Consider the following 72089-nt stretch of genomic DNA (forward strand, 5'->3'; position numbering starts at 1 on the left):
TAAGAGTTCTTGAATAAGGATTCTGGAATAGTCGATTCCAGAGTCAGGCAAGGTCTAGTCGAACTTGCTTCCATTCCCATGTCTCCCCTGTCTCCAGCCGTGAGTTAGTTGAGAAAACCCTCCAGGTCCTCTATTTCAAGAGGAGAAAAATCAAAGGCGCCCATTGCGTCTAAATCGGTGAAAGTATCATCGAAGGTAACCCCTCCCCAATCTCAAACCAAAGTGCCTAAATTTAATGTTCCTATGTTGGAACAAGACGTATCTGTTTTTATTCCTGTTGAGGAATCTGCTTCCGGGCCAACTGTTGAGCTAGTTGGTCCAAAAACTGAAAATCTTGACAAGGTTCTGTCTCTTGTCCGTCAACCCGATCTTGTAGTTGTTAGTGCTACAAAGTCTATTGAACTAGAACAAGGTGCAGTTCTTACCCTTGTTGCTGGTGGTGAATCTGAAAAGGCTCTTTCTATGCTAGTAATAGAGCCTCCCGTTCCAAATCCTGTCCCAATAGAGTCTTTAGTGACTAGTAAGCTTGTTCCAGTCGAACCCACGCCAGGACTCTTTGTGAAACCTCTTACTGCCCACGAAATCATGCGTTCCACAAGACAAGCTGCTGGAATCACAATTGGGGAACCTAGACCCACTTCAAAACCGGTTGAGGTGATTGGAAAAGGGAAGGGTGTCACAATCGATACTAATGAGGATGTCTCTGAAGCAACATGTATCGTCAATCTTATGATGGATTAGGCAAACATTATTGCTGCTGAAAAGATAGAGATTTTGGACACTTGGGTCTTGAATAGAATGTCTATCAAGTACGATGAGGTCATCAAGGGCAAAACCATCAGCAGTCAATGGTTAAAAATTGTAAGCAATGAGAAGAGAGTCTTGAAATGGGCCAAGACATTTGAGGTCTATGAAGCTTTTAAAAGAAAAGAGCTAGTTGAAGCAAATATAAGAGGAAGAGCTCTCTTTCCAATTCTGCAGGCCAGAAGAGCCAATTTCAACCCTCTTGAGAAGAGTGTTAAGGCAGAAGAAAAAGCTCTGAAAAGGTTGGATGAAATTATGAAGGATTGCATTTCTGTTGTTACCCGATACGTTCATGGAGCAAATTGTTCAAGGGCCAGTCCATTTGGAAGTTCTTCAGATGAAGATGAACTAATGGATCTGTCCGATGATTATAATGTTGATAAAGATGAGCAATCTGCTGCTCTTCTTATAGAAATGCGAAGTTTTCCAGTAGAGGAAAAACGCCTAATGGTTCAACCCCGTATTGAGCAATTTGTGAAACCAGTTCAAACCAACCCGTCTATCAAAGAAGAAGAAGTCGTTAAGGAACCCACTTAAGATGTTATTAATTAGGAAGAGGAAGTTTTGGAGTCTCCTATTCTTGAAGCAGAGGCATCTCCAGAGAAAGAGGTTGAAGTTAGTCAGCCTAATGAAACCAGATCTGAGGGGGAACCCTCAAAAGACAAGGAATCAGAGAAGAGTTCCTCATCCGAGGGGGGAACAAGCCAAAAATGATGGATCTACCAAGCCTCTACCATTTCTTGGTATCACTGCTGCAAATATTCATGATAATATTCTCAACCCTTATCATGATTTAGGAGATTTATCTGATAAGGTTCACAAGGTATGTGAATAAGTTTTGGAAGAAGAAGAAGAAAAATTTGAAAGTGAGTCTGAGAAGGATGGATCCGAGAAGTTCATGCAAGTTCATACCCACATCAGTCCTATTCAGACCGCTCTAGTAGATTCTCAAGAGATCTCATCTAACGAAGGATCATCTGCTGACGGCACAAAGCTTATGAAGTCCATGACAACATTGATGGCAACTCTGCAGAAGAATATGGCTATAATGGAATCCAATATGATGAAAATCATGAAGACTCAGAAATCAAACAAGAAGGAATTTGTTGATCTTCTTGAGACTCAAAATGAGATGGAGCAGACGCTGAAGAAGAACGCGTACGAAGTTCATATCGTAAACAAGTCTTACTCCAAATTTGAGAAGAACTTCTTCAAACGACAATCTGAGTTGTTTGACTGCGAAAGAGAAAATGCCGTTGATATGCATAATGAAGTTATGGATGGAATGAGCTTGCTTTGAGATCAGTTGGTTGAGGTTCAAGGTAACATGAACCGAGCTGACGCTGAAAGGTTAGAACAGACTGATTCTTTTGCAAGGAAGATTCAGGTGGAAGAAGATGCCAAGACTGCTGCCGAGAAAGAGAAGAATCTTATCACTCAAGGTGAGGACAATAGCGAAAGAAGAAGTGTTGGTGTTTCTACATGCACCAGGTCCATGCGAAAGCCAACTGGTGATAATAGCGACAGACCAATCAAAAGAGGAGGAGGTCGCAGCGGCGATCGTGGTGGTAGAGGCACTATAGGTGATCGTGGTGGCCGAAGTGGTGGAACTGGTCGTGGTGGCCGTTCTCTTCCTCCTTTTCACAACCTGCTGACTGGTGAAGAACTCAACTATGAAGGATCTCGCTTCCCAATCGACCTACTCATAAAAGGGAAGAACAATAATCTCATTTCTCTTAAACTATTTTCTATTAGTTTATGAACTTGGTTCCTTGAATTCTGTTTCTGAATATTGGATTCTTTGGAAAGTGTTTTTGTAAGATGGGTGAACAAGTTTAACTCTTTCTTTTATATGATGGATGCTTATTTTGTCACATATGCAAAGTTTCAAAATCATCATCAAAAAAGGGGAAATTATTGGGTCAAATTATTTTGACTAAGTGTCAAAGTATTTTGACTATTGGAATTTTGATGATGAGTGTGTTTAAAACTTAATTTAAGCCGTCTAATCATTTTTGGTGCAGGTGTATCGAAATCAGTTTATATTAGACTAAGTCTGAATGAGGCTTATTAGACTGATTGGCCATTAGATGCATTGAGTTAGACGTGTAGTCTAACAGACGTAGTTAGACGTGTAGTCTAACAGATACATAGTTAGATGTGCAGTCTAAATGATGTAGTTAGACGTGCAGTCTAACGGATACGTAGTTAGACGTGCAGTCTAATAGACGTAGTTAGACGTACATTCTAATAGATATGTAGTTAGACGTACAATCTAACAGGCGTAGTTAGACGTACAGTCTAACTGATACGTAGTTAGACGTGTAGTCTAACAGACGTAGTTAGATGTGTAGTCTAACAGATACGTAGTTAGACGTGCAGTCTAACGGATACGTAGTTAGACGTGCAGTCTAACAAACGTAGTTAGACGTGCAGTCTAATAGACATAGTTAGACGTGCAGTCTAATTGATACGTAGTTAGACGTGTAGTCTAACGTATGAAAGTTAGACATGTAGTCTACCTCTTTCAGATTAGTCTGAAGGGATGCGTAGTTAGACGTGCAATCTAACGTATGAGAGTTAGACGTACAGTCTAACTCCATCAGATTAGTTTGAAGGGATGCGTAGTTAGTCATGCAGTCTAACGTATGAAAGTTAGACGTGCACTCTAACTCCTTCAGATTAGTCTGAAGGGATGCGTAGTTATACATGCAGTCTAACGTATGAGAGTTAGACGTGCAGTCTAACTCCTTCAGATTAGTCTAAAAGGATGCGTAGTTCGACGTGCAGTCTAACGTATGAGAGTTAGACGTGTAGTCTAACTCTTTCAGATTAGTCTGAAGGGATGCGTAGTTAGACGTGAAGTCTAACGTATGAGAGTTAGACGTGCAGTCTAACTCCTTCAGATTTGTCTGAAGGGAACCGTAATTAGACGTGTCGTTTAATCCCATTAGACTAGGTGGTCTAATGGATCCTACTATTAGACGGGGGCGTCTAATTTCATTAGATGAGGTCGTCTAAGTGAAATACGTTTAATGCCATGCTTAAGAAGTTTCTTGAAGCTAGCACCCGTCTACCCACGATTAACTAGTTGTGCGCTACTCCTACTCCACTTTCCATTAAAGATCAGTACGACAGCTGGTTACAACCAATTGATTAATGCCACGTAAGCAAATATTCTTCCCACTACTTTTTTTTGCAGGAATATCCTAGAAGAATATTTGGCGCACTACCAGATTGGTACGACCATGATCCTGGTGCTCAGAGTTTGTTGTGTACTATGGAGGCGTTCCAATGGAAGCTCGCCACATGTCATTATGAAAGATTCGACCGTTGGTACCTGCTCCCTATTTAAAGATCTTCAAAGACAACAGAAGAACTGCTAAAATTACAGATTAATTGATCTATCGATACTTAGAGAATCATACACAAATATACAAAGTGATATACGAAAGAGCATATTTCTTGCTTTACTGTGTGTTTATCAAGAAAGAGTTAGAATTAAAACATTGTTTTAACTAAGTGATATACTTCATCATATTGTAAGTTGAACAAAGTCTGTTCTGTTCAATAGTGAGCTAATTGTGCGACTGTATTTGATTATAAGAAACGTATAGTGAATCCTTTCGGTTGTAGGAATAAGGGGTGACGTAAGAGAGTTTGCTCTGAATATCCATAAACAAACTGCTGTGTCATTTACATTCTGTCATCTTCTCCTTCTTTGGTTCTTAGCTTCAAACCTGAGCAAATTTTTTCACACTTGAATCGTTCAAGAGTTTGCAAGGGTTTGTGTAGAATAGAAAGTGATTTAAATCCTTTACATTATTTTATCAAACCATTTTTCTTAAGCCTTCATCAATAGCCAGACCCCCGTCTCTATTGATTATGTCGATCCTATCAAATTAGTTAGACTTTAGGACTTAGGTTAAAAAGGAGGAAAACAACAACTTTATGATGTAGTGGTTGTTCTTCGTCCTTCTTGACGCTTCTTCAAGCCCTTACGACGCTCGAATTCTGACGTTTGAGCCACTACAACAGTTGATAGCATATCCGACTGAGAAAAGGGATCAGATCATATGCTGACTGGGTTTGGAGAAACTTCTGACATAAGGAGGCCTACTGCTGGATCCTCTTAATGTTGATTTCCACCCGATTGAGGACCGCTGACATTGTTTTCGACCACACTTCCTACACCCGACTGAGAGCTAAAGGTTGATCTTGCTGCACCCGACTGAGAAACGTTGGCATGGTTTTCAACCATGAATCTTGCACCCGATCGAGGAACTAAAGACACTGGCTAGTTGCTGATCCTACCGAGCGAGGACACTACATGCTTGACACCTCTACGACCGAGGAATTAAAGGCTGCTCCTACACTCGATTGAGGAAAGGCGCTAGATTCTAACTATGACTAAGGGATGGCATGGACTTTGACCGTGGTTATACACCCTATACAAGACCCGATCGAGGATTCCAACACCTTTTTCGACCACGACCGATGAAAGACATCCAACTGATCGAGAAATTAAAGACCGACTTGCTCAATAAGGCTACGACCGAGGATGGCTATTACTGTTGCGCATCCGACCAAATTAGATGGATTGTGATTGAAATAGTTACAAGTATATATAAGTAGGGTTGGTGTTTGAGTATATAAAATGTATACAAGCTTTGTGTTTGATCATTATATACTTAGGAATGAATGATTATGTTTTATATTTGTATGTGTAGGGATTTGTGTTTAATTTATAATGTAGAATTGTGTTTAGATTTGAAGGATAAAATATAATAACGATTAAATCAAGTGAAAATAATAAAATTTAAAAGTTCAAATACTAAAAGATTTGGAGTAAATCTTTCGGGTTTGAAGGGTAAAACCGAAAGATTATCCAAATCTTTCAGTTTTGCCCAATTTTTCAGCACTTTAATTTTTCTGGTTTTTTATGGCCAAAGCCGGAAGATTTGGCTATATCTTTCGGCATCTATAACCTCAAAGTCGAAAGATATACTTAAAACTGTCGCCCGTTATATTAAAGGAAAACTGACAGTTATACCTTAAAACTTTCGGTATTGTTCTTTTAAGTCTCGAATAGGCAGAAACCCTCCCTGCGCGCTCTCTCTCTCTTCCGTCTCTTTCCCTCCGCCGATTCCAACCGATTGAAGCTTCCCTCCACCGAATCCAGCCGCCATCTGCCGAATCCACCTCCCCTACGTCGAAACCCTCCCCTCCTCTATCTCTCTCCGCCTCTCTACCGAAACCCTCCTGTCACCGCTCTTTCTCCATTGAATCTAATGCCGGTAAGTATAGTAATTTTTGCCAATTACCTCAATATCTGCATTTCGATTTGAGAATCCAAATTTCCATTGTATATTCTGTATGATATTTATTTACCATCGTCTATGATAAGTTTCCAATATTAGCTTTTTAGAGTTGTTCTATGTCCTATAACTAGCAATTTATCTTTTTGTGATAACAACTGCTCTTCTACTTGTTGGTTTGACTAGTGTGGGTTCGTTGACAAATAATAGCGAAAGAGTTAAACTTCTCTAAGACGTAGATTCAGGTTGCAGTATATTTGCATTTTCAGCTCTTCTAGGTAGAGTATGTGTATTTATTGATTTAAACTAATTTGGGTTTTTGAAAACACAAAATGAAGGTAATCGGAAAAGGACTTATGTTATATTGAATGAAATCATACTAGTTATGCTCAACAATTACAACGAAATGGATATATGAATGAACTTGTGCAAATATTTATTTGCTTCCAATTGTTTAAATAATTCTTCTTGGATAATTTTTGTCTATGAAGTTAGCCTCTGTCAACCCAATAATTTATTCTTGGTTATGTTTTTTTTACAAAATTGACATATTGTTTTGTTGATACCCTTGCAATATCTTCAAATGTATGAGCAAAAGTTGATGTTAATCAGGCTCTCATCACTAGTTAAGTTGGATTCCTTGTAGAATGAAGGTGAATGTTGACCTGTTGGTGGATTCATTGGCTAAAGTTTTGGTTGGATTCCATGTAGAATAGGTGTAAAGTTAGACCACTTTTGCTAATTTCATTGTCCAAAGTTTTGGTTAGAAATAATGTAAGGAATCCCATTTCTTCCCTTGAACTTGATATGAATGGCCAAATGTTGACGTATATTGCATTCCTTGTTGCTATGACAATATTCTGATATATACTTAATTTTTTTGTAGGTCGCTTTTACGCTTTTGAGAAAGCTCATCGACTTGACCCCCATTCAAGTGGACGTGGTGTTCGTCAATTTAAAACTGCATTTCTTCAGCGTTTAGAAAAAGTAATCATTGGTAGCAATATTTCTTTCTTTCTTTATAGTTATAGATATTAATTCTTGCTTTCTTCTTTTGTTTACAGATCTATTCCATAATTTTTTGGAATTCATAAACTTTGGTCTTCAAATCTGCATGTTAGTATCTCTAATTATATATTTGGAATTTCATTGTGATAAATCATTGTTTACTTGTTAGTATGAATTAGTATTATTAGTTTAATTGGCTGAAATTTGTGAAATTAGTATGAAGTTATTGTGAAATTATGCTGAAATTTGGTGAAATTAGTTTGAAATCATTGTTGAGTGGTTTTCATTGTGATATTAAACTTAGAATTGGTATGAATTAGTATGTAATATTGTAATGAGGATTATTAGTTCAATTGACTGAAAATTTCTGAAATTAATATGAAGTTATTATGAAATTTGGCTGAAATTAGTTCAATTTACTAAAATTTGTGAAATTAGTATGAAGTTATTGTGAAATTAGGCTGAAATTTGGTGAAATTAGTTTGAAATCATTGTTGAGTGGTTTTATTGTGATATTGAACTTGGAATTGGTATGAATTAGTATGTAATATTGTAACGAGGATTATTAGTTCAATTGACTGAAATTTTCTGAAATTAATACGAAGTTATTGTGAAATTTGGCTGAAATTTGAAATTAGTTCAAAGGGTTGAAATTTGTGAAATTAATATGAAGTTATTGTGAAATTTGGCTGAAATTTGGTGAAATTAGTTTGTAATCTTTATTGACTGGTTTTCATTGTGAAATTGAACCTGAAATTACAAGTTTAAACTGATACAAAGAAGATCTAATCTACAATTGTTACATAATAATTTAGGTTAAAGAAAACTCATCTAATGGAAGTACCCGACAAAAATTGGATGAGCTTATGTCGAGATCATCCAAAATATGAAGAAGGAGTTGACCACTCCCTACATTTTGCAGTGAGTAGTACAGGATGACAGAAAGTGAAATGTCCTTGCGTGAAATGTTTGAACACGACTTTAATGGATATAGTCGATGTGAAGACTCACCTCACGTTTATGGAATAAATGTGAATTATGAATTCTAGTATTATCTTGGAGAAAAAATGAGTACTACTAACGTGGTTTATGATCATGATAATAATGATGATGACGATGATGATGATGACAATGATGTGGTGCCGAAAGTCACACGTACTACACCGAACTTGAATAATACGGTCAATGAAGAACCGTATATGCAAGATTGTATACATGATATGTTCTCCAACGTTAATGCTAGCCCGAGCAACGATGAACTAGTCAAGGATACGCATAAATTCTATAAATTGCTTGATGATTCTAAATGACCTTTATATGAAGGAGCACGAATAACCAAATCATCCGCACTATTGAAACTCTTCCACATAAAGAATGTCGGTCAATGGACAAATGCTTCATTCGATATGTTGTTGCGTCTACTTAAAGATGACATATTACCGATGGACGCTCAATTGCCAATTTCATACTACGAATGTAAGAAGTTCATTACAGATATTGGGCTTAACTATGAGAAGATAGATGCATGAAAGAGCAATTGCATGTTATTTTGGAAGAATGACAAAAATTTGGAGTCTTGCAGAGTTTGTGGCATTTCTAGATGGAAAGTCGACCAAACAAGTGGCGTAGTTCGGAAGAAGCAAAATGGAAAATTTATGCCCACTAAGGTGTTAAGATATTTTTCTTTAATACAAAGACTGTAGAGGATGTACATGTGCTCTAAGACCGCTCCAATGATGAGATGACACAAGGAAGTAAGAGTTGAAGGTTATATGTTGAGACATCCAGATGATTCATACACTTGGAAAACGTTTGATGAGAGGTATAAAGATTTCGCGTCGGACTCCCGTAGCGTGAGACTTGGTTTATCAAGTGATGGGTTTCAACCCTTTATAAATGGGAAAAAGTCATACAATATTTGACCGTTTATTTTAATTCCTTATAACGTGTCACCCACTCTTTACATGGATTCTAGCAATTTCATTCTATCTATGTTAATTCCAGGTCCAAAGAGTCCGGGAGATGCAATTGACATATTTCTACATCCATTGATCGAAGAGTTGACTAAACTATGGCATAGTGGTGTGAGAACGTTTGATGCACACACCTCGCAATACTTTAATATGCGTGTAGCGTTTCTATGGACCATTAACGACTTTCCAGCATACGCAAATTTGTCAGGGTGGAGTACAAAAGGGAAACTCGCTTGTCCTTGTTGTAACAAAGACAATATATCTCTTCGATTAGTTAATTGGCAAAAACAATGTTACATGGGTCACCGACACTTCTTTCCACCAAACCACAAATACAGGAGGGATAAAAAGTCATTTGATGGTCAAATAGATTATAGAGAGTCCTCAAAAATATTATCGGGAGAAGAAATTTACGAGAAAGCACGAGACCTAAAAAGCACCGTTCTAACTACAGATCAAAGGAAGAAAACCAAGATATATCATTAAACACGGGGAGACAATTCAAACAAACTTATCATTTTCTTCAATTTGCCTTACTAGAGACATAATTTGGATGTGATGCATATTAAGAAAAATATTTGTAATAGCGTGTTGAGAACAATGATGAATGTGAAAGAGAAGACAAATGATGGTTCTAAAGCCCAAAAAGATTTAAAATTATAAGGATGAAAATTTGACTTACCCTATTTGAAAAATAATATTATTATGTTTAATAATATTAAAATAGTATTTTGGTTTTTTATATTCAAAATAACTTTAAAGAAGGAATTAAAATCTAATTAAGGATTAATTACTATCATAATTAAACCTTAATTAAGGAAACTTTTCAAAATTCCAAAAATAATTTGAGGATAAAATATTTGTATATATTTGACCCAAATTAGACTAAGGAAGGGGTTAAAAATATTTAATTAGGATTTATTCATGATTTATGTTTAATTAATGACATAAACCAATTAAATAAAATACCCCAAAATTTCCAAAAATTCCCCAAAAAATAAAACATGATCATAATTGTTATTATGTTTCTAAAAATAATTTTTGTGAAATTTTTGGTGAAAAAATGAATTTAAAAGGAATTAAATTTGATTTTTAATAACCTTTTAAACAAAATTTAAAACTGCATAATCTTGTGTGGCTGATTTTTGTTTAAAACTTTGCAGCAGGATCCTGGACCATCAGATGAGCGCCTAGATCTTATCCGACAGCCTAGAGCGCGCCAGACACCCAACTGTAGCGGAACCACGCGCGCGCACCCGTACTAGATCAACTAACAGGATAGACTAACCCCATTAGTCAACTAGGCTGACCGCTGGAGGAACCAGGTGGAACTCGGCGTTGAGTTACTCAAAACGATGCCGTTTTGTTTGTCTTCTTCGCTGGGACGCAGGGGTCGCCGGAATCAGGACCTCGCCAGCGTGTTTCTTCTAGAAGCTCTAGCTTCGTCCACAGACGATCAAATCCGTTATTTTTTTCGCCCACGTGATCCCCTCGTCAGCGCCTACATTTCCCCTTATCTAGAAGCATTATCTTCTCCGAGATAAGACTGCCACGAATTAGGGATAAGAACGTCAGCGATCAAAGACGACTTAAATTGGCTTTCTACAGCCGACCAATCCACCCTATAAATACTCCCCTACCATCCTAATACCAACCCAGCAAACAATAACTACAAATTACACATCAAATCACCCTAATCAAAGACCTGCAATTTCCGGCCAAGAATAGTTTTCTACAAAACTTTCTCCGATGAGCCAAGCTTCGATCCAGGTATCTGGATCACTTCCAAACCTGCCCATGAATGTTTTCCATCTGTTGGTATGATTCCAAAAGCCTTGATTTTCGATTTGTAATTGAAAATTTTGAATGTTTTCAAATTTTCTTGTTTGATCGGTTTGATCTTGTTATGAACGTTGATTATGGAATTTCTTTGTTAAGAATAGTTCTATATATCATATATATGTTTTATGTTGAAAGAATATAGATCAAATCTTCATGAATCAAAATTTTCAGAAGATTAACTAGAAAACTGAATTTTTTGAAATCCTGTGTTCTTGGGTTAAACTCGATTTTTTTTGGTTCAAGAAGTTGCTATACATGTTTGTATACATGTATGAATGATTTCCAAACAACTATAATCAAGTTTTGATCATGTTTGATCAAACTAAAATTTGAGAAAAAAGCTTGAAATTTTGGATTTTAAAAATTCGGTGTTTTGATCATATTTAAACATGTTTTGGGACAATTTCTATGTAACTGTAATCATGTTTTGATCATATTTAATCAAATTGAAATTTAGAAAAAAAAAGGTTTAAAAATCTGGATTTTTAAAATTTATTGTTCTTTCTTATAGGTTAGATTTGTTGATTCAATTAGTAGCTATACATGATTCTTAACATGTAGGGATGAATTCCAAGTGACTGTTTCACCCTTTTGAACATTTTTGATCAAATTTGGTTTTAAAAAAAAAGTTAGATTTTGATTCAATCTTCAAAAACTATTTTAATGATGTAATGATGTTCTTGTTTTGGTATGGATTAACTATATTCATCATTTCAAAGATAATGGAACAAAAATCAGGTTTTGAAATGACCTAATTCAAAAGATCCAAAAATTTGACCTAGAAATGGTGTTTTGAAATTGATCCTCTTATGATCTTCAAAATCGTGATTTATGTTAGGGTTTTTGTTCTTCATGATCATATGAACCTACTGCAACTTACAAATTATGATTTGAACATCCCAATCAAAAGTTATGGCCTTCTGAAGTTTCGGACCAAAACAAGAACACCCGGTCCTGGAATTTTGCCTTGGGACCGAGGAAATTGACCTAGGACCGAGGGAAACTTCCAAGGACCGTGAGCCTAGGACCGAGGGAATTGGCTTAGGAACGACAAAACTAACCTAGACCAAATTAACCTAGGAATGATCTTGCCACTTGACCTAGTATTGACCTTGCCACCTAACCTATGATCAACAATTAAGCCTAGCCTCATCTTAGCCTAGGACCCACAAAGCCAAGCCCTAGCCTAGAATCAAACACCCCTTTAGCCTAAGACCGTTACGCCTAACCCTAGCCCTAGGCCTAAGTCTGAACCCTCACTCAAGATTGAACCTCTCAAACCCTACTAAGTCCAGATTGACAAGATTGAACCCTCACTCGAATTAGATTTATAGAAGCCTAACTTTGTTTATTTTAGAGGATTTTGAAAACCATCCTTAGGCGGGCGTAAAGGACATAGCGCGAAAGCCCTTTCCCGAATGTAAACAGACAACAAACCACATTTTTCAAAAACTCTGGTATAAATACGTTTGCACACGTATCATTTTATTGATTTTTATAAAATCTCTTGGGGACTCTGATTTTCAAATGAATAATCTTTAAATTGATTATGTTTAATTAATTTAAACCGGGTTCTGGTTAAATTGTTATTTAGCCTCCTAGATTATTAATGTTTGAACAAAGAATTAATTATTTTACATAATTAATTTTTTACCGCTCTAGGTATTTTCAAAATCTTTTAAAAACTAAATGTTTCATTTTAAAAGATGTCTGACACGCAAACCAAGGTTAAATTCATCAAACCTCGAGCTGCCTCGCAGTAATCCTTACATATTGCCACGTGTCTCACGAACACGTGATATGCTATGAAACGAGACATAGACCGGGGGGAATATCCGATCGGATCGGTGTTACCGTGACTGAAAGAGTGTTAGGGCCCCAACGACACGGGACGGTGATGGGTATGGGGTCAGGCGTGCGGCCAACGTGTTTTTACGGGGATCGGCGAAGGGGCAACCATTCATAACATGGAGGGTCGTCATTAAGGGAGGAGAACCAACAGCTCCGGACGCGGGTTAATGAACTCAAAAGTAACAGCGACAGGATGCAAGCTGAATTGGAGGAATCTAAATGACAAATTACATATATATTATCACAGTTACGGAATCAACCACCACCCCCGCCACCACTCTCGAGTTAGTAAATTTCAGTAAATATTTTATTCAAGCATTATGTACTTTTTTGATGTCATGGATTAATTTAATGTGTTTGGAGTAAGTACTTTTTAGATATGGTTTAGATTACCGTGTTTGGAGTAGATACTTTTTGGATTAGTAGACTATATTTTGTATTGGATTAAGAATTTTGGAAATTTATGAATTTTTTTGTTAATGGATTGTATTTTAATTTTTTTTTGCTGATAATTAGTAGGTTAAGGTTATGCAAAAAAAAAACAAATAAAATCATTAAAAATCTGTAAAGAGGGAATACCGAAAGATATCAAGAAATCTGTCAGAAAATCCTATACACACAATTCCGACAGATTTGTGTAAATTTGTCGGCAAAGACCAATACCGACAGTTATGCGTGAAACTGTTGGTAATACCCAATAGCGACAATTTTACATTCATCTGTCAGAAATGGATATATATGTCGGTATAAGTAATACTGAAAGATGTGAATGAATCTTTCGGTAAAGTCATTTCCGAAAGATTTCAATATCTTTCGCTATTTATCTGAAAATAGATTAAAGAGCCTATTCGGTTTTTATGTATCCAAGTTGTTGTTAGCCTAATTAGAAGAAATACGATCTATGTTAAAAAATGTCATTTTATAATTGATACCGATAGATCTAATCATATCTTTCGGAAAAGTATACGCCGAAAGATATACATTAATCTTTCGGTATAGGTTATACCAACAGGTTTGTAACCTATCGTCTTAAACCCCTAACCCTATACCAACAAGAGCAATACCGACAGATGCCGACAGTTTGTTGACTTGTCGGTAAATGAGTATTACCGACAGTTTTAGGGCCTTTACCAAAAGTTTATACTGTCGTTAAAAGGCTCATTTTTATTAATGGAAGGATGGCACATTTTTCAACCACAATTTCTACATCCGATTCAAGCCACAACCGAGAGCTCTTCAAGCGAACGATCTTCATCGGTCGCACACGATTTGCCCCATTTTCCCTTTTATTTTTTGCATGATTTGGACTTTATTTATTTTTTGTTTTTGTGATTTTTGTTATTTTTTTAAATGTTGTAAGTTTTTGATTTGCTTGAGCCTATGATAGAATAAAAAAATGTAAAGCGTAAATATTTTTAAAATGGTTAATATTAATTAGTAGAGACCATCGGGGGTGTTGTGGGACATAACTTATTTTAAAACACCCTTTCTCATACGTAACCAAACGCCAAACTCGAAAAGAGTCTCTTTCATACGTCTAGTTTTTACTCGTTTTGTAAATTAGGCGGTGACTATCAAAGTTGTGAGGTTTAATTGAAATAAAATCGAAAAACTCTAAAAAATACCTATGACACTTTCCATTAAATATCATAATCTCTCATAGTTTCTACCAGATGGTTAACTCTGGAGTCGTCTATAAAGTCTCGTTTTCTACTTGAATTTTCGATTAATATTAAAATTATTTACCCTCACAATTTTCTAAAATCGAAGCAGAATGCAAAATGCTAAACATTCAAAGCCCAAATTTGTAAACTTAGCGATGCGTTATCGTCGCGCACAAAGAGTAGTCTCCCTTTTGGTGTAGGTCATGTTCGTTCAACTGTTTCAACCCATATTGCGAGTTTTGTTGTATTTCACTATTTTGTTACGTTATAAGAGTTGAAACGTATATTGATTTCATCAAAAAAATATATTTTGAATTATTTTGAAGTGGATGGATACGAAGAAGGTGGAGGAGAATATGTGTGTCTGAAGATGGCCGATCGTTTTCTAAGTTTGCAACATCGTTATCTAGAAATGGAGCAGAACAGCTGCGCTGTCGTGTGATAATTGAGTTGAAGAAGTTATCTGAAGACGAATGTGAGAGTTTTGTATGCAATAAGACTTGAAAAATATATATATAACACGTATATGAAGAATCCGTGTGTATTTTCTGTCCAAATTAATGGTGTTATAACATGTTAAATAATTTTATATTTTTAAGAAATAAATTCAAAACAAAATTAAATTTACAAGAAATAATTTCAAATAAGATAATGTATGAGATATTTTAAACTCAATCAAATGTATAAGGTATAAGGAGTATATATTTATTACAAAAATAAATAAACACTATATTGTATGGATGAAATATTCTTTTGAAACGTAGTCATTAATGCTAATTGTATACGAATATTAATTGTAATTAAGACGGTTCAATATTTGGTCTGAATCGAATATCTGACCGAATTTATATTTATCGAATTCGAATAAACCGAATTCAAATTATATTTTCGGTTTTCGAATTGAATTCTAAACCGATTCGAATTAAAATACGATTTTCAGTTTGGTTTTCGAATTTAGGTTTCAACTCGAAAATCAAACCGAAAACCGAATTCAATTTTTATTATATATATTATATAATTTATTATATATTATATATTAAATTATTATGGGTCTCCAACTAGATCCCTAATATCCAGCTCAATAATTCAATAAATCCATAATCCCTCATTCATTTTTCCATTTTTTTAGTCGTTCACCCATTTGTGGTCCTTCCAATTACCCACATCATCTCTAAATTTAAGAATATCTGAAATTTTCACATATCTAGCTATTTCACTAGTAATATCACCACTGTTATAACACCTCTCCACCACCATATATTGTCGTCGTTAACATTGTTTTACTTGCATCGTTCAATTGTCGAATATTGACGGTGAGTCATTAAGCTTAGTTTGTGTGATTTATATTTTTTTATAATTTAAATAGATAAGATTTCTTTAACAATTTATTTATTTTGTTAACTCTTTTAAGAATTTTTTTTTATGAATATGTGATGTTCAATATATGGTCTAAATCGAATATTCGACCGAATTCGAATTTAGTTAAATCGGTTCGATTTTCAAATTTGCTTAAAAAAATAAAAATTTCGAAGAATCCGAACCAAAAACTCGAATAACCTGAAAACCGAACCGATAACCCCTAATTGTAATAATTTATATTTTAATTATATATTTTTTTTGAAAAAATAGTATATTATTTATCTAATTCATTTAAAATAATGATTTTATTATTTATAACAATTTAGAAAATAAAATAATTTATTGTTAATTTGTATCTTTTATATTTATTTATATTTAAAAAATAATTATTATAAATAAATATAAAGAATATAATCAAAATAAATTAAGTAAAGGTAAAATAATAATAATAAAAATTAAATATGAAATAAAATTTCATGTTTTTTAATACCAAATAATTATTATTTACAATTTTACTTTGTTAATTTAAAAAAAAAAATGATAGTAATGAAAAAATTCATTCCCAAAATACCTAGTTAGAATCAAACAAGAAGACTTGTATTTTTTTTTTCTAAACTAAAGACTTTTTTTGTTCCCACCATTTCTCAATCTTCTTTCTTGACTTCCTTGTAATAGTATCTCTCTGATCATCCGATCAACGTTTTACGTCGCAGCAGAGGTGTACTGAGTCGAAGAAGAAGAAGAAGAAGAAGAAGAAGAAAGAAGAATGTGTGGGATATTCGCCTATCTCAATTACAATCTCAACAGGGAGAGGCGTTACATCCTCGAAGTCCTCTTCAATGGCTTGAGACGTTTGGAGTATAGAGGATATGACTCCGCCGGAATTTCCATTGATTGCTCCTCATCCGTTTCAAATGTTCCTTCTCCTTCTCCTCACTCTCCACCTCCACTTCTCTTTCGCCAAGAAGGCAACATCGAATCGCTTGTTAAATCCGTTTACCAAGGTAAATTTGATTCCCCTGATCCTACATTCTCCAACTCATATTTTCTAGATAAAGTTTTCTCCATGATTTTGTGTGTTATATACTGTTGGGTCATAAGAAAGAAAGAAAGAAAGAAACGTATTCAATTGATAAGATGAATTCAAGTTACTGTAAGAATGCTGTTTTTGGTTTAGGAATTCAAAATTTGTTTGACACTCATCAAAGCTTTGAGTATTTTTTTTTTTTTTTTTTTTACTTCAGAAGTGGATGCTACAAAATTAAATCTGGAGGAGACATTCTCAGTTCATGCTGGCATAGCCCACACAAGGTGGGCAACACATGGTGAACCGGCTCCAAGGAACAGTCATCCACAAAGCTCTGGTCCGGAAAATGAGTTCTTGGTTGTTCACAATGGAGTAATTACTAATTATGAGGTTTCTTATCGATTCTATACTGTATTTTTTTTAATGCTTCTTATTTCTTTCTTTTTTGCCTTTAAGTTATCATCTGTCACTTAGAATATGTCCATTGGTGTACTTTTTGGGTGATCTTTCAGGTGTTGAAGGAGACACTAGTGCGGCATGGGTTTACCTTTGATTCTGAAACAGACACAGAAGTGATTCCAAAACTTGCAAAATTTATTTTTGATAAAGCGAATGAAGAAGGTAATTATTTCCTTTGAAATTGTGTGTTAAATAGGTTTAGTTGTCCGAATATGGTTCTTTACCACACGACTGGTATGACAATTGCTTTATGTGTTTTGTGGTCCATGCCTTAATATGTATGTCTCTTTCCCTAGGACACAGTTGTTTTTCTATTTCAAGATGGTAGTTGTTTCGACAAGTGCATGATGGCTCATTAACACATTAACTTAAAGACCTGACATTTTTCAGCTTCTAAATCACCTTCCTTTTGGTCTGAACAATTGCAGGTGATCAAACTGTGGCATTCAGTCAAGTTGTGCTTGAGGTTATGCGGCATCTTGAAGGGGCCTATGCTCTTATTTTCAAAAGTAGACACTATCCAAATGAGTTGATTGCTTGTAAACGTGGTAGCCCATTGCTTCTTGGTGTAAAAGTAAGCTACACGTGTTTATTAGTTTAGCCCAGAAAATTGTCATTTTGTACATATCAATAGTAGAAGATGGTTTCAACTCATAATTTTTGCTACATTCAAAGAAGGAGAATAGCTCATTTTGTTTTTTCAACTTGCATCAAAAGCTCGTTTTACTTAATCAACATGATGTATGCTCATCTCGCTTCTAAAATTTTAAAAATGTCTCTAATTACTTTCCTCCGTCAGTTTTTGGTTAACTCCGTTAGGTTCATAAATCATCTATATACAATTACTGCAGCTCCTTGATCTCAATTCTTGGGTAAAATACTTGTTTTTCTTCTAAAATGCAAATGATGACATTAATAGAGTTAACCAAAAAATGACTACTGGAAGTAATTTGAGCCATTTTATTAATTGCGGAAGCAAAATGAGCTTTTGATGCAAGTTGAAGACTAAATATGAACTTATTTCCTACAAAGAATTATTTACTAGATGTGTCATGTGTGGGAGGTTATTGAGGAGAGGCATCTAGAGGTGAAGTGAAGAAATTTTGTGAGGGGGCATAAAAAAAAACTAAATACTCCCATATTTTGTTGTTAGTTTAGACTTTTCATTAAACTTTAGGTAGGTCTCTGTTGTGTAATTATAAAACAGAATGTCCTTAGAAGAGTAAAATCCAAGTTGTATGCGAAGTTGGTGGAAATATTCATCTTCGCAATGTTTTCTTGGCCATCTTTCTAATTAAAAATAATTTTTTTTAATGATTCAATTCACTCAAAAAATTGAAAGTGAGAATATTTCCAAGACATCAAACACAATGAGATTTTGTGAGTTTATTACTAAGTTCTTGTAAATGTATAAATTAGTCATAAAATGCAAAGGTTGAACACTATGATTTTCTTTAACTTTTCTTAGTTTGGTCCTCTAGATTACCATATCAGTGGTTACATTGTCAGCTATACAATAATAGTTTAAGCCTATTTCTTGTATGCTTTCGAAGTTATTTGCTATTCTGGAGTGATAGTTTGATTGATTTATCTTTTCATTTCAAATTTTATTTGTTGCTGGCACAGGAATTTTCTCCTGAAACAAGCAATGGAGCAATATTTGGTGATCTTAAGTTCCCAATGAAGGATGAAAAACCCAAAGAACTCTTTTTATCCAGTGATGTTCATGCTGTAGTTGAACACACAAAGAAGGTTTTGATGATTGAGGATGGGGAAGTCGTTCACCTTAAGGTTTGTTTCTATACATCACCATTTTTCTATTTTAATTTCCATTGCATCTTGTATTTCAAATGTATTGTTAGATATTCAAGATGTTCATGTCATTGGCAGTCCATAGTGGCAATCCCCCTCTTATCTTTCGAAGTAATCCTAGCTGGTCTAGAAACGGGCCTTTGTAGATGACCACTGAAGATAATTTTGGATTCTCCTCAAATGCTACCCAATTGGTCAATGGAATGGACATGGATAACAAAAAAACCCATGAGAAAGTTGCCAAGAATCCCCCTCTTATCTATTAAAAGAGGGAGTAGAGCTTCGTCCTTCAACATAAAATTTTCCCCTAAGATTTAACTGCAAACTTGTAATGAGAAATGGGAAGTCCAAATGAAGCAAGGTGGAGAAAAGTCTTCTACTGGAGGAGATGAGAGTTCCTCTCTCCCCATCTCTCATGGTCGAGAGATCAGAAGAATGGCAGCCATGTTATAATATTAGTGTTTATTTGATAGTTATATGCAGTTAAAAGTAGTTTAGGGTAGTTCTGTTAGTAAGTATAAGTGGTTATATACTTCCCTAGGATGTTATCCATTTAGGAGGTGGAATTGTTATTGAATACTGTTAGAGTTTGTTTCTGGTCTCTTTCTCTAGAACACACATCATGCGGGTTTGTCCCCTTTTAGTCAAGTTTAAGGGCTAAATTGTACTCAATCTGATTGACTTAATTAAATAAAATGTGTTTTCAGACAAAACAATTCAAGGACTTTCCTAATTTTTCCCTCATCTTCGACATCTCTGTTGTCCTAATATTATTTTCCTAGCAACTGTTTGTTTTCTTAAACTCTAATATGTGTGTTGGTTCATGACAGAGCCATAGTTCTATCTTTTTTTTGAGAAGAGGATGAACCTTTTATTAAAGTAAAGAAAATTAACTAATGGAGTGGATGGACTAAGCAATGTCTTTACAGTATTTGAATGCCCATAAGTTTTTTTTCCCAACAAATCTCAAACTAGAGAGACCACGACAACCATGGAGACCACCGGAGGTAATGAAGGAAGAATAAGGTGCCGGCCCTAAAAATTAGGGAAAATGATTCTCGCGGGAGAGGGAGTTTTTTCTCATCTTCCAGATAGAGAAAGTTTTATGTCTTTGTTTTTAATGTCCATAAGTTGCCTCTAATGAAATTGGAATGGACCCATCAAATTCAAATGCAGTCTTTTTATTGTGCAATGGCCAAAAATGTTGATCAACATCAGCTTGTTATATTCCTCTCAAAAGATACCAATGACACCTTCTTCCTTTAGTTTGAACACCTTTTCCCATTTGACTTTGCTTTCGCCTCTGCCTTTCTTTCCTATATAAAGTTTCTCATGGGCTGGTCCAAAGCCTTATCACCTTGTCTGAGTAGCAGAAATTTATCACAACTGTAGTTTGAATTCGATGGAGAGTGTTGATAGCCAATTGAACTCTACCTGTATAAGAAAGAAAATTTGTAGCTCAACTTTCAAATCTATTATTGACTTTCTCAATAAGCAAGCTAAAATGCAAAAAGTGGAGCTTCCCTGAGATGAGAGGAATGCCAAGTTAGCTTGTAAGAAGGGTTCCTTATTTTAACGAGTTCACAAAGTAATGTCTTTTCTCTGTTTTAATACCTTTCAAAAAAGACTTGCCTTTACAGAGAGTCATGCAATGTTAATAAACATTTCTAGGGCTTTTTCATTGTCATAAAAGACACTTCATTAACCCTAGCAAGAAGAAATAAAAATGAATCTTTTATGATGCGTATCTTTTCTCATTTTTGGTGGATCATCTCTCTTATAGACTTCAATCTCTCTTTTTTCTTAAAGGGTGCAACCATTTTATTAATCCAACATTTATGTGTGAGGAAAACTAAAAATGTGGTGACAAAAAACTGAACAAAAAGCATACCGTAATACGTTATTATGACATGAATTGTCATCAATTATGAATCAAAACACAAGAAAATAAAACTTATAGTGCAAAAGACAACAATACGATAAAAACTCAAACGACATCACTCTAGATATCAAAAGGGATCAGAGCATCCCCATACAAGTTATTTCAGATTTGTATCTGAAAGAAACAAATTATTTCAGATTTGTATCTGAAATAATTTTCTTATGTGTTAAGTAATAATTCTCTTACGGATCCATCCATTTTCTTTCCATCATAATTCACTCCGCTGCGTAATTTGAAAGTTTCAATCTTAGCTATTGACTTCCTTTTTCAAGATTCCCTTTTATAAGTTGCAATCTTATCTTGTATCTTTTGCAATTCATCTTTGTTTGATTATGTGCAACTTGATCTTTACAGACCTATTGTTAATTACTTTATGTGTGATTGTTGCCTCAGGATGGTGGTGTTTCCATCCTTAAATTTGATACTGATAAAGGAAAACTTAGTGGAGGTCTCGCCAGGCCTGCTTCTGTACAACGTGCATTATCTGTTCTCCAGATGGAGGTTGAACAAATAAATAAAGGAAATTATGAGCATTATATGCAAAAAGAAATTCACCAACAACCAGAATCTCTTACAACAACAATGCGTGGGAGGCTTATACGTGGAGGCTCATGCAAGGATAAAACTGTTCTTTTGGGTGGGTTGAAGGAGCACCTGAGAACTATCCGCCGCAGCAGACGTATTGTGTTTATTGGTTGTGGCACAAGCTATAATGCTGCTTTAGCTTCTAGACCCATAATGGAAGAGCTTTCTGGTGAGAAGTTGTACACTTGGTTTCTCATAGAATCATCTGGGTAACTGTTTTCATTATCAGTTTTTTTGTGTCGGTTTCCAGAAATTCTTAGTTGGCAACAAAACGAGTTTGTCTTTGGTGCTTTCTCCATTTTTTTTTTACAATTTTCATTTATTTCTAGAATTTGTTGTGACTACAAAAAGTAGTATTTATGCATTGTTAATTATCTGAATTGTTATTCGGGTCTTTCCTACTTTCTGTTTCAATTTTTTAATTTCGCACATGCATAAATTTGGTAGCATCCACATTATAAAATTGATTAGTTTTCATGTAGATTCACTCTTTAGTTATATTAGAGCAATTACTTCACTTGAGATCAATTAATATCTATCTTATATATCTTTTTTTTTTTGCATTTATTTCTTAAGTTATTATAAATTGAAGTATAACTTAGCAACCCTATTTTCTATTTCTCTTTTTGAGGAGAAAAAGAAATACAAAAACTTGGTCTCAGAAAATAAGAATTTAGATTGTTGGTCATATCAATCATTTTGAATGAGATTTTTATATCTTTGATTGTTGTGAACAGGGATTCCTGTTTCAATGGAGATTGCCAGTGATCTGTTGGACAGGCAGGGGCCTATCTACAGAGAAGATACGGCAGTTTTTGTTAGTCAATCAGGTGAAACTGCAGATACCTTAAATGCATTACAATATGCACTAGAAAATGGAGCACTGTGTGTTGGCATTACAAATACTGTTGGTAGTGCTATTGCCAGAACTACACACTGTGGCATTCATATCAATGCAGGTGCTGAGATTGGTGTTGCAAGTACCAAGGTAATGACACTTCATAAGAGTGTTTTGTGACCACTCCATGACCCCAACTTCAATCAATGTGTTTTGAGTGAGAATCAAACTTTAGACCTACCTTTTAAGTTCAAACTCTTACCACCTTAATAACCTTGGTTCGGTGAAAATTATTCTATTCTAAAAAAGACTTGCATATGGTGAAGACAAAATATTCTTGTTCTTTTATTACTATTGCTTTTTTAATTCGCCAATATGTAATGCATGCCCATGAACTCTGTAAATGCGTAAGGTGTTCTTTATGTTTTGGGGATGTTCAAGTTTGTAATATCCCCTTTTCCTGTATTTCTACTTGTAACTTTTTATTTTGGCCTTCCTAATATATGTTTGTGGCAAATATGTTTCTTCTTTCTATTGTACTATATAGAGAGCTTTTAGTGTATTATTTATTTTCCTTGTTTGGCAGGCATATACTAGTCAAATAGTTGTGATGGTTATGATGGCACTTGCAATTGGAAGTGACACAATTTCAAATCAAGCAAGAAGAGAAGCTATAATAGACGGCCTATTTGAATTTCCAAGTAGGTTTCATTCCTTGACAGCACTTCACCCAGGAGAGCTTGTTTCTGCTTCTTTAATGTTTTGACTGTTGTTTCGGGTATCATTTCGTTACGTTACAGATAAAGTTAGAGAAGTACTGAAGCTTGACCAGGAAATGAAGGAGCTTGCGAAGTTATTAATTGCTGAGCAGTCTCTTCTTATGTTTGGAAGAGGTTACAACTATGCAACCGCTCTTGAAGGCGCCTTAAAAGTGAAGGAAGTCGCACTAATGCACAGTGAAGGAATTCTTGCTGGAGAAATGAAACATGGTCCTCTAGCTCTGGTTGATGAAAACCTTCCCATTATTGTTATTGCCACCCATGATGCTTGCTTCAGGTCAGTTCTTTGCTAAGTTTGGATTGAATGTTTGAAACTGCGAGTGTTGTATTTATATTCTGATGTATCGGAGATGTACACAGTAAGCAACAGTCAGTTATTCAACAACTCCATGCTCGGAAAGGTCGGCTGATAGTGATGTGTTCAAAAGGGGATGCAGCCTCTGTATGTTTAGGTGGTTCGAGTAGAGTGATCGAAGTTCCTCAAGTTGAGGATTGCCTGCAGCCTGTAATCAATATAGTCCCACTTCAGGTTCTTTTCTTTATCTTTTAAAGAAGCTGATAAGTCTGGTTAATAGTTGTTGTTTACTTAAGTTGGGTTGAGCTGAACTTATGTTTATTCTTACTGTTTTTTCTTCTACTGGTAATTAGTATTCTCATGTGCTTTTCTTTGTTTGTAGCTTTTGGCGTATCATCTGACTGTCCTGCGGGGCTACAATGTAGATCAACCCCGAAATCTTGCAAAGAGTGTGACAACGGAATGATAATATCTTAGGTGAAGTATTCTTGCTCGCTCCCTTGTCTTTCTCTCGAAACTTTTCACTAGATTTTCTGAATCCCCACTAGCAGACCATATTCTTTCTAGTTTTTGACCCCACATTCAATGTATATTTATATATAAGCTTGCGGACATGAGTTCTTGCGCTTTACCATATGCCTTTACCATTTGAAAATTAAGTATTAAAATAAAGAATTTTAAGTGCTAAATGAGTTAAGTATCTAAAATGTTGAATAAATCAAATGAAAGTATCTACATTTTACGTTATTGGTATGGAAGTTGATTTGATGAAATGTTGAACGGTTGTCGGGAATGTACTTACAAACTATTCTATCATTGATCCTTGTGATCAGGGTAAAATAAAATTATCAATATTATAGGAATATTGAAAATACCGTACCGCAATATATCGAAAATATTAATCATTTGTGTATACTGAAAAAATGTACGGTACCGATATCGAAATTATTTGTAAGGTAAATATATGAGATATTCAAAATTTAGGTATATCGGGATATACCGAAATACCGAAATAATATTTATAAATTAAAATATATATATATATATATAATATATAATATATAATATATAATACTTATAAGAAAATAAATAAATATAATATTAATTTAATTATAAAAATATTATTTTTGAAAATTAAATCAAAATATAATTATATTATAATATTATTCGATATGTAACTTTTAGACATTTTATTTTGCAAGATATAAAATAATTTTGTTTGATTTTTTTTTCATAATAAAACTAATGGAATCCAATAGGTTATTAAGTTCATTTCAAATAAAAAACATCAATTCCATTTTAATCTAACTTGAAAATTATACTTATATAACTAAATTTAATTCTTAACATTGACTAATTTATAAGATTGTTATATTTTTAAAAAAATATTTTATTTTATGATAAATATCTTTAATTTTTAATTTGTGTAACGTTGATGTAGTAACCATATTAAATTTTTTTTGTTTAAGTTAATATAATTTTTTGGTATCAAATGTATAAGTTGAAATTAAGGTATACCGAAATCAAGGTAAAGTAATGTATGAATTTTTCTATACCGAAATTTTCGGTAAGGTATAAAGTATGAATAAAAAATTAAGTTATACCGTACCGATCCACACCTACTTGTGAGGATGAAAGTTGATTAATTTTGAGAATTAAAGTTATTGTTTTACTGCTCTTAATAGATTACCAAGTTAAATCATTCTAATTTATCGAATTAAGTTGTTTTTGATAGCTGAATTTGAAATGAATATAAATAATTAAGTGAAATATTTATTATCAAATTAACCTAATTAATCATTTCTAATTGATAAGTTGGGTTATAAAATACAGTCAAGTTTTTCATTTTTACTTGACCTGCACAACTATTGAGAGTGCCAACTTTTGATCAAAAGTTCCACAGTTTTGATGAGCCATGGAATTAGAAAATGAAATTGGTGGTCTTAGATTTCCATATGGTCTTTCATTTTTAAAATACAGCCATGTTTTTCATTTTTATATCACCTGCACAACTATTGAGAGTGCCAACTTTTGATGCCATGGAATTAGAAGATGAAATTCCATATGATAAGAATGGTTTTTTAAGATACCAAAAATTAATTGGGTCATTACCCAACTAATTTTTGGTATTTTAAAGAACCTCGGTATTGTTCTTCACTTGATCAAATTACTACATTTATTCAACACTTCAACTGTATTTGTTCAATGAGAACACTTTATTTTGCATTCAAAGAAAAGAAAAAATGAATATTTTGATCAAATATATTCAATGCTTGGGCAAATTGATAAATATCTTACTGAAAACTGACATTCTCATTAACAAATAAATTTGGAAACACACAATCTTTCTTTATGTACAATAAACTCTACCAAACCAGCAACAATCAAAAAGTAAAACAAGAGATTAATTTCACCAAGATTATAAGACCCATGTAAAAACAAACACTAGCTCTTCTAAAATTAACCTATAATTATATATGAGAAAGACAAGACAACTGAGTTTGCTTCAAGTGCTTAAATTTAATAAACCTTAATTAAGGCATAGTACAAATTACAGCATTACAGGAGGAAACAATAAGTCTAGGTTGAATTGTCTGGAATGATCTACCAAACTAGATTATTCTCCTTTTCCACCAACATATAATTGATGCACATGGGAACTTGCAGATTCTGCATGTTCTTATTTATGTATGAATCATATTGAAGTGAAACCTGGAAAGCTGCTGCGGAATTGTGGATATAACTGGCCCATATCTCTGTATCCAAGTAGTGAATGAACTAGTTTTAGTATCAAGGCAGCAATTAACTGCTATAAATATGAAGTGTTGTAGTTCAAATTGATCTAGTCACAAATTTAGTACAGTCCAAAATTGAGATATCAATGGTTTTCGTATGCACATTTGTTATCTGGATTATGATCAAGAAAAAAAAATCTACATTTGTTATTTTTCAAAAAATCACAAGCATCATGATTAAGAAAAGAATCTCTACCCCATTTGGAAACATTTAAAAGAAACAACTAATAAATTATTCAATTTGTCTCTTACTAAGTTTCGTTTCCAAACATAATCACATTAAGATAAGTTTCTGGATCCAAAACTTTTGATCCAACAATAATACATATACTTGATCTACAAAAAAATCACACTTGATCTACAAAAAAATCTTTACCAAACGAAAACAAAATAACTTTTAGTTTGAACTTTGGCATTGTTCAATGGGATTGTGATTATGACAGATATTGTTACAAAATAGCAGTTTCCAAATAGGCTCAATAATGTACCTGAACATTGTCATAGAGCTCAAACAGGGGAACAGCCAGCAGTTTCAAATTCTTAGGTACGGCAAAGTAATCTCTTTCAGACAAATGAACAATGAAAAGCTTCTTGCATTCCTACAGAAAGAAATCTCAACACAATCAACTAAAATAATGCAAAAGACATATTAGACAGAGTGGAAGGATAGGAGATAATACTCCCCCACCTTTGGCTTTGTTATATGAGGAGGGCAGTATGGGTACATCACAGTTTCAAAATTTGGCCTCCACCAAATAGCCACACATTCTCCAATCTGTATTTTGAACCCATATCATCTCAAAGGTATATCCATAAGAAACTGGATATGTATCATGTATGAACTCCTTCATAAATTAGCATCTTAGGATTTTTGCCACATGAAGAATACAATATGAATATGAAATGATTAAGTCAATTCTGAAACACAAATAGAGTGAATCAACTGGTAAATGCCTCAAGGTCAGGGTGATCTCGGAATAGCATCAACAATTTTCTAAGTTGTTTTGGTACATCCCATCACCTTACCACAGTTTAAGACCAAGGTTCTAAAAATATATTTCTTTAAGAACCCCACCTGCATTCTCTCTACTTCTTTTTTTTAAATTATTTTAACAAGTACAAAGAAGGAATAATTCATCCACACTAACGAAAACAGATTCTGTCATGACTAGGCCTTGTTTGTTGTGGGTTATTTATATTAAATCCAAATAATCTAACACCGGAGCACCTCATCAATTCTTCTGTAAAATCATTGAGATCGTAATTTAAAATAGCAAACTACTATTATGTTTATTCATTATAACATATTTAAAAATCAAATACTAAAGGCATTTTGGTCATTTGACCCATATAATTCATTTATTTTTCATCAAACAAGACCTAGGTGGATACAAATAGCTGAAGTAGCATAGGATAAAATTCCAGATGAAGGAAGAAACCTGCCAATTTGGCTGCAGTGAGGGAGAATTAGCACCAATTTTACTTGACAACTTTCTTTTCAAGCCTTCAATTTCTACATTAACAAGAGCAAATATAGATATGAGTAATAATTAACAATCACGAGAAAAAAGAGAGCATCGTAGGATCGTACCATTCTCTCCAGGCTTGAGGCGTCCACCAGGCAGCTTACAGAAGGTGTTACCAATTTGCAATAGAAGTATGTGAGGATGGTTATGTTCCTGAACCTGCACATACATATATATATCAATCTGTAGTGTATGATTTCTCTATATAGATATATTAAGAAACTTCAATTTCTTTCTCACAAAAGAAGCGGATATAGAAGATGACTGAAGAACGAACCAGAAGTATAGCTTCAACGCTGGTCCTCATGCCTTCTTTCATGTAGCTGAGAATCATTAAAAAAGATTGCATGTTATAAAGTTGATACCTTTGGTTCAGCTATATATTTATATATCCTAAAATGCCTCTCAATGACCATCATTTAAATATATTCATACTAAAAAAATATGATGATTACTAGGAAAAAATGATTACTAAACTGTACTAATAAGAATATTGGATAAACATTATTCATCTCTTTTTTATGAGAAAATTATTATTTATCTTATTCTTAGCACTAATCTACTACTTTGTTTTTGTTACAAGAATGAACCTATTTCTTATCACATTTTATGACCCAGAAAAATCACATTTTTTTGTCGTGATTGTGACAAAATATCAATTTCTAAATAGGCTCAATAGATAATTTTATATCTTCTCAATGATTACACTGCAATATCTTATTAGGCAGAATTGCTAACATTGTCTACAGTTCCATTATGAATCTATCACATTCAGAAGATAAGAACTTGCACCACCATCTCACTTTTCAATACATCATTTGATGAATTTTAGTACCAATTATATTTGAATTGAAGAAATAATATCTTGAATTCTGGATAAAGATAAATTATAATGTGCTAATGTAAACATGTACTATTTGCAATTAATTTATTTAATTAGTCCAAGCCTAATTACAATATCACAAAGTATTTGTACTACACTCGGTCTTGGCTAATTAGAGAGGAAACTGTATTTTGTCTGCCAAAAAAGGATGGAAATAAAATAACTCCTTAATTTTGTATGCGAACCTTGAATTTTGAAATGTATCACATACATAGGTGTATAAATTGGAGCCCTCCATTAAGTTGTTATTACTCACCCCATTAAACCATTTATCTCAGCTTACATTAGAATGCATATGGGACCACTTGTGCTCAAGCTTTGTTATGCCTTTCTCTCCACAACTTCACCATCATTTCCATCTAAGCCCCGTGTAACAAGATAAGAAAACAAGTTAAACCTTCCTTTCCTCTACTTCTAATGTTTCAAAAGGAAAAATATATAATTAAAAAAAACCTAGTTATTTGTATGCTTCTTTTTCATTTATAGCCATTATGTAGCCTCAATAAATCCATCGACATTTGATCTCCCTTATTTTCTCGCCATGAAGGTAAAATCTTCCCATCCCCATGCTCCTCATCCCTCCACTGCCATTCTAATGGCCCCACCCACACTTATTATTTGTGTTTATGTATTTGGATACATTTCCATTATGTATCTGGATCAGTTTGTTTGGAAACTAAATTTAGTGAGAGATCAATTAAGAAATATAAATTTGTATCTTGATACAGAAACAATAAGGTTTTTCCAAATGGAACCATTGTTGTCATCCTTGCCCATGTCCACAGAGTTTTCCTCTTTGTGGTTCTGATTGGGGCTTGGTTCATCTCTACATATCCTATTTCGAAGAGGAATCTCAACTTCTGAAGCTTGTAGATCTACCCCCACCATGGGACATTGATGGGGAATCTCAAAATCTTAAAGGAAGATTTTGACATAGTCACCTCTAAGGTTTGCAACCTCACACAGCTTCAAGGACTATTTAATCTCTCATTGCACCAAGATAATCTTCCTCTAAAGATATTATGTAAAAATATTTCTTTGAAGTATTCTAAATAAACATTTCAGAAATAACTGTGCAATCTAATTAATCCGATTTCAGATCAAAGTAATCTTTGGATCGTAAACATATTGTAGACACACAAATACATAATTTATGAATTGATGCATCAGATAACCTATATAACGAACTAAATTAAGTAAATTGAGATTATCTAAAGATGTTAGAAAGGACAAAAAGAGAAATGGCTGAAATTATCCTGCTTGAAAATGCAAAGTAAATGAAATTGAACTGCAGATTCCGGTTGGTAGAGAAACGAAGGAGTAGGGGTTTAAGGGTAGAAGTAATTGGAGTAAAAAGGTTAAAATGTTAACATACTTGACCTTCATACGAGCAAGACGATCGGCGACTGAAGTGTCTTTCTCTATCTTCGGTTCTTTCGTCCCGAAGGTGTAGTTCGAGAGAGGGTACGTGTTGAAAATCGGCGATGTCAGCATCTTACCCCGCCTTCACACACTCTCTTTCTCTCTCTCTCAATCTCTCTCAATCTCTCTCAATCTCTCTCAATCTCTCTCAATCTCTCCCTGGTTCGCTCCTCGGCAGCTGCTGTGCGTCTCCCCTCTACCTTCCGGTTTGTCAAAAAGAAATACTTTTTTTTTTTTATTAATTGGAAGTAGAGTATTGCAAGAAAATTAACATTTAAAATATAAGAAAAAATGGAATATTGAACTTTTCATTGTTAGGCTTTGTTCGGTTGTGAGTTTTTTAAAAAACCAAGAGAGAGAAAATTTGGATGATAAGTTATGATTTTGAGAAAGTAATAATTATTTTTGATTAAAAGACTTAAAGGATATTGATATTTATAAATAAAATAAAAAATAATAATTTAAAATAAAGAGTATTTTTGTATTTTGATTAATGGTATGAGTGATGTGATTGGAAAATAAATTTTGTGTGGGTTTTTAAATAACCCGAAGGGAACTAGGCCTTAAACATAAATGGAATTAGTTTGATAATAGGGAAATAATAATAATAGTAAAGTAGTTAACTAAATCATTGAAAGGTATATTAAGTTATTAACTCTTATATCCATTAATTAATATATATAATTTAATGACTTAATGGTCATTTGTGACTCCAACTTTTGTAAATGTAGTTGAATTTTGATTCCTTTCATCATTTTAGTTATTTAATTTTTTTTTACAAACAAATAAATATTAATTTTTTTAATTTAATATAATAGCTTATTTTTTAAATAATTTATCACTAATACAAACAACATTTCTCTATTTTTTTTACTTTAATATATTTTGGCACGTTACATATTTTTAAGACATTTACACTATTTGGCACTTTTGAATGTGTATATGTCTAAAAAATATACTTAACTTAGAACAAAAATATGTTCAAATTGGTAAACCTTACACAATGTTATATCGTTACGAAGTTATTTGAAAAATAAATACAAAATTTATCTTTATTTTAAATTTATCAAATCTTTAGTTACATTATACATAGTTTTAGTCCTTCAAACCAACTTTAACCAATTATAATGCCTAAATCTCTAAAACAATATTCAATTTTAAAAATGACGTCTAAAACGTATCTAATATCATTTAATTTAAAAACGCGACAAATTATTTAGAAAAACGAAAATAATACATTAAAATAAGATAACACGTTTTTGTTAATTTGTAAAAAGTCTCACATGATTAATTTTGATATTTCGAGTCTCATATATCATAATTCAAAATTCAAATTTCATTCGATGAAAACTATATAGATTCGATTCTCAAGTAATAGTTGGTTCATAATTTAATTAAATAAATATATAAATATATAAGGTTGATTGTGAATGAGATGCATCATAGTTATAATTCACAAAAACAAATAAAATTCCACACTGAGTTTATATTCTGTGGGCGAATTGAATTTATCTAAAAGAAAAACCAATTTTTAGATAATTACAAAAATACTACGATTTATAAGGATTAAATCCGAATAAAAAAATTATATATATTTAATAATTAATATTTAACGTATAAATTAATTTTAAATAATTAATAAAAGTTGAGTACAAAATATTAATTTAATGATAATTTTAAACAAAATTTATAATCAAATAAAGGTGTAAAACTTAATTTTATAAAATATAATAATTGTTTAATTTTTTTTAATTATCAAATAAATGTCAAAATAATAACTAAAAAGTATAATCTTTTAATAAATAAATACAATTGAATTATTTAACAAATATTAATATAATAATTAATAATTACTCAAATCATTTAATATTGCCACTCTCATAAAATAAATTAAACTCTCAAGTCAAATTTAAGAGATACCAATAAAATCATTCAAATCAAACTTAATTCATTCAAATTGAATTGGACAAATATGATTGTTTTTAGGAAAACAGTTAATACTACATTACAAATCTCAAAAGTGGAATGGTCAATAATCAAAGTTAGACAAACCCTAGCTATGATTAGAGGTTTACAATAAAAAAAACCTTAAAGTGACTTATTAGTAGCTTTCGCAAAAACAAACAAAAAAAAAAATTACAAATGAAAAGAATACAATAAAAAATAGATCATAACTACCCCAATCAGGGTGTTTATTTCTATATAAACCTATTGCTTCATAAGACTTTTTTCCCATTCCATTTCTCCTTTCTCTTGCGATGTAAGGAGATCGAATTAAAGAAGATGAGACTTACTTATTTCCCATTGTGTAATATTTCTTTGTACGAATATGTGCTAATCTGATAAAATAGTTCTTTTTTCAGAATTTCAAGGTTCTTATCTTTGTTGTCATCTACTTCAATTTCAGGATTCTTGTATTTGTTTTCTTCAACATTAGCTTTGGTGTTCTCTACATCATCTTTGGTATTCTCTACTTCAACTTGATTAGTTTAAGTATCTTCCTCTATTACAACTTGACTTGTTTGAGAATCAACTCATTCTTCTTCCTCAACCTTTGTTTCAATACAACTTTTATCCTCTTCTTAACCAAAGTCTCATTTATCCTATTTTCTTCAATCACATTGCTTTCTTCCTTTTAAGAGTCCTCATTGGATTCAACTTCTTGCTCTTCCTCCATATTTTACTCTTTGTTGTTTGACTCCTATGTTTTATTTTCCTGCAATTTTTCTTCCTGGTCTCTTAGTACTCTCTACTCTTCTTTTTTAGCTTGTGCACATTTTGTACTAACATGTTAGAAAATATTACAGAATGAACACCTGTGTGGCCTCCACTCATAAGTAATTCTATTAGGATCGACTTCAACAATAGAAGGGCAGTTGAATATTGTTGAGCTAATTTTTACTTTCAATGTGATTTTAATCTTGTTAGAGATTAAAATATGTTTTTATTCTTCGACAAATCTTCGCAAGCTCTTAAACAAATTCAAGTGTGGAAACGCTTGCTAGATTTGAAGCGACAAATTAAGGACTAGAGATGCAGTAAGGAAATAACACAAGAGTTTTATGGATGTTTAGAGATAAAACTCATACGTCACCCCTTCTTCTGTTTCCAGAAGGATTCCACTAGAAGACTTTGGTTTGTATAGCGTCTACCCAAACCCAGGATTTAACAACTGCCTATTCTGATCTCGTAGCTATCACTCTATTTAATAGACAACGTTCTGTTCAACTTACAACACTGAGTATACTCTCAAATAATACAGTGAATCCTGGACACGAACTGTCTTCTATGTAGAGGAAATGAAGAAACCATAGATCACCTATTCGGGAGCTGTTGTATTGCTTTAGAGCTTTGGGACAGATTCTATAAAAGCCTGGAGCTGATCAGTTTCCCGAGCGAATGGAATGAAATCAAAGATGCAACACTACTCAAAGCCAAGAGAAATAGATTTGCAACAAGCGTGTTCAAGTGCGGCTTTGGAGCAGTGGTGTATAACATTTGGCAAGAACGGAATGCAAGGGTATATGACAGAACCCACAGGAGCGTTGAAGAGTTATGGAAATATATTGTATCGGATTGTAGTGCCCTCGCGGGAACATGAACAAGAATTCCAAGCACGGAGCAGAACTGGAATATCTGTAGGAACTGGAATTTACCGTTTTTTAAACTCACTAGAATTGAAAGCATTGTAATTAGATAATTCATTTACGTTTTTAGCTTTTTAGCTTTTACTCAGAATGTTACGATTTTAAAATCATTCTAGGCCTATCTAGAATGATCTCTTAAACTCGTGGTTTTTTTCCCATTTTTAGGAATTTTTAATGAAATGACGCTAAGTCGTTTTTCCAAAAAAAAAACTCTCAGCTTAGCGTACATAATGCACTTATGAAAGACGAGCTAGAGAGAGAGAGTAGATTGATCGAGAATTCAAAGGCTTGTTCTTTGTATGTGTTTTTGTTCAAAGATTTTTGTAACTTGTTCGAAGATCCAAAAGTTTTGAGAGCGTTCGCCGTTGTACTCTGGAGCTCTTTTATATTGAAGTGCAGCAACGGTCGAATATGACTTTTGGATACGTGAATTGACCAGAAAGATTAGTCGTACTGAGAATCCAGATATTCAGGGATCCACCGTTCAGAAATTCAGGGATCTGCCGTTCCTAAATTCAAGGATTCGATGTTGTACTTTGAAGTCCTTTTATATTGAGATATAACATTAGTCGAATCTCGTTTGTAGATACGTGTCGACTTTTTGAAGGTTGAACGTGGTAGTCTACTGTTAACGCAACTTTAGACTGCTATTGATGTAAGCCTACTGCCAACGCTTCTTCAACTCTACTGTTTGAAACAAGTCGTTTGCAAGCGCTTCTTCAATTTTGTTGTTTGAAGTAAGACGTCTACTCACGCTTCCTCAGGTCTACTGTTGAAGTGAGACGTCTGCCCGCGCTTTCTTAGCTCTTCTGTTGAAGTGAGACGTTTGCTTGCGCTCCTTAACTCTGCTGTTAAAGTGAGACGTCTGCTCGCGCTTCCTCAACTCTATTGTTGAAGTGAGACGTCCGCTCGCGCTTCCTGCACATAACACATTTGCACAACTTAGTTTTATTCATTTATCAGCGCATCATCAAAACTATGTCGTATTGATTTAATTATCCTAAGTTCATTTTAATCAATTAAATAGTTTTTCTTAATTCAACTTAATTTAATGAATTCCTATTTAATCTTAATTAAATAGTTTTTCCCTTTTTATTTAATTAACTTAATCTAACAATTTCCCCCTTTTTGATGATGTTAGGCCATCTCCAACCGGACACCAAAACGCATACGCATTCCCATTTTTGCTCCAACCGGCCACCATACGCATATCCAAAATGAGAATTTACTCTCTCTCTAAACAAAAAAACCCATATATGCGTAGTTACTGTTCATTTCCCAAATTTTTTTTTATAAATTTTCAAATAAGCCCTTGAAATATATACACTCTTTAATTTAAATATTAAACTTGTTTATATGAATTATTTGAAACATTTCATTTGCTCTATAATTAAATATTAAATTTTATTATACTTAAATTTTATTTAATTTATTTTTTATTTTATTATATATTTTTATGTTATATTCTATAACTTAGATTTTAGTATAATATGTTTATTTATTTAAATATATTATTAAATTATATGTTAAGTATGAATTATTGATATATAATTAATTTTATTTTAATTTTATTAAAAATAAAAAAAGATTAGGGTTAAATATGTAAAGTTAATAAATATATAGATAATATTAATAAGGTTAAAAAGTTAGTGTAAGAAAAGAATATTCTAAGAATATTCTTTTAAGTTTGAAAATGAGTTTTTGGGTTGGAGATGAATTACTGTTTGAAGTGACATTTACTGCATTTTGGGTTTAGGAATGGGTTTTTGGGTTGGAGATGGTCTTAAAAGATCAGGGAATAAAAGGTAAATTAACTATTTATATATGAACAAAAAATATACAATCATATACAAAATATCCAAAAATATCTTCCCTTTAGTCGAAGAGGAGTCTTTCCCAGCCTCCTCTTCCTCCGGATCCTCCTCATCCTCCTCGACCAGGCTTTCCCCTATCTGATCTTCCCCCTTGACTGCTACCTAGTGGATTGCTTCTTGGCTGACTACTGCTTTCCCCTTTTTAACAGAAGCATCAACATCTTTAGAATGTTATATTGTTGTGTTTTTTAGGTGATTTGTTACCTCGACAAGCTGAAAGCCGAGAGTATCTATTTTAGCAAATAGTTCAACGTGTTGATCGCAATTGTTTTTGAGCAGTATGAACTTCATCCTGGTCATCGACTCCCTCATGATCGACACCTCAATGGAACTCTTCGACACTTGGCTAAGGATTTGTTCCTGTACCACATCTGTCGAGGTCGAAGCCTTTGCGGAAGTAGCCAACTACTCCTTTATGGATTTCAGTTCGCTGAAGTTAGCGACGACACTCTGTTGTAGAGGCGCAATGACATCTTGCATTAAACTGCGAAGGTCCACCGTCCCACGAGATGAATCCTCTTAAGAGTGAGGAGCTGACTATTCGAGATGGGAACTAGCTTGAAGAATGCAAAGAGGGGAGGCATGCATACTTACTTCAAGGACAAACGACTCTAGATCTTTGGAGGAAATGGATGCTCGAGAATTGGGCACTTGAATTATTACTCGAGATTCGTCGTCGTCCCCTTAAATCTCTACACAAAGGTCTTTTAAAAATCCAGTCACTTTTTTAGAGTGAATGGATGCAGCCGGGAGCGATTGCTGCTTGAATGCGGAAGGATTTAGTTGTTTGGATGGAGAAGGGAGCTTCTCAGATACCGGACTGGATTCCGGATCAGAGCCAAAAGAAATCTCCACATCTCCCTTAGAAAGCTCATTCTCTGGAGTAGGGGAGGAAAAAACTTAAGAAAGCTCCTTCTCTGGAGCAGGAGATGAAAGCTGCTCAGGAGCTTGAGATACCTGCTGCTGCTCAGGAGCTTGAAGAGACGCCTGCTCTTTAACCAAAGGTAACTACTGCTACTCAGCAGCAGGGATAGATGGCTGCTCTGCAGTAGGGAGAGGCTGCTTCTTAGCAGGAGGAGACAACAACTTTTTGATAAAGAACAATTGTTCTTTAGCATCCGGACAGTTCAACACTGCCCAAGACTTACTCCTTTGTTGCTCAGCCATTCTGGAGGACTCAATGCCATGAATGAAAGATAAGGCGGTTGAACTATAGGAATCCATGAATTTCTGCACACGAATGTTTACTCTAGCATCCACCCAAGTCGTTCTCTCCAAAGGGTCGTAGTTTACCTCCCTTTGACGAAGGATAGGGAGCAAAACACCCCCTCTTGCGACTGCCGCAACCAGCTCTCTCCTCTTGAGAGCCTCTTGAATATCCAAGGTGCAGGTCCAAGATAAGACATATTTCTCCAAACTAAATAGAGCCTTGCACTGCTGAATTAGATTGGCACATTAGAGGACTTAATGGAATTGTTTGTGGAGCCTTATGCTGCTCCATTTATCGAAGAGTCTAAGCCTCTCTGAGGTAGTCGTCTTAACCTCCTCTAGGATGAGATCGATGGACTCCTTCACAATAGATAGAGGCCTAGGAATATAGGCCATATGATCTTTTCCCTTTCCTGCAACTTCGGTAGGCTGAACAGCAGGGACATGCTCTCTAAAGACAATTCCTCTCGCAACTTGCACACTCCTTGCAATTGCCGCTGGAGATACGCCTGAGATAAGGACAACAACCTTCAGAGCTGCTACTTTTGATAGATGGGCAGTAAGGCCAGCAACTGTCTGCACAACGGGGGTTTCAGCAACCTGACTAGTATTCACAATAGTAGGATATGCAGTTTCAACAATCTCAATAGTAGGCACAATGGCTGGCTCCACAGCAGGAGAGGCAACAACGTCGCCCGCAAGCCTTCCATCAATAACATCACCAACTGACACAACATTTGGTGTAACAAACGATCCCTCAGTAGGAACCATAACATGCACTACGACCAGAAAAGATTTAGATGCTACTTGAGGAGGCACCTTAGTAGTAGGGGATTCCTCCAGTCTCGCCTTCTTTGATTTGGAGGCAACCTTAGTAGTTTCTCCGATAGAGTCACACTTCTAACTATTGGAGCTCACTGCCGATTCGTGAATCACTAGTTTTCTTCTCTTTACTGGAGCAGGGCGATGAGAGATAGAGGATCGTTTCAACATGGTGGTCGAATTCTCAGTCGACTGTTGAAAGGAGGATGCAAGACTGGTGTCCTTGACCCCTTTCATTCTGAAGTAATAGTTACTGAACATTTGGCTAGTCATAACTCTATTGAAGTGGATGTTCACTCCATTTCCCACATTCACCTTGAGATGCTCAAACAACTTGTTGAGCTGTGAAACATAGCTGGTTTGCTGCTTCTTCGGCGACATCAACATAGCCACCAGGGTGTTGAAAATGACAGACGACTAGTTGATGGCTATTCCCTTGGTTATAACCACTATTATCTCAAATCGTTCCTGGGTTTAAGCATCGAAGGAACATAACTTAGCCTGGAGAAATTTGGAGACTAGGTTGTTGAGAAGGCATAACTCAGGTTTTAGAAATTTCTTCTTCCCGTGAGTTTCAACGGGAAAGGAGATGTCTAAAAAGACCGCCTGTATTTCCGTAATGTCCTCGGCCAAAATCTGGTCTAACGTCGTAAGCCCCTCCAACGGAAGCTCAAAGAACTGGGTGAAAACCTCTTCAGAAATGGAGACCTTCGCTCCTTTCACAGTTGCTTGGATATCTTCGCCGACTATCCTCGTAGTTGAGAAGAAATCACAAACCTCCTGTTCGTGAATAGTGAACGGACCCCCGAGAAACTTCTTTAGGCCGGAAGCTTATAGGGTTTTGAACATTGCGACCATTGCCGGCATCGTCAATGAGTAGACGGACTCAAAGTCTACTTGCATCATATTTTGGGCGAGGAAGCCATATTAGATTTAGGGTTTTAGAAGAAGAAGAAGATTTAGGGTTCAAACCGCAGAGAATCGTAGGAGATTTCTAAAGAGTAGATAACGATTTGGGGATTCAAATCTCAAAAAGGGGATAATGAATCGTCTGAAACGTGTCTAGTACTCTTTATAGAGTATAACCGACACATGTCATTAATTAAATAACTAAGCATTAATTAAATGATTATGCGTGTATTACTTAATTAACTATGCGTGTGAGTCACATTTTAGGACATGACAGACACGTGTATTAATGTTATTCTTTTTTAAAAATATTTATGAAATATGATATAATAAAATAAAATAAATATTTATTTTAAACGACCTAATTCAAAATAAATGGAGGGAAAATATTTATTTCAAAAGTGTGACCGTTCACTATCATATGAGGAATTAAACGATAACGTATTGATAAGATTAAGACAACTGTTCCACTCGGCTTAAGACGAGTCGTCTAATGAACAATTGGAAAGCCGACTGATCGCGCTATCCGCTAACCTTATATTTTAGTGTAATATAACTACTCTACTTAAGGCGTCTATTGACGCTTAACAACAACCGTATCGACATCAGACTTTGCCTAACAGCTGAGTGTCATTATTAGACTAAAATTCCAAGTGGTTTAAGCTGAGTCTCATCTGATGTACAATGTCATCAGCCGACTGCTCTATCAGCACGAATGGAGACATCCGTCTTAACACGTCTGGTTTATTATTTGTCTCACAAATCCCCCTTAAATTTATGCATAAAACTTAATTTAAATCTAAAAGACCTAAAATATTTCTAAAGTAAGAAAATTTAGTCTCGTGGAGTGGCTTCGTAAGATGTCTGTCACTTACTGATTCGTTGGCACATATTCCAACCGAATGTGCTTTTACGCCACATGATCCTGGATGAAGTGATGCTGGATTTCGATATGCTTCGTTCTTGAGTGCAACACCGGATTGTAAGTGATCGCGATAACACTGGTGTTGTCACAAAAGATCGACGACTCTTCCGCCTCAATGCCATAATCTCTCAGATGCTGTTGAATCCACAATAATTAAGCACAGCAACTGCCTGCAGTTAGGTATTCTGTCTTTGCTGTAGACGTGACGATAAACGTTTACTTCTTGCTAAACTAAGAGATCAGACGATCACCAAGGAGATGACACGTTCCACTAGTGCTCTTCCGATCAATTTTACAACCTGCATAGTCTGCATTAGAGTAACTAATTAAGTTAAAACTGGAATCCTTCGGATACCACAGTCCAACACATTGAGTTCTCTTTAAATATTTCAAAATACGTTTAGCAGCTACGTAATGAGAATGTTTAGGATTAGCCTGAAAACGCTCACACACGTTAACGATAAACAAGATGTTTGGCTGGTTGGCTGTTAGATAAAGTAGGGAGCCAATTATTCCTTTGTAGGATGTGATGTCGACATTTTGGCCATCTTCATCTTTATCTAACTTGCTAGATGAGTTCATGGGTGTTGAGGTAGATGGACAACTCTCCATGCCAAATTTCTTCAGCAACTCCTTGGTATACTTAGCTTGATTGATGAAAGTACTAGCTTCAAGTTGACGAACTTGAAGACCAAGGAAGAACGTCTGCTCACCCATCAAATTCATCTCAAACTTATCATTCATCAATTTAGAAAACTTCTCACATGATTTGAGGTTAGTTGACCCAACTATGATATCATCCATATAAATTTGAACAAGTAAGATATGTGAATCTTTAACAAATCTAAAAAGTATTTTTATCTACTGTGACTACAATAAAATCATGCTCAAATAAGAATTTAGTCAAAGTATCATACCAAGCTCCAGGAGCTTGCTTAAGACCATATAAAGATTTATCTAATTTAAAAACATGATTAGGCCAAGTCTGATCTTAAAAACCAGGCGCGGCTACTCAACATAAACATCTTCATTAAGTATACCATTTAGAAAAACTCTTTTAACATACATTTGATATACTTTAAAAAATTTAAAAGCTGCATAAACTAGAAAAGTTCTAATAGCTTCAAGTCTAGATACAGGGGTAAATGACTTCTCAAAGTCAATTCCTTCTTCCTGTCTATAACCTTGAGTTACTAGTTTAGCTTTATTTCTCACAACTAAGCCATCTTCACTTAGTTTATTTCTAAAAACCCATCTAGTTCTAATCATAGATTGATCATCTGGTCTTGGAATTAGATGCCAAACTTTGTTTCTTTTAAATTGATTTAATTCTTCTTGCATAGTATTGATCCAATCTGAATCAAGCAATGCTTCATCAATTTTCTTAGGTTCAGTTTGAGAAATAAAAGCAGAGTTTACAAATTCATTCATTAGTTAATTTCTAGTCCTAAGAGTGCATTAGGATTACCTATTATTAGTTCAGGTGGGTGATTTTTGTTCCATCTAAAGTCGGTCCTAGAGGGTCAATTGTCTGATCAGCTTAGTAACATCCGAACTATTAGTAGCCTGCTGACTTTCAGTTTGGCTGTCAGGTTGAACTACAACTGGTTCAACTAACTAATTAGATGGATCAACTGGATGATCAAACATGCTGTTTCTATTGACCTAAAATTTATCGTCACTATTAGATTGAAGATTAACAGCTTCCAACCTGTTAGCCACTTCGATGATTTCTTTCGAATTACTTTCAATAGATTCATCAAAAACAATATGGGTAGATTCTTCAACAATTATAGTTTGTTTATTAAACACTCTATAAGCTTTGCTAACTGAAAAATAACCTAACATTATGCCAGCATCTGTTTTGGCATCAAAAGCAGTCAAATGAGTTTTTTTATTGTTATGAATAAAACATTTACAGACAAAGATTTTAAATATGAAATTTTAGGAACTTTTCCATAGAAAATCTCGTAAGGTATTCTATTAAAACGTTTATTAATCATTGATCTGTTTTAAGTATATAGCATGCTGTTTTAATAGCTTCTGCCCATAATTTTTGAGACACACCGGAATCAACTATATTGACCTAGCAACTTTCTTCAGTATTCTGTTCCTTCTTTCAATAATATCGTTTTGCTGTGGAGTTCTGACATTAGAAAACTCGTGTCTAATACCAGATTCCTCAAGGAAGGAAGACACATTTCTTTTTGTGAATTTTATTACCTTATCACTTCTAATCTTTATAACACTTAAAGATTTTTTTTATTTTGTAGTCTTTTAATGATTTTGACCAAATTTTCAGTAGTTTGATCTTTATAAGCTAGAAATATTACCCCAAGTAAATCTAGAAAAATCATCAATTATGATAAGGGTATATCTCATTCCCCTAAACTAGTTACTAGAACTGAACCAAACAGATCCATGTGCAATAATTCTAGACACCTGTCGAACGAATATTCTCTTTGTTTTTAAAAGTTGATCTGACTTGTTTTCCCATCTGACAAGCAGAACAGACCTTATCTTTAGAAAACTTTAGTTTAGGTATTCCAGTAACAAGATCTTTTGAACAGATGTTGTTAATTATTTTAAAATTAAGATGATTTAGTATTTTATGCCATAGCCAATTTAGACCATTTTTAGCTATCATGCATACAGGGTCAGACGTCTCAGACTTCCAGTTCATCTTATATGAGTTTCCTACTCTACTTCCTTTCTACAAGATGTTGTCCTACTGATGTTTAACAATACATGCATATTTTTGAAAATGTACAGTGTAGCCGTTATCACACATTTAACTAATATTAATCATGTTATAACACATATTTTCTACTAACAACACGTTATTAATAGTAAGGTTACCGTGGACAATCTTACTCTTACCCACAGTTACCTTTGCTGTTATCACCAAAGGTGATCATTGGTCCTTTACATTTTGTTATGTTAGTCAGCAATCAGCTGTTGCCTATCATGTGTTTGGAGCATCCGCTGTCCAGATACCAAACATACTTCTCTAGGCAGCTGCCATGATGTACCTACATATATACATATTTACAACTTTGGTACCTAGCTTCATTTGGATCCATGATTAATTAGTCTATTGGGATCCATATTTACGTTATCTTTATGAATCTCTCATTTTGTGTTGTCAATAATGCATAAGATTTAGACTTGACAGACATCTTCCTGCCACCTGATGATCCTTTAACTTTAGAAGATGATTTTTGATGAAATTTTTTTGACTTTCTATCAAAGTTTTATTTGTCAGAACAGTTGGCTGCCATTTTCTCATGCTTGAGCTAGCTAAAAGTTGGCTTAATATATTTAATATCATCTTTTAAAGTTAAGTAATCACAGTTGTGATCAGTTCCAATGCCAATTAAATTACTCGACAAATCTTATGAGTTTAAACTTGTCTTTTACTATGTTCAACTTTTTGCTAGACTCATTTGAAGAATTAATGTGAAAACTTCTAAACACATTAAGTATATTGAAAAATAAATAATTATTAACTATCTTGAAAACATAAATGGTTATTTATTATATATAAATTTATTATTCCACTTTATAGTTATATTTATAGGTATAATATCATTATCTTTTATTTTGTATTATTATATATGACTGTGTATATATTATTATTATTATTATTATTTCTTTTCTTTTATATTTTATTTTCTTTACATTAAAATATTTATATCTATGTATATATAATATTTTGAAAGGCCCAAAAATAAGCCTAAACGTCAACCGATCCAAAGTCTTTTTTCGAATTTATCGGGTCTGTTTAGCTCGCGGGTTGAACTAGGTCAATTGTTGCATGTTTTTTGGCCGAACTGGGTGGTCGTCAATTGAACATAGTTGGATGGCGTTGTTGTGATGGTGGACGAAGTCGTCGGATGGACTCAGATTGATAATTATTGAAGAAACCGTGAACGATCCTTTCTATTTTTTACCTATTGACAAATAATATAGCAAATAAGATCTATGTTTGTATCTCTTTATCAAGCGATAATTTGAAGTTAAAATCTTCAAACAATGACCTAAAAGACAAAAATCTTCCGGCCACTACTTGTTTTTTTAATAACATAAATTGAAATATAAGATTGTATCAATTATTTACCGAGAATATTAAACTTAAATCGTACAAAAACAAACTTGAATTAATAATCTTAGAATGTAAATAGGGAACGACTGATGTTTACAACATCTGTTTACAGAAATTTGGGAAAGCAAAGTACATAACCTTTTTTATGGATCTCTGATATCTTCGTTCCTCCTTCCTCTAATCTTTTCTTTTTCTTTCCTTCTCTGTCTGAAGGTCCTCTTATAGTAAGTCGAACCGCCTTTTAGATCTTCCAAAATTCAACTATTTCGGTTAAAAGCTTTAATGGGATCATTATCATCTCCAGTCTTCTATAGATTTGACTATGTGAAGAAAATAACAAGACAACATTATCGACCTTATCGACATGGATAACACCGAAGACATGGAGGATGTTGGCTCGGATAAGACCAAATTTGGCTTCGTCTTGTGGATGGGATGAAATGAGGGTAGTCATCGTTCTTCATCTTCATCAGGTGGATGGGAGTTCGGCAAGAGGAAAAAATGCAAAGTGGGCGGCTGGGATAGGTTTTTGAAATGATGGCAAAACTAAGAGACAAATAAATATCAAAATGGAGAGAGTTCCCACATCGTTGCTATTGATATTTCACAGAAAAGATTGATACTAAAAATTGGGAAATTTGAAGAAATGACCCTAAATATGGGTGTATTTGAGTTTTTGACCCCCTTATAATAAAAAGCGCTTGTGACACTTTATAATATTTTGGACAATTATACCCTTTCGCGAGACCCAACTCTAAGTGCGTCTCGCAACCGAAACCCTATAAAATCCTTTTTTCATTTGTTGCTTCATTTTCTCTCTCTTATCGGTCTTCTCCGCTCTAAACCCTAATGGCGGAGAATACTTTCTCTTTTTTTCATCGGCGAAGAACACATCGAAGAACATCATTCCACTATATTCAACGACGAAGAGCGGCGAAGAACTTCCAACGACGAACTGCGAAGCTCCAACGACGAACGACGACGACGAAAGATAAAATTTCCATTATTTTCGTTTATAGATCCATGTTTTGTGTTTATTCCATTTATAGATGAATGCTTGTGTTTATTTCGTTTATAGAACGACATTGATTCGCCTTGATTCGTTGAATGTAGGTGTTGATGGGCTCTCATTTTGGTTGCGTCACGTTGACACGTGTCACAATTTATTTCATATTTCTTGGGTTTTATTTGAAGGCTTATAAAACCCAAATAAGCCTCGACGACTCTTCCTGCTCTCTCTCTCTCTCGCACCTGCCTCGATGACTCTTCATGCTCTTCTTCTTCTTCTCGTTCATTCATCAACTTAATTAGTAATCATGTTAGTGTTAGTTTTGTTGGTTTAGGGTTTAACTTTGTTCCGTCTTCCGAATGTTTTAGGGTTTATGTTAAGGTTTAAGGTTGCGTCTTGCAAATGGTTCATGGTTCATGTTGGGTTTTAGGGTTGCATCTCGTGGTTGCGTCTCGCGATTGACGGTTGTTTCTAGCGATTGACGGTTGCTTATTGTTTGTTTATATTTGTTGTAAAAGGTTTTCACCAACAATGTTGTTTTTGTTTTCCCTTTTGTAGATGACATACATCGTTCCTGATTTTCCTAGTAAGATTTCTTTGAAATCTGTCCAAGCCCTAAAAAAAATATCTGATAGGTTGGAAAAGATGGATTTTATGGAAAGGGCTCTTAATTTCCAATTTCAGTATTTATTCAAAGCAATCCCGCACTTGTTGTTTTTAAGAACAATTCTACATCAAATGCTGCTTCGGAAGGTTAAGTCCAATTCGAATAGGATGATTTTCAACTTGAATGGAGAGGAACTGACTTTTGGGACGAAAGAGTATGCCTTGATTACAGGCCTCAACTTCGATAGATGGCCTGAATACAAAGATGAATGCCGAGGTTGTCCACCCTTGCTGATAAAATATTTCAAAAGGAATATGATAGTTTGAATGCACGAAATGGAATTTGCTTTTATGACATGCACCGATAAGGAAAACGCATGAAAGTTGGGGCTGATATACTTGATTTGCCATTACCTCTTTTCATTTGACTCAAGACGGATTATAAATGTAAAAATCATCCATATGGTTGAAGATGTTGAAGATTTCCTCCGATTTCCATGGGGAAGGGTGTCCTTTAGAGTCACCATGAAGAGTCTTAACTAGGACATGAAACGCCACATGTCCTTATATATGTCCAAGATGGGGACTGTAGTTACTAATACTTTTGCTTATAACGTTTATGAGTTTGTACTAGCACTACAAGTGTGGACCTATGAGGTTATCCAAAACTTTGTCCATAGATTCGCCACAAGGAACAATGTTGATGGCCCTTTACGCCCAAGGATACTATTGTATCAATCCAAAAGGAAGAAAACCATTCACAAGGAACATTCTGCCCTTCATAGCACTGTTTCGTCTACAATAGAAGAGTCCTCCACAAAGAAGAGATTGTACAGTCTGGAGAATTTTGAACAAATTGACAATTCATTCAATGATTTGTTTGAGGAAGTTACTGAAGGGGGAGAAAGAGAAAGGCTGAAGCGAAATCAGATGAAGATGAAGATGAAGATGAAAATGTTGATGAAGATGAAGAACCTACTACTGTCCAACCTTCGAAGAGAAAGAGGAAACTTGAATATGATGTAGCTCCCAACAAAGCAGCCAACAAGCATCGTAGGAAACCTCCCCTAGTCCCCTAGTCCCATTAGTCCCCCAACCACAACTTCAGCACTTGCATCATCACCGACATCTCCTATTCGATGTATATGTCATGAGATGAAGAAAGATGTCTCAGAGATGAAAAAAGATGTGGAAGAGATGAAGGGAGACATAAGAGACATCAAAGTGAATCAACAAAACAACTTTATTCTGTTTCAAAAGTTGATTCTCAGTCTAAGCAATTAGTTCGCCAACCATGTGACCAACCATACGATCATAACAGCCAAACTAGATGAGAAGACCTACCAGGTAATTTGTTCAATACATCTTCAATGTTAGAATAAAAATGTTATGGTTGCGTCACGTAGTTGCGTCACACAGTTGCGTCACACAATTGCGTCACGCGAATGCAACTGCGTGACACGAATGACCTGAAGCTAATTTTATTTTCCATTTTGTAGGAGAATGAGAAGGTGAATCATATGGATGATGATAATGTAGATTCGAATATTGGAGCCATTTTGCAGGACAATGTTGTAGAGAAGGAGAAGAAGATTGAGAATGAGAAGGATCCGATTGAGAACATTGTCGAAGTGGAAGAGAACATTGAGAAGGATCCGATTGAGAACATTGTCGAAGTGGAGGAGAACGTTGAGAATGATTCGATTGAGAAAATTGTCGAAGTGGAGGAGAACGTTGAGAAGGATCCGATTGAGAACATTGTTGAAGAAAAAAATAAACAACAAGTAAAGGACAAAGGAAGCATATTAGTAGTAGCGGACATCATGGTTGCCTGCCTTCGCTGGGATTCCGACGTCCTTCGTTGGGATTTCGACGTCGTCGGGGGTCCGTCTTCTTTTTAGAGAGAAGGAGGAGAAGGGAGAAGGGAATGTGAAGATAGAGAAAGAAAGAAAGAAAAGAAAAGAAAATGGGAAAAAATGGAATTTTTTTTATTATATAGCAAGGGCATTGTGGACTTTTCACAATGCACCCAGTTGCGTTACACAACTGGTGGTTGCGTGACGCAATAGAGACATTTTCGTCAGAAAAATAAGTGTCACCAATGCAATAAGTTTTATGCGCTGGCACTTATAACATTTAAGGCCCTTTTTAAGGTCATTTCGTCAAATTTCCCCTAAATATGAGGGGTCTCTTCCCCTTCTATCTAAACGCGGAGGTCCCTCATTTATTTTCGAGGTTGCAAAGATACCTTTGGCTTCTTTGCTTGTATAATTTAAACCCCAAATCGAATTGGACTTGTTTCGGCGTTGGGCTTGAGGGTCTGGCCTACTAGGTTTCAACTTCTAGCCTTTTAATTCTTAGGTCCAGCCAATTGGCATAAGCCTGTTTGGTTTGGGTCAATGGCTTAGGTCTTGTTTGTTTTCTTATATATTTCTCAAAATTACCTAGAATTATTATTATATATTTTATTATTTAAATTGGGATATGTAAATATTAGGTGTCTAAAGAATGTTCCTCTTTGACAGAGTTTGAAAAAACGTATTTATTTTGAAAAATGAATATCAAAGTTTGACTAATAAACACTTTATTAGACACTCATATTCGAACTTATTTTATTTTAAAAACTGTTGAAAGGATAAAGATCAAACTTGACAAGCATCACGGGAGACCTGTGTATCATGATTATTAATGATTTTTATCTCTTTTGCTAGGGTTAGGGGCAACATTTTACACTGTCATGGGTTTTGTATCCCTCTACTCCTTTCAGAGTTTATGCTATTCTTTTTACTCTATTTCGGATTTTTAAGATGTTTGTTTACACTATTAGGGTTCAGGGTAATCTTCTACATCATCTAGGTTTTGGGCTAACATTTAATCTTGCAAAGATTTTGGTCTTATATTTTATCATATGAGATGTTAATTCTTCTCTCTTTTTCCTTTTTAATTAATGTTGTTTACGTTAATCAATGTTTTTATGTTAATCAATTTTTGATGGTTTTTTTATAAGTTAAGATTTTTCTTAAATGATATTTTCTACGTCAATCACTTCTCGACGGTCTTTAGTTTATCAAGATATTTTATAATTAACGATTGTTGTGTTATTCAAATCTTAATAATTTTTGATTTGTCAAGATATTTTATAATTAAAGATTGTTATGCGAATCAAATTTTGATGGTTTAGTGTTTCAAGATATTTTATAATTAACGATTGTTGTGTTATTCAAATCTTAATAATTTTTTATTTGTCAAGATATTTTCTAATGAAAGATTGTTATGTGAATCGAATTTCGATGGTTTAGTGTTTCAAGATATTTTCTATTTGACGATTGCTATGTCAAACAAATCTTGATGCATAGTTTTGGTGTGTCAAGATATTTTTTAATTGACGATTTTTATGTTAATCAAATCTTGATAGTTTTTTATTTGTCAAAATATTTCATAATTGATAATTTTTATGTGAATCAAATCTTGATGGTTTTAGGTTTGTCAAAATATTTCATAATTGACGACTGTTATGTCAATCAATTTTTGATAGTTTTTGGTTTGTCAAGATATTTCCTAATTGATGATTGTTATGTCAATCAAATCTTAATGGTTTTAATTTTGTCAAGATATTACTTAATTAACGATTGTTATGTCAATCAAATCTTGATGTTTTTTTGTGAGATAAGATTTCTTTCTTAACGTTCTTCACGTTAATTTATTTTTTATCCTCTCTTTATCGATCAAATGTTCAAATTGACTTCCTTTACGTCAATCAAATCTTGACCGTTCTTCAAAGGTCAAGATTTCTTGTTAATATTTATTCTGTTGATTTCCTTACTTTACTATTTCATCAAGTTAAGATTCTCATAATGAAAACTTTATACTATCAATGATAATTGACGAAATGATACCCCTGTATTATTTTTGTGATAGGGTTAATCATCTTTTTTCCCCTCATTTTTATCAAAAGGGTTGTATATAGAATAACAATGCATTTTAAAAAAATGCCCATTGTATATGGTTTCGTCATTGCTTCTTATTTCAGTTTTATTTTGGAAGTTTGAATAAAACATTTACCCCTCTAACAAGTTTGATGAAACACAGAAACCTTAAAGTGGATGATTTCATTCTCAAACAAACTCGGGAACTTCTAGACCCTAGGGGAAAGTTTTGTCCCAAATGGGAAGGACCCTTCCTAATCAAGAAAATTCTCTTCGGAAGAGTTGTCTGTCTATCAACCGTAGAAGGCAAATAATTTATTACCTCGAGAAATCTCGACGCGCGTAAAAGATATTTTGTATAATATCAAGCTATGCACAAGACGGTTTTGAGCTCAACCTTGAAAGAAGTTTATTTCAACAAAATACAACCCCAAGTTTTGTAAAACTTGCACTATGGACCAAAGGACTCATATTTAAACTACGATACACTTGATTTTTCTTAGTATAAAAATAAAAGGAAGAGAGATGATACGTAGAAAACTTACATCTTTGTAGGCCTAGTCTTAAATAAATAAAAACTCTTAGTCATTTCATAAAAAAAAGTATTTTTTCCAAAAAAATGAGTCACTTGTTCATAAATAAACTTTGGAACCGCTAAATGATGTATTTCAACTAGTTGTGAAGGTCCAAAAATAGTATATGTCGATAAGTCTTGTGATCATTCATACATGATCCGCCAAAACTCTATCTTTCAAAAGGTACAAGACATCGTTTTAACATGATTGAACCAAAAATCCTATCTTTCGATAAGTATCCAACCAAACCCTATCTCTCGATATGTATTCAATCCAAATCAACTCACGGTAGGTGCCCAAACCCTATCACTCAATATGTACCCGAATCTAACACTCTCTCTTGAAAGATACCCAAATCAAACCCTATCTCTCGATATGTACCCAAATCAAACCTATCTCTCTATAGGTACCCAAACCCTATCTCTCGATAGTTACCATAATACTATCTCTCGATAGGCGCCCAAATCAAAACCTATTTGTTGATAGATCCAAAACAAATCATGTTTGTCAATAGGTCTAAAGCCTTATCAGTTGATAAGTACCAAAGATCATACATACATGATCTAATCCAAAACCTATATCTCGATCAGTAACCAATCCAAACCCTATCTCTTGATAGATATCCAATCCAAACCCTATATGTCGATAGGTATCCAATCTAAACCCCACCTCTCTATAGGTATCAAAACCTTATATGTTGATAGGTACCAAAGATCATATGTACATATCTAATAAAAACTCTATCCCTCGATAGATACCCAAACCTTATCTCTTAATAAGTACTCGCGATCATACATACATGATCTAAATGAAATTATTATTCACCAATATGTATACAAACATCAATTCTCCCAATTTACAGCGACAATAAATATATTTGTTGATAATACAATGATAATGTATATATGACTGCTCTAAGTCTCACTTGTTAGTAATCCTCATGAGTAAACCATTAAATCTCACGTAAACCTATTTGTTAATAACACCACGATCATTTATATATGATCGTTCTAAGAATTACTTATGAATAACCCTTGTGAGTGAGTTCATTAACTCTCACAAAATTATATCATTTGATAATCCTATGATCATGAATATATGATCACTTCTAAAAAGTTACTTGTTAGTAACCCACATAAAATAATTATTAGAATATCATGTCCCCTTTATGTCTCGTCAAGTGACATCAACTTTAGTCATTTGTATATGTCTATCTCAACAAATATTTACATACTTCTATCAGCTGATAGTAAAAGAATATGACTCACTTGAATAATCTGTTGATATCCATGCTTAATAGGAATTGATTTTTTTCCAACAAATGCCTATCTATTTCATAATTTTACGGATACATTGTTAAGTTATGTAAACAGTATCCAAGAGAATATCCTTGTTAGAAAAATCACCAAGAAAAGATCAATGATCATTGACCATGCTTGGAAGGCCTCAACGAATGTTGCACACAACAATATAAGGTCACGCCAACGTCAACTCACTCCAGGTTCTATCTTTCCATTAATCTTAGAATAATATAAATTGGATTAAAACTTAGTGTTAGATGTCATACTTGAATCCCTATTTTCAAAAACCAGTTTGTTATAATCAAACTCGATTCGAGAGGAACACTATATAAGCACTACAATTTTACATACCCAATTTATAAAATTTAAAATGATTATTTTGAATAAATAAATTCAAAATAATTAAGATCAAGTCCAAAACATGATTAAAAGATTAATTGGTTTAATTATTGTGATACTCAAACTACATTAATTAAAATTAATGGCCAAGAAAAATAATTAAAATAATTTATGATAAATGATTATACTCATTTTATCTCAAATTAATTTTAAGAAAATTAAATGGATTAAATATAAATAATTTAATATTAATGTTGTATCTATTTTATCAAAAATTATTTATTAAACCCCAAAAATATACAAAAATAAAATAAATTGACAAAACAAATGGCATATTTATTTAAAAATATTTTTATTTTATTTTATGGATAAATAAATAAAGCCAAAGGAATAAAAATAATTCAAACAAATCCTTAGGCTAAAATTTAAACATGATCATGTGTGGCCAAAATCCAGACACATCACTATAGTAGAAGCCACAGCCTTCGGATGAGCGCTAGATCATCATCCAACGCCCATGAGGCATTCGCGTAGCTCGCTGCAACGAAGAAGAGTGTTTATGTGCAACACCAGATCATTAGACGGACGCCTCAATGTCGTTAGCTGAATCGCGATAGTTTTCTTGGTCACGGACAAAACCCTGACAGAACGTGTACGGAGCGTCCCGTGTTCAAATTCTCGCCCGAACGATGTGGTTTCACCCTCTATCTTCGTCTTCCTCGCGACGACGAACAGATAAGAACAACAACCATCATTTATTTTTCAAAGATGGAACTTTGTCGTTTCTCCACCTTTTGACTTCGTTCAAAAGGTGAAATGGTCACCCTATTTAGTGATAATTTCCCCTACATTTTGGAATATCATTTCTACCTGTATTGGCAATTGGCCGGAGAAAAGCCAAATTGTCTTCAATAGCTATTTGACTTATCTCGATCCAATTGTTTCAAAACCCGACTTTAGAAGGCTATAAATAGTCTCCCTTAAGCAATCTGAAGGCAAGAGATCTACTCTAGAACCCTCATAAAGCTTTTGAAAAAATCTATCATTAATGTTTCAAGCTTTCTTGATTTTTGGAAGTTTAGTGAGAAACCTCAAAGCTATAATCTAGGCGTCCAGGAAGCTTCCTTAGGAGCTAATGAGTGTTCTCTAACTCTCAATAAGCTTCTAATCACCCTCTAATTTAAATTACCAGTTTAGATTGAAATTTTATATTTCAGTTTTGATAGTTTTGTATATTGCATGGTTGTTCGATTTTTTGATTGGGAAACAATTCTAGGATCTTTTTTTAGCTTTTTATTAAAGCTAAACATGATCAATCAACTCAAAAAAAAACCCCAAAATTTGAATTTAAATTTTTTAAATTTGAGTTTTTATTCTTGAGTTATTGCTTAAAAAAAGGAACACATAAAGCTTCCTAATATGTTTCAAATTATGTTGGGAACTTATTTGAACTAGTTTCAATCAATCCTGATCATATTTGATCAAAAATTAAAAAATTTTAAAAATATAAAAATTTCAGTTCTTAAATTGGTCAAAACGAACAACAAGTGTTCATATTTTAGTTCATTCAATATGAATCATAAAGAAGCTATTGACAAGCTTTTTATGCTTCATCAAAGCCCAAAAACCAAAAACCTATTTTCTGTACCAAAATAGTTTGTTTTGAATGGAATATCTTCCCGATTGAATGATACATTGGGATGATGTTCAAAATGATGAAGTGAACTATTGAAATCGTACCATGCCCTTGGATTAAATGATCCAGGCCACAAACAAAAACATCAAAACTTGTAGTTTTAATGTTCACGAGGACCGAGAAACCTAGCCCGGACTAACCCCTGTTAGTGAATCCTCAACACCCTATACCGAAGAAAATTAGCCTTCGGCTAACCCATGACCGAGTGTTCTTCAACACCCCGACCGAGGGATTTCAACACCCCGACCGAGGATTCTCGCATCCGACCAATGATTTCTACATACGATCGAGGGACTTCAACCCCGACCAAGGGACTTCCGCACCGACCGAGGGACTTCAACACCTCGACCGATGATTTTAGCACTCGATCAAGGGTCCTTAACACTCCGAGCGAGAACCCCGCACCTCGACCGAGGGGTTCAGACCCATGACCGAGAGTTTTAGCCCTAACTGGTAAAAATCACACCGCCCTAACTGAAATTAAACAATGATATTTTCGGAGTTACAATATTGAAAAAGATCTTATTAAAAAATAAAGGTCATGTAATGTTTTTATTTTAATAATTGTTTAATAATTTTGATTACAATTTGTAACACTTATTTTTAAATTATTAAATAATAAGTTATAAAATAATTTGTTATAAATTTATGTTGCATATTTTTATAAAAATAAAAAATAAAACCAACAAAATTAACATGTATTTTTTTTATATTGCATTAACCGTTATACCATAAAATAGAAAAAATATTTAACAATTTAAATACCAAGTTACACTTAATTTTAATGTGTTAGAATAATAAGTTGCAAAATATTTTGTTGTAATATATGTTATATATTTTACCAAAAACAAATAAATAACAAGATTAAACAACGAAATTATCTAACACTTATAATTGTTCATGTCCATTAATAGTTGCACAAAGTTTGTTGTAGTTTGTGTTGTAACAAAATTATAAATACAAAATTATAAATACAAAATACACAATTATTAGCTGTGTTATCTTTTCATCTCAAATAAATAATTAACAATATAATCACAGACACATGATATTATAATGTTATCTCTATATTTTTTTTACAATTTAAATTTTGTTAGTAATTTAGATGGCGCCATATAATAAATAATAATAAATAAATGATACATTCAATAAAATTGTCTAGAAGTGTTGAATTATAAGTTACAAAATAATTTGATATAATATATATTATATATTTTTTATTAATGAATAAATAACTTCATTAAAGTAACAAATTATCGACACTTATTAGTTATAATTTTAGTGTTGAATTCATAGCTGTAAAAAAAAACAATTATTAGTAATTTTCATTGTATCATATAACAAATAAAATAATTAATAAATCAGCTATGCAACAAAATTGTCTATGCTAAATTTTACAGTGTTCGAATAATAAATTACAAAATAAATTTTACAATGTTAGAATAATAAATTACAAAATAATTTAACGTAATATATGTTACATATTTTTTTGGGTCAATAATAAATAAATAATTTTATTAAATTAATAAAATTATTAACATTTATTAGTTTTAATGTTTAATAAATAATTATACAAAAATTGTTAGTAATTTAAATCGCACCATATAACAAATAAAATAATTAATAATTAAGACAATACAACCAAAATATCTAAACTAAATTTTAAAGTGTTAAATCAATATTATATGCATATAAATTTAAAATAAGAAAAAAGATATACAATACACAAAAAAACAAATTATTTAATAAATACAATTAAAAAAATTAATTAGGAAAATATAAATATTTATATATAAAATTATATAAATATACATTTACCCTTATATAATTATTATATATTGAGAAATAAATTAAGAGATAAATATTTTTAATTAAAATAATATATATATATATATATATGATAGGATCGGCGTAATCAATAGAGACGGGGTCTGGCGATTGATAACGACTTAAGAAAAACGATTTGATAGAAATCCTGTTAAAGATTTAGATCACTTTCTATTTTGCGCAAACCCTTGCAAACTCTTGAACGATTTAAGTGCGGAAATGTTTTCTTGGGTTTAAAGCTAAGAACCAAGAAAGAAAAGATGACAAAAAGAAACAACACAGCAGTTTGTTTATGGATGTTCGGAGTTAACTCTCTTACGTCACCCCTTCTTCCAACCACCAAAAGGATTAACTAAACTTTCAACGAATCAAATACAATCGCACGACTAGCTCATTGTTGAACAGAACAGACTCTGTTCAACTTACAATATGAAGAATATCACTCAGCTAATACAATGCTTTGATTCTAACTCTCTCTTGATTAAACACACAGTAAAAGCAAGAAAGCAGCTCACTCAATATGACAATTTGTATGCTTAAGATAGAATAATCTGAGTATCGATAGATCGATGGTTCTTCCGTTTTCCTTGAGGATCTTTAAATAAGGGTCAGTTACCAACGATCGAATCTTCCATAATGACACGTGGCGAGCTTACATTGGAGCGCCTCCATAGTACACAACAGATTCTGAGCACTAGGATCGTGGTCGTACCAATCTGGTAGTGCGCCAAATATTCCTGCAAAAACAAGTAGTGGGAAGAATATTTGCTTACGTGACATTAATCAATTGGTTGCAACTAGCTGTCGTACTGATCTTCATAGGAAAGTGGAGCAGGAGTAGCGTATAACTAGTTGATTGTGGGTAGACAGGTGCTAGCTTCAAGCAACTGCTTAAGCCTAACATTAGACGTATTTCACTTAGACAACATCGTCTAATGAAATTTGACGCCCCCGTCTAATATCAGGATCCATTAGACCACCTGGTCTAATGGGATTAGACAACACGTCTAATATCATATCCCTTTAGACTAATCTGAAGGAGTTAGACTACACGTCTAACTTCCATTAGTTAGACTGTACGTCTAACTATACATCTCTTCAGACTAATCTGAAAGAGTTAGACTACACGTCTAACTTACATTAGTTAGACTGCACGTCTAACTATATATCCCTTCAGACTAATCTGAATGAGTTAGACTACACGTCTAACTCTCACTAGTTAGACTGCACGTCTAACTCCGCTAGTTAGAATGCACGTCTAACTCCGCTAGTTAGACTGCACGTCTAACTCCACTAGTTAGACTGCACGTCTAACTTCGTCCAGCTCAATGCATCTAATGCCAAATCACTTTAATGAACCTCATTAAGACTAAGTCTAATATAACATGTTTTCGATACACTTGCACCAAAAATAATTAGACAGCTTAGATTGAGTTTTATATACATTTATCATCAAAATTTCAATAGTTAAACTACTTTGACACTTAGTCAAAATAATTTAATCCAAAAATATATATATATATATATATATATATATAAATAAAAGAGAAAAAACTAAAATTAAAAATTATTTTAATAATAAATTTATATAATATATTTAGAAAAATTAGGATATAATAATAATAATGTTATTCTTTTATTTAATACTAGGATAAGAAATATAACTATTTTTATTATATTTATTATGTATTACTATAATTTTTTTTTATATAATATATATAGTAATTCAAAATAAAACTTACAAAAATATATAAATACATAAAATTATTATTGGTGATATATTTAAATAAAAATAAATAAATTTATTTGATTATTTATCTCCCTTTTATTATATATTTTTAATAAATAATTATATATATTAATAATTTTATATGTATTAATTATTTTTTAATATATATAATTATTTATTAAATATAAATATATATAACAACATATTTAAACATTAATTAGTGATATATTTAAATAAATTATTTTATAATATATATATATATATATATATATATATATATATATATAAAACTTAATTTATGGTATATTTAAATAAAAATAAATTCTAGTTTGTTTGATTATTTATCTCCTTTAATGATTTTTTTAATAAATAATTATAAATATATTAATAATTTTACTTGTATTAATAATTTTATTTATATATATATCATTGGTGATATAATTAAAAAAAATAAAGTTGTTTGATTATTTATCTCATTTATGAATTATTTTTAATAAATGATTGTATATATTAATAATTTTAGATGTATTAATTATTTTATGATCTATATAATTATGTATTAAATATCAATATATATAACAATATATTTAAAATTAATTTGTGATATATTTAAATAAATTTGAATTAATTATTTTATAATCAATATAATTATATATTAAATATATATATAACAACATATTATAAAATTAATTTTTAATATATTTAAATAAAAATAAATTCTCTCTTTGTATACAATATATATATATATATAAATACATACATAAAATTATAAAATAATTTCAATAATCAAGAGTGGTATAATGATTAAAGTGTTCACATTTCAAATTTAAGATTAGGGTTTGAGTCCCAAATTTAAGAGGAATATTATAAATATTAAAATGTATGTAATGTGATGGTGGTATATATGGGTATGAATTTGAGGGATTAAAAAAATAATAAATAAAAATGTTTAAAATAATGGTATAATGTGATCAATAATAACAAATTTGTAAGGATAAATTAAATATAAACTCTATTATAAGTTAATGTTTGAGTGTAAGTTATTTTTTTTAATTATATATTTAAAATAATAACTAATATATATTAATGTGTGAAATATTCCTTTTTAATTATGTTTTATATTTTTTAATAAATAATTATATATATATGAATAATTTTTAATCTATATATATATATATATATATATATATATATATATATATATATAAACCTATATAAAAAATAATTTATGATATATTTAAATAAAAATAAATTATTTTATTTGATTATTTATCTTCCTTAATGAGTTTTTTAATAAATAATTATAAATACATAAATAATTTTATTGATATTATTGATGATATATTTAAATAAAAATAAATAAAGATGTATTAATTATTTTATAATCTATATAATTATTTATTAAATATAAATATATATAAAAATATATTTAAAAATTAATTTGTTAAGTATTTATATATATTTGAATTAATTATTTTATAATCCATATAATTATATTATGTATATATAACAACAAATTTAAAAATAAATTTATAGTATATTGAAATAAAAATAATTATATATATATAATTAAAAAATAATTATGTATATATATAATTAAAAAATAATTTTAACAATACAAATACAAGTGTTGTAGTAGTTAAAGTGTTCACATCTCTAAAATAAATTTGTGATTGTATAATTTCAAAATGAGATTATGTGATGGCGGTATATATGGGTGTGGATTTGAGGGAGTGGAGAATTATTGATCAATATGCCAATGTTATAAATATTAAAATGTGATATATTTGTGTGAATTTGAAGGATTGGTATGTGGGTGTGGATTTGAGGGAAGGAAATGAACGATAAAAATACGTAAATTTATGGTATAATGTGACCGATAATAACAAATTAATGGGGATAGATATGACTTATAATGACGAATTTGTTAATGTATAATGTTCAAAATAAGGGTAAGTGTGGTGAGTGATTAAATATTTTTTGAATAATGTTAATTTAGTTTTTCATTCATGTTGAATATATGTCATTAATCAGGTTTATAAGTTTTTTTATTAATAAATTTATAATTTATATAATTATATATTAAATATATATATAATAATTTATTTAAAAATTAATTTATAATATATTTAAATAAAAATAAATAAATTTATTAAATGTTTGTCTCCCTTTTATTTTAAAATTTTTTATTCATTTATTTTAACCACATATTTAAAAATTAGTTTATGATATATTTAAATAAAAATAAATAAATTTATTTGATTATTTGTCTTCATTTTATTTTTAAATTTTTTATTCATTTGTTTTTATTAGGTTAAAATATTTTTTTCTTTTTTTTTTCTTTAAAATTTTTCTAATAGATCTGGAGTGATGAGATTGCAACTTAGAATGTTATTATTATTATTATTATTATTATTATTATTATTATTATTATTATTATTATTATTATTATTATTATTATTATTATTATTATTATTATTATTATTTAATTTTATATTATTTTTTTTAAATTTCTTTAATAAATAATTATCTAAGGACAAGATCTAATAGATCGTTGTATCGAGTAGTTGAATCATAGTCTCTTACCATAAAGATGGTTGAATGCGCTGCAACGCCAACTATAAGAAATCTACCAATCTACATATGATGTGTGAAAATGACAGTTGTGTATCATAATCAGTAGCTAAATATAGGTAAGGGGGCATGGACCAATGGTTAAGGAACCTAATATAGCTAAGTTAAGATATAATTGAGCATGCCATGATGTTATGCCATGATGTTGTTAGGATCTCATATATCATATATTCCGTCCTATAAATGGGCCTTTATAGATTCTAAAATATCTTTTAAGCCATGGTTAATACCTCACTTGGTCCTATACATGTGACCCGCGATCAGGAAAATGATTGCAATAGATAAATGATGGTGTGCAATATAAATCAATTTTTTTATACATCTATCACTTTATCTTTGATTTTTTAATTCCGTCTATATTGATTGGTGAATCAATTCAAATTCTTCTTCTGTTGAGTATCACCAGCCCGAGATGTGGATCCTGCCTCAACATTGCTTGGTATTTAATTCTATTTGTATTAATTATTTTATACTATATAATTAAATATTAAATTTTAAAAATATTTGTATCTCTCTAATTAAAATTTTCAAATAATTTATTAAAAAATATTTTTTATATCCGAGTTTATATACAAAAGATACACATACAGAAAATTATAAATTAAATTTATTAATCACAAGTGGTGTATTGGTTAAAATGTTCACATTTTAAACTTAAAATTATGTTTTGTGTCTTAGTTGGTGCGCATTTTGAAAGGTGTATTATAAAGATTAAAATGATTATGATGATGGTAAATGTGCGTGTAAATTTGAGAGATCAAAAGAATTGTCAGATTTTAGATGGAATGGGTGCGAATTTGAGGGATTAAGAGAATAATGGTTTGAATTGAATCAAATGCACAAAATTATGGTATAATGTGATCGATAATGATGAATTATTTGGAGAAAAATTCCCAAAGTTAAGATAAATGTTAGTTGATAATGAGATGGAACAAAATGTTCAATAAGTGGGTAGAAGGTAGTCCTAGATGTAGCAAAATGTTATTTTTTTGCTGTTCAAATTTATTATTATTTGCTTATTTTCATATATGTTTTATAGTTGTAATTGCACCATATTTAAATATATATTTAATAGTTTTTCTTATTTTATAATGGTAACTTTATTTGGAAATAAACTTACTTTTAACAACAATTTTTTTTTTATTGAAAATATTATTATTTATTAAATATTGTTATTTTAATTTAATTGAAATGATGATTTAGAATATACTTTAATTATATATATTAACAAATTTAATAATATTTTTTCTTTTAAACACAATTTTAATTCTATTTATTTTTAAATAGATTCATATAAAACTAATCAATTAAATTATAAATATTTTATACATTTAATTTGAAATGTCATTTTAAACTTTAATATAAATGATTGAGGTTTATAAAAACGTTGATTTATTATTATTTAATTTTTTATTTTATTATATTTAATTAATCTTTTAAATTTTAACATATTTAATTAATATTTTTAATGTAAGGATCTAAGCTAGTTATTTTTAATGTTGTATTAAATGTTATAATAAGATTTATTGTCATTTAAGTAAAATTATATTAATAAAAAATAATTTACATAATAAATAATAGCAATTAAATTTCCAACATTTAAAATAAAGAGTTGCATAATAAGTTATATGTAATTTGTTATAACTAATTTTGTAATTATATATCTAAAATGTGTGAATGCTATATATAATATTAAATAAAATAAATAATTTCTTACACTTTTTACAAGTTTATTTTAATAAAGTATTGCTCTTTTCTAACAATATAGTTGGTTGAAAAATGTGTTGCACAATACTAATATTTCTTTTGTATATAACTTATTTATAGTATATTATACAACTTAGTCTTCTTAATTATAAAATATTAGTCGTAATATATGTTAAAATTTGTAATAAATTTATATTATTATTGTTATTTTAAATGTATTTCAGAAAATTTTATTTTTTTTTACAAACTTTACGTTATTATATCTCATTTTTTTACTCATTTTTTTAGTAAATTTCTGTCAACTATCACCGTCTGAATTTGTCTACAATTTTTCGTTGCTAATTACACTTTTTCCTTTATTGAGGCCTTACTTTAAGCTCAACTCGTTGCCATATAGATTGTCCAGACCTTATCTAAACTTAAATCTTCCGTCTTGACTCACTCTCTCTATTCATTTACCTCTAAATTTAGTGTGATAATTTTAAAGTGGGACTGTTTGTGAATAAACACCCGATGACATAGCAATTTGACCATCTCCAGAGTATAATCAATACCTAATTAATAAACCGAGTAGCGACTCAACCAAAATTTCTCTTTTCAAATCAAGCTCTCCTATAAAATTAAATTTTCATTCAACATCATTTAGTTTCCTTTCTCCTTATATATTACACAAAGGTTGAGAAACACAATATTATAAATATAGAGACAAATCTAAGAATTAGAATTGGGGGTAAACTTAAATATTATATATATTTATAAAAAAATAAGACATATTATAATGTTTAAATAAGTTAAGTTCTACGATATTTTTAAAATAAAAATAATCTATAATAAAATATATTTCTATATGTTTGGATCGGTGCTACCAATAGAGACTATGGTCTAACTATTGTTAGCAAATTACGATAAATTCTTCGATAATAATCTTGTGAGAGATTAATATCTGTTTCTATTCTTCACAAATTCTCCAAACTCTTGAAATGGATTCAAGTGCAGAAGTGTTCGTCAGATTTGAAGCTTTGAACAACCGAAGGTAAATGTTAGAAAGTAAAGAATACATGGAGTTTTATGGATGTTCAGAGATAAAAATACTACGTCACCCATTCTTCCACAACCGGAAGGATAACCACTAAATACTTTGAATTGAATACAACTCACTGAGCTAGCTAACTCTCTGTTGAAAAGAACAACCTCTGTTCAACTTACAATGTTCTCACATCTAGACAGTAATTGAATTTCTCTCATAATCTTGAAGAATGTGAAAAGTCAGTAAGAACAAGAGTAAGATTGTGAGTCGAGTGTTCGTAAGTTCTCTCTGTTCAAGTAAGTAATTTTGTTATTAAATCATTCAGTCATCCATCCGTTGTCCTTGAGCATCTATTTATATTAAAAGGACACCAACGGTCGAATCTATTTTTTGGACACGTGGAATGTGTCCGTTAGAAGGTCGCTCATAGTACTAAAGTACATCAGACTCTGAGCAATTGGATCGTGGCTGTACCGAACTGGTAGTGCGCCAAATATCCTCTAATATGGTCTTGTACTGGACATACAATTGGAACGATATTTACGTACGTGCATTCGTTCATTTGATATAATTAGATGGCTTGTTAGACTACACAGAAGTGAGTGGAGCAGGAGTAGAAGACAACTAGTTGATTGTGGTTAGACGTATGGTTTCTTCAGACGGCTGCTAAAGCAAGGCATTAGACGTGCTCCTTTAGACCGCGTCTAAAGGAGTTAGACGTCCTCGTCTAACTATATTTCCCTTTAAACCTCGTCTAAATGAGTTAGACGACCTCATCTAACTACGCATCCCTTTAGACCGCGTCTAAAGGAGTTAGACTACCCTTTTTGGCGACCTTAGATGCCTTAGTCTGATCAACAACAAGAGTAGACGACCTAGCTCATTTCTTTATTGGGCCGACTGAGGGTGAAGGCGAAAGAGATGACATAGGGATGGTGATGAAGGGAGGATTTCCTTGTTTTGCCCTTATAAGAATGGAGTCAAATGCTCTAGAGTCCCTCCTTGATGCTCTCTTCTGGCTGTTAGAGCTAGAATCAGACTCTTTAAAGGAGGATCTAACTCTTTTAGCGCTTGTCGTGCAGTTGAAGGTAGTTTGGCGCTTGAACCGAGTGATCGATTGACCACTCGTCTGTTGGCTGGAAGATCCAGGATTCAACTCCTTGGAGACTTTCATCCTTGCTAAGGTGTCTTTCACATAAATATTAGTGAATATTCCGCAGGGGTTAGCAGCCTCACCCCCGCCCATGGGAACACCTAGATGCTCAAAGAACCAGCCGAGTTGGACTGAAAATCCCCGCACTTTACTTGTTCTTCGAATACAACAACTGGAAAAGATTTGAGAACAAGGTAGACGCCTAGTTAATCAACATACCTTTGGATATGGTCGTCATGTAGTCAAATCTGTCTTGGGTATACATGTCGAACAAACCTGCCTTACCTTGAAGTGCCTTAGCCACAATGTCGTTTAGAAGACAGAAATGGAGCTTCATGACCTTCTTCTTCCCATTAAGTTTGATCAAACTGTCGGAGTTTAAAAAGACGATCTGCATCTTGGAAATAATCTAAGCAGGGATCTCAATGTCAAAGGAATTACCCTCAGACAGCAGTTCAAATAACTCAGCGAACATCGATTCAGAGAAGGAGATAGATTTGTTTTTCACCGTCGCTGGTATCGAGTCTCCAACCACCTTCTCGGTCTTGAAGAACTCACGCACCTCTTTTTCATATAGAATATAGGGACCGTTGAGATACTTCCTGAGTCCAGAAAACTCGAGAGATCGGAACATTTCCACGATGTCTTGTTGTTCGATAAAATAGACTGAATCGAAGTTTAACTGCAAAGTATTGTGAGCAAGGGAAACATTCTTCTTGTCATCCATCTTTGAATGTAAGAAACGTATTAGAACGAAGAAATCAAGGTTTCTTAGAGAGAAGGCATAGAGAGATTTAGGGTTCTAAGAAAATAGGAAGCGCAATAACTCCAAACACATGCATGATGTCTGTAAATAGAATTTGAACAGACACATGTTCAACCATCACTTTTTGAAAAAGAACCATCAATTAATTTTAGACGTCTTTTCCCAAAAGCAGTCATCATTAACTGAGTTTTTTTTTATCAAAAATCTTAATAGTTAATTGTAGGATATATTAGTCATTTTATTTAATATTGAAAGACACGTGTCTTCAAGTTATTCAAATTTAGAAAATAATTGTTTTAATGTTTGAGCGGGAAAATTAGATGACAACGCATACTTAGTTAACAACTGTCCTCAATCAGTCCGAAGATGAAACGTCTAACTACACACGTAGTTAGACGTCTAACTTACTGTCCACATTCTTAGCATCTAAGTTGAATAAGTGTCTATTTAGATGTGGGCGTCTAACTACACTTGTCTTATAGACGCTAAACGTTTAATTAGACGCAAGCGTCTAATTACGCTTGAACAACACGTGTCAAATGTGGGTCTAGTTAGAAGTGAGTGTCTAACTACGCTTTTTTTTCAAACGTATAACCGACGTTAGTTTTAAACAAAGACGTTTATCCAACCTAGAAACACAGACTTCTTAAGTAAATACACATCTAAGTACTCAGTTTTTTTAGACGATCTCGTCTATTAGACCGATTGAAGCTTTCGTCTGCATGCATCTGTCTGAACATATTAAACATTAAATTTCTCCTCAATTTATGCATGTTTAAAAACAAATAAATGATTTGAGGTCCTCAAGACCCAAAAATAATTTAAGAGAAGAAAAACTTAGTCTATGGAAGTGTCTTTGTGAACATGTGTGCCACTTTGTTGATCAGCTGAAGCATAGTCTCAAAAGGGTTCTCCAAGTTTCCTCCATGTAGTTGTCTTGTATCACCTACACAAAAATTTATTTACAACTTTTGGTACCCACATTCACTTGGGTCCTAGGTCAATTAGTCCCTTAGGAATCCATATTTGAGTTATTCTGATGGATTTCCCATTTTGCGTTGTGATTAGTGCGTATGATTTAGGCTTAGCAGATGTCTTCCTTCTAATAGTTGAATTGTTAACCTTAGAGGATGGTTTTTGTCTAAAGCTCCTTGACTTCTTGTTAGGTTTTGATATTTCAGACTTGTTGGCTGCTTCCTTCCTAGGTTTCAGTTAGCTTACAGTTGGAAGAACATAAATAATCTCATCCTTTAAGGTTAAATCCTCACAACTTGGATCAGTCCCTTTATTAGTTAAACTCCCTTTGAGAAAGTTTATTGGCTTAAACTTGTTTGTTGCTGAGTTTAACTTCTTACATGACTTTTCTGAGTTGTCATTGTCAAACCCTAAACCGGATTTGCATCTAACAGGCCTCAACAGACTGATCTGCTCTCTGTCAGCTTCTCTAGACCTTGTCCAAGAATTGACCACATAAGTTATACGTTGGTTTTCAGAAAACATTGTTTAAACCTTTTCCTTGAGTTTTTCATTTTCAGATAAGAGTTCGACCATGTTATTTTCAAAAACTTTTGGTTCGGAAGTTTTAGATAAAATTGTTTTGTCGATTTTAGATTTCGACCTTATTTCATTTTGAAAGTCTGACAGCTTTCTGTACTCCATGACCATGTCATTGAGTGCAGCAATTAAGTCATCTCGTGTACACTCTTCTGAAGAGAAATCAAATACCTTAGAGTCTTCTTCTTCTCTTGCCATTAAGAAAGAAACCTCTTTATCATCACTATTGATGGATGATGAGTCATCTGAGTCGCTTTGGATCCACTTAGCTTTATTGTCAGCTGCCATGAGAGCCTTCAACTCTTTCTCATTGTCCTTTTTCTTCTCATCGCGTTTTGGCTTTCTGCACTCTGATTTGTAATGAACTAGTTTATCATAGTTAAAATACTTCAAGTTAGCCTTAAAGTTATTCTTATTTTCATTGTTATTATTTGAAGAATTTGAGTTAGAATTTCTCTTCTTCATGAATTTGCCGAATTTCTTCACGAAGAGAGCCATTGCGTCGCTGCTGGACAGACGTCTTTACTTTAGTGGCAATGGGTGGCTCCTCAACAGTCATCAGTTCCTTGGTTGGAATGACAGATGTGGAAAGCTCCTCTTCATTCCTATAGTTTATTTCAAACTCATAGACCTTTAGATCGACTAGCAAGTCAAAGAGCTCCATCTTGTTGAGATCTTTGGACTCTTTGATCGCCATTGTCTTGATGTCCCACTCCCTGGGCAAAGCATGCATGACTTTGATTGCAACCTCTCTATTTCTTTAAGTCTTTCCTAAGGTGGAAAGAGTGGTGATGATCTTGTTGAATCTCCCATCGAACTCAGACATCGTCTCTCCAGGACGCATCTTGATGTTTTCAAACTTCTATGTGCCAACCATGAGCTTGTTCTCTTTGGTTTGTTCGTTGCCTTCACAGATTTGAGTCAACCTTTCCCAAATTTCTTTGGTAGAGTTGCATGAGATGATGTAGTTGAACATTTTGTCGTCAAGAGTTTTGTATTTAATATCCATGGCTAGGTTGTCGAGGTTGTTTTTCCTCTAGTCTTCACTAGTCCACTCAGATCTTTCTTTCTCGATCTTTATTGGGCCTTCGGTGATGACAAGCCACATGTCATCATCTATTGTAGATAGATGAGGATGGACTCTCTTCATCCATACGACATAATTCTCTTTCGAGAACATGGGAACCTTGGTTGTAGCGGCCATCGACATGATTCAGATTCTTTTGGTGCTTGAGATTAGAAAACGAGGCTCTGATACCACTTGTTTGGATTGGTGCTACCAATAGAGACTATGGTCTAACTATTGTAAGTAGCTTACGATAAATTCTTCGATAATAATCCTGTGAGGGATTATTATCTGTTTCTATTCTTCACAAATCCTCCAAACTCTTGAAATGGATTCAAGTGCGGAAGTGTTCGTCGGATTTAAAGCTTTGAACAACCGAAGGTAAATGGTAGAAAGTAAAGAACACAAGGAGTTTTATGGATGTTCGGAGATAAAACTCCTACGTCACCCCTTCTTCCACAACCGGAAGGATAACTAATAGGATCAGCTTGATCGATAGAGACGGGGGTCTGGCTATTGATTAAATCTTATGAAAAACGGTTTGAAAGAAATCTTGTTAGGGATTTAATTCGCTTTCTATTCTACGCAAACACTTGTAAACACGTGAAACAGAATCAAGGCGGAATTGTTTACTTAGGTTTGAAGCTCAAGATGAAAATTGTGAAGATGACAGAAATGAAAAGACACAACAGTTTGTTGATGGATATTCGGAGCAAACTCTCCTACGTCACCCCTTCTTCCAACCACCGGAAGGATTCACTATAATATGATTCGAATCAAAATATAGTTTGCACATACTTAGCTTACTATTGAACAGAACACACTCTATTCAATTTACAAGATGAAGAATATCACTCAGCTAAAGGTGTTTTTAATTCTAGCTCTCTCTTGATTCACACACAGTACAATCAGGAAAGCAACTTACGGCTTGAATATTCAAAAGATTGATTACACAGTAATTTCAGTAAGCAAGATGATTGAGAGAGTAGTCGGCCGAGAGTTATTGTTCATTGTCCTTGAGATATGATAAATATTGGGCAGAGACTAACGGTCGAATCTTCAGAATGATACGTGGTACTCTTCCATTGGGAAGCCTCCATAGTACACAACAGGTTTTGAGCACAGGGATCGTGGTCGTACACCAACTAGTAGTGCGCCGAATATTCCCTCAAAGATGTACCTGCAAAACAAGTAATGTGAGGGAAATTCTCTTACGTGGCATTCGTTGGTTGGTTGCGTATATCTATCGTACTGATCTTCACTAGAAAGTGGAGCAGGAGTAGAGTACAGCTATAGCACGTGGGTAGGCGGGTTCTAGCTTCAAGCATACTGCTTAATCATAACATTAGACGTATTTCAGTTAGACGACCTCGTCTAATGAAATCAAACGTCCCCGTCTAATAACAGAATCCATTAGACCACCTGGTCTAATGCGATTAGACTTACGTCTAATTACAATCACTTTAGAATTGTCTGAAGGAGTTAGACTACACGTCTAACTTTCACTTTCTATTAGACTGCACGTCTAACTCCACGAGTTAGACTGCACGTCTAATTCCGAATTCATTAGACTGCATGTCTAACTAAACGAGTTAGACTGCACGTCTAATTTCGAATTCATTAGACTCACGTTTAACTCCGCAAGTTAGATTGCACGTCTAATTCCGAATTCATTAGACTGTACGTCAAACTCCACGAGTTAGACTGCACGTCTAATTCCGAATTCATTAGACTGCATGTCTAACTCCGCAAGTTAGACTGTACGTCTAATTCCGAATTCATTAGACTGCATGTCCAACTCCGCGAGTTTGACTGCACGTTTAATTCTGAATTCATTAGACTGCACGTCTAACTCCACGAGTTAGACTGCACGTCTAATTCCGAATTCATTAGACTGCCTGTCTAACTCCACGAGTTAGACTGCACGTCTAATTACGGAGTCTATTAGACTGCACGTTTAATTCCTCTAGTTAGACTATATGTCTAACTCCGCTTAGTTATACTACAAGTCTAACTTTGCTAGTTAGACCGCACGTCTAACTCTGTGCATCTAATGCCAAATCGGTCTAATGAATCTCATTAGAGCCAAGTCTTATGAAATCTGATTTCGATGCACCTGCATCAAAACGCATAAATAATTTTATCATCAAATCCTAGTAGTCAAATTATTTCAACACTTAGTCAAAATAATTTGACCCAACAATTTCCCCCTTTTTGATGATGAAATTGAAAACTTGCATATATATATATATATATAATAAAATACGCATTCATCATATAAATAAACTTCTGTTCACTTACAGCAAACTTCACAGACTTCCAAAACCAATATTCAGAACATAATCAAAGAAACATAGTTTGAGAAACTTAACAGAGTAGGAGATAAGAAATTATTGTTCTTCCCTTTTTACTCGAGGATCGGTTGGCTCATATCTTGACCGTTTAACAGATTTAGAAAAGGAGGAAGAATGCGACCACCACAACCGCTTCCACTTGATCTTCCACCACGATCACCGCCACCGGCACGACCTCTTTGATCAATACCAGATTGTCTACCACGACCACCACCACTGCTTCGACCTCCTCCTCTTTTAGTTGGCATTTGATTTTCATCGTTGCTCTGTGCTCGTCTAGATCTGGTGCTGGTTGACACACCGTCACTTCTTCTACTTGACTCACCTTGGGTGATACGAGGTTGATCTTCTTCAACATCAGCTTTCGCATTCTCTTTTTCTTGAAATTTTCTTGCAATAGAGTCAGAAAATTTCAGTCGTTCACCATATGTTCTTCTTAAACATCCTTGAATTTCTACCATCTAGTTTTTCATCAAATTGAGTTCCTCCATAGCTTCTCGATGACGATCATCATTGATGTGCCTTTCAAGGTCCATTATTTCAGATTGACGACTGTAGAGCTTCTTTTCAAATTTGGAGAAATTTGAATTTGAGATGTGAGTCTCTTACGTATTCTTCTTTAGAGTATTGTCCAATTCATTAAGAACTTTGACAAAATCAGCAAATTCCTTTCTCTCTTCTTTCTGGGTATTCAGAGTGTTAGGATCTAGGTCGAGGGTGGGGAACCGGGGTCTGGCCGGTTTACTCTTTCTAACAACACTCAACGGTTGGTGTTTAATCTGGTTAGAGATTAACACCATGTTTCAATACTACACAGGCTGTCACAAACTCTTGAACCGAGTTCAAGTGCGGAAGTGGTTTGTTTCAGACTAAAGCAACGCACACAAGATGAATAGAGATAGGTTTTGGAGAATATCGGTTTGGAGTTTAGGAGGTCAGTTTAAGGTTTAGTGAATCGGTTAGAGTGATGTAAGTCGGTTAGAATAGTACAAGTCGGTTAGAAAGTAGAACCGGTAGAAAGTAAAGAACAAGACACAGGTTTTTATGAATGTTCGGAGATAAAACTCCTACGTCACCCCTTCTTCTCGAAACCGCGAGAAGGATATTCACTAAGGAATACACAAACACAATACACGATCGAGACTTATTTACTACTCGATAAACACTCGTACAATTCTCACAAAAATTGTAATCACACTTAAAATGCACACTTAAACTTTGAATCTTGTAGAGAGATAAACACAACTTGTAACTTCTTGGTTGTTAGCACTCTTAATTGTTGTGTCTGCGAAATGTTGTCTCTGCATCTACTCCTCTTCAGCTCCTTCTTTTATAGGTGAAATGTGCCAACGGTCACATTTCTTCAATGGATACCTTCAGGGTAATCCTTGAATCTGATTGGTTGAGCAGAGGTTCAGCATTGCATTAATTGCGGTTTAGGCTTCCAAGGCATGGAGAAGACCGACTTCATTTGTCTTTTACTTAATATGGAAACTGCCGGTTGGCCGGTTGCCTGTATCTAGAAGACTACACCTTTGACTTGTACCAAAATGGTAATTGTGTCTTCAGGAAATTTTCTGCAGCCTTCAGAGTATCATCAGACTTGTATGGATATGGCAATGTCACAGTCTGTTCCTTTGATATCATCATCCGCAGATACTCAAAGTGTTCGTTTGCACTAATTTTTAGATTGTACTTAGTTTGATAATCTTGACTTCTTTCTCTAAGTAGTCTCTTCATCGGTTTTCCGGTTGGATACTGCATTTCAGTTTAGGATGTCTACCGATTATTTTATATCTTCAGGTTAACCGGATAACTTCCGGTTTTGGATACATCCTTTGCTTCTTCTTCTAACTGGTTTGATTGCTTGACCGGTTGGATTCTTGACCGGTCCTGTTCTTGGCCGTTCCTGCACAGGAAGTTTGTTTTGTTAAGTTCTTATTTTAACCGGTCTAATTTATCTAATAATTTCTCCCTTTTTGATTATTTTATTTAAAATATTCAAAACCATGTAAAAAGTAAGAAGTAGGCCGGTTGTTTTAAAAGTTTGTTTAGCCGGATTTGAGAAAAAAAATTTGAAAAATTTTGTCTTTAAAGAAAAATTTTATCTTATCAATTTCTCCCTTTTTAATTATTTTATTTAAAATATTCAAAACCATGTAAGAAGTAAATTGTAGGTCGTTTCCAAAAGTACTTTATATATATACATATAAATAAGAAATATTATAAACTTGACATAAAGAATGGATAATTAAAAGTCTATTCCCTATTCTTGTTGTCCTTAGGCATATATCTCTTGAGGCATTCAGCCATCACTCCCTTTCCCGGATTGCAAGGATCGATGCCAAGTCCGGAGGAAGATGCTTGACCGCCCGAGGTGCCGGTGATTGGTGAAGCCTATGAAGGGACCGATCTGAGTGGAAGCACATTAACGCACCGCGCTCTTTTTATTAGCGGTACAGCCTCTTCATCAACCTCTACAACTTCTGGTGAATCCGGGTTGATTGGAGGAGCATTGATCGGTTCAGCAATATCAGCCAATAGTTGTTGAGTCCGTTTAGCCGTTGTCTTCTTGGTTGCCTTTCTTTTTCTAGTGACCGGTCCGGTTGAGGGAGCATCCGTATTGGGTAGTTGATTTCTATCTTCTATGTCCTCGACTATCAACTGTTGTTGGATTAGCCGAGCCACGTCCTCATTCGCTTGTACCGCTTGTTCCGATGCGGCATTTTCTACTACCTGAACGTGTTGGGCCAGGGTCGCATCCGCCTGTTCCCTTTCCTTCTGTATCCGCATATTCTCATTCTCAACTTCTTGGATCTTTTGAGCCGCGATCTCATTCGCTTTCTCAAGCGCTTCGTCGGCCGCTAGCTTGGCCGCAATCATTTCCGCCAGCTGTTTGGAGACCGCTTATAATGATGCTTCGGTCAGAGCATGCTTTCCTTCAAGCGCTATCATTCGTTGATGTATATAGAACTGGCCTAGATACCGGATTGATAATGACCCTCTTCAAGAAATGCTAACATTTGATTGTGACTCTCTTCAAGAGTCGTTATCCTCTGATTTGTTGAACCGAGCCGCTGATTAGCTGGTCGGTTAGACCGTAATTCTCTTCAACGGTTGTAAGCTGTTGGATCGCCGAGTTGAGCA

The 72089-nt window shown here is 33.3% G+C and overlaps 2 protein-coding genes across 2 annotated transcripts; one reads left to right on the forward strand and one right to left on the reverse strand.

Annotated features, from left to right (window-relative positions):
* The first annotated feature begins 16471 nt into the window (after positions 1-16471).
* LOC124938644 (glutamine--fructose-6-phosphate aminotransferase [isomerizing] 1-like) lies at positions 16472-24166 on the forward strand. The gene is made up of 11 exons (XM_047479122.1): positions 16472-16823; positions 17064-17236; positions 17359-17467; positions 17734-17879; positions 18932-19096; positions 21453-21813; positions 22382-22632; positions 23069-23183; positions 23283-23538; positions 23622-23790; positions 23939-24166. The coding sequence occupies exons 1-11, from the start codon at positions 16586-16588 to the stop codon at positions 24020-24022; spliced, it is 2067 nt and encodes a 688-aa protein (XP_047335078.1). The 5' UTR covers positions 16472-16585; the 3' UTR covers positions 24023-24166.
* Positions 24167-25848: 1682 nt separating this feature from the next.
* On the reverse strand, positions 25849-30389 carry LOC124940365 (pre-mRNA cleavage factor Im 25 kDa subunit 2). Its single transcript, XM_047480877.1, has 7 exons — positions 30136-30389; positions 28155-28200; positions 27943-28036; positions 27791-27864; positions 27040-27126; positions 26840-26950; positions 25849-26312 (listed from the first exon to the last, which is right to left on the reverse strand). The coding sequence occupies exons 1-7, from the start codon at positions 30252-30254 to the stop codon at positions 26241-26243; spliced, it is 603 nt and encodes a 200-aa protein (XP_047336833.1). The 5' UTR covers positions 30255-30389; the 3' UTR covers positions 25849-26240.
* Positions 30390-72089: the final 41700 nt, after the last annotated feature.

This window comes from Impatiens glandulifera, chromosome 5 (genome assembly GCF_907164915.1).
Source record: "Impatiens glandulifera chromosome 5, dImpGla2.1, whole genome shotgun sequence".
NCBI lineage: Eukaryota > Viridiplantae > Streptophyta > Magnoliopsida > Ericales > Balsaminaceae > Impatiens > Impatiens glandulifera.

Bases quoted from the DNA above. Each gene is read 5' to 3' on its own strand.
- LOC124938644 (XM_047479122.1), top strand. From the start codon at position 16,586: ATGTGTGGGATATTCGCCTATCTCAATTACAATCTCAACAGGGAGAGG. The intron at 17,237-17,358 runs GTTTCTTATCGA...GTGATCTTTCAG, and splicing joins GAGTAATTACTAATTATGAG to GTGTTGAAGGAGACACTAGT. The intron at 23,791-23,938 runs GTTCTTTTCTTT...CTTTGTTTGTAG, and splicing joins TCAATATAGTCCCACTTCAG to CTTTTGGCGTATCATCTGAC.
- LOC124940365 (XM_047480877.1), bottom strand. From the start codon at position 30,254: ATGCTGACATCGCCGATTTTCAACACGTACCCTCTCTCGAACTACACC. The intron at 28,201-30,135 runs GTATGTTAACAT...AATGATTCTCAG, and splicing joins CTTGCTCGTATGAAGGTCAA to CTACATGAAAGAAGGCATGA. The intron at 28,037-28,154 runs GTTCGTTCTTCA...ATGTATGTGCAG, and splicing joins GCGTTGAAGCTATACTTCTG to GTTCAGGAACATAACCATCC.